General features: G+C 44.6%; 2 protein-coding genes and 1 long non-coding RNA gene across 4 annotated transcripts; 2 read left to right on the forward strand and 1 right to left on the reverse strand.

The window, feature by feature from the left end:
* Positions 1 to 7,164: 7,164 nt before the first annotated feature.
* Positions 7,165 to 11,886, reverse strand: LOC139384352 (uncharacterized). Of its 2 annotated transcripts, XR_011628846.1 has the most exons (6): positions 11,789 to 11,886; positions 8,941 to 9,063; positions 8,701 to 8,820; positions 8,337 to 8,429; positions 8,073 to 8,184; positions 7,165 to 7,893 (listed from the first exon to the last, which is right to left on the reverse strand). It is a non-coding gene; the product is annotated as an uncharacterized lncRNA (long non-coding RNA). The 2 variants fall into 2 exon arrangements; XR_011628845.1 differs by having other exon boundaries at positions 8,073 to 8,429.
* Positions 11,887 to 15,021: 3,135 nt separating this feature from the next.
* On the forward strand, positions 15,022 to 42,133 carry LOC139384353 (matrix metalloproteinase-15-like). Its single transcript, XM_071129060.1, has 10 exons — positions 15,022 to 16,061; positions 22,062 to 22,210; positions 22,643 to 22,765; positions 22,859 to 23,166; positions 28,378 to 28,539; positions 28,935 to 29,332; positions 32,818 to 32,956; positions 35,438 to 35,588; positions 35,890 to 36,008; positions 36,295 to 42,133. Exons 1-10 carry the CDS (start codon positions 15,948 to 15,950, stop codon positions 36,765 to 36,767), a joined length of 2,136 nt encoding a protein of 711 aa, XP_070985161.1. The 5' UTR covers positions 15,022 to 15,947; the 3' UTR covers positions 36,768 to 42,133.
* Positions 24,924 to 27,571, forward strand: LOC139385258 (cell surface glycoprotein 1-like). The gene is made up of 7 exons (XM_071130424.1): positions 24,924 to 25,065; positions 25,165 to 25,296; positions 25,500 to 26,437; positions 26,543 to 26,771; positions 26,826 to 27,014; positions 27,147 to 27,217; positions 27,389 to 27,571. Exons 1-7 carry the CDS (start codon positions 24,924 to 24,926, stop codon positions 27,569 to 27,571), a joined length of 1,884 nt encoding a protein of 627 aa, XP_070986525.1.
* Positions 42,134 to 72,089: the final 29,956 nt, after the last annotated feature.

Here is a 72,089-nt window from a genome sequence, read left to right on the forward strand (position 1 = left end):
GAAACAAATAACTTTCTTCTGAAACACGTCAGTCTATTCTTCTTCTGAGAAATTAAGGCTATTCCATGCGAGAAACTGCCAAGAAACTGAAGATCTCGTTCAACGCTGTGTACTACTCCCTTCACAGAACAGCGCAAACTGGCTCTAACCAGAATAGAAAGAGGAGTGGAAGGCCCCGGTGCACAACTGAGCAAGAGGACAAGTACATTAGAGTGTCTAGTTTGAGAAACAGACAAGTCCTCAACTGGCAGCTTCCTTTTAGCTGTTCTAACATAATTGCAAAAGGGTTTTCTAATGGTCAATTTGCCTTTTAAAATGATAAACTTAGCTAACACAACGTGCCATTGGAACACAGGAGTGATGGTTGCTGATAATGGGCCTCTGTACGCCTATGTAGATATTCCATTAAAAATCATCCGTTTCCAGCTACAATAGTCATTTACAACATTAACAATGTCTACATTATATTTCTGATCAATTGAACGTTATTTTAATGGACAACATATTTGCTTTTCTTTCAAAAATAAGGACATGTCTAAGTGACCCCAAACTTTTGAACGGTAGTGTATACATTTGGCGTTTACACATGCTCTATAGGTTGGGTACCTCTCTGACCTCAATCTGAAACAAGATGCCCAAACACAAAACCCCAGATAAAAGCAGCCCTACCTCTGGAGCTTTTATGTGCACCATCTTGTCATTGGCACTGGTTAGGTTGGCCAGGTTGAAAACAGTCAGAGCCAGATCCCTGAGGTTGTAGAGCACAGACTCTCCAGTGAATGAGATGTTCATGATGCTGTGTATGAGGCCCCGTTCAATGCTGCAAGTACAACACAGATACAGGGCAGGTTATCAAAGTTACGTCTCTGTCAGAAGTAAATGGAAATAGGTGGGCTGGTTACTTACTCAATAAACATCATGCCCATGGTGTGATTGTTATTAAACAGGTCTGCACACATACTTCGTATGTTCAAGATCTTTCTAAGTTTCTTTGGACCTGCACCGGGATGGTCTTGTATCTCTCTCAAAAGGGCATTGATTGCTGTCTCTGTACAATTGGTGACTTCACACGTGGACGAAGCTGAGGGACAGAAAAAAGAGCCTTTTGTACTGACATTACAGTTTAGGAGGGGTTATATCAAACCTATGACATTACAGAGGAATCACCGCCACAGTTTCACATTTCATCCAGAATTTCTATATTGTGAATATATATACAAAGAAAATAAGTTGATTTGCTCACATATGTTGAAGATGAACTTGCTGATTGAGTGACTGGCAAAAGAAATCTGCACCGTCCGACAGTCAGTTAGGTTCATTGAGGTCACATTCATCGAGGTGCAATCAACATAGCTTTCCCTGGACGCCCAATAGCATTTCAGAGCATCCTCAGCTTTATCGTTGATGGTGATATTCTCTTGTAGAATCTTCATTGAAATCACCCCAGTTGTGGTGTTGAAATAAAAGGTATTGTCTATGGAAATGTAATAGCATGCATTAAGTTATTATTATTTGGTTGATATCCCATAATTCAAATGAGGAGTTACAACAACCATGAATGGGGTTATTTACAACTTGTTGCCTAATTATTACAACAGTTGCCAATTGTTCCAATATCAAATCAAATCAAACTTTATTTGACACATGCGCCGAATACAACAAGTGTGGACCTTACCTTGAAATGCTTTCTTAACCAACAGTGCAGTTCAAAAAGAGTTAAGAAAATATTTACCAAATAAACTAAAGTAAAAAATTATAAAATAACAATAACGAGGCTATATACAGGGGGTACCGGTACCGAGTTAGTGTACAGGTTAGAGGTAATTTGTACACGTTGGTAGGAGTGAAATGACTATGCATAGATAATTAACAGGGAGTAGCAGCAGTGTACAAAACAAATGGAGAGGGGGGGGGTCCATTTGATTAATTGTTCAGCAGTCTTATGACTTGGGGGTAGAAGCTGTTAAGGAGCCTTTTGGTCCTAGACTTGGCGCTCCAGTACTGCTTGCCATGCGGTAGCAGAGAAAACACTCTATGACCTGGGTGACTGGAGTCTCTGACAGTTTTATGGGCTTTCCTCTGACACATATTATATAGGTCCTGGATGACAGGAAGCTTGGCCCCAGTGATGTACTGGGCCGTACGCAGTGCTCTCTGTAGTGACTTACGGTCAGATGCCGAGCAGTTGCCATATCAGGCGGTGATGCAACGGGTCAGGATGGTCTCAATGGTGCAGCTGTACAACATTTTGAGGATCTGGGGACCCATGCCAAATCTTTTTAGTCTCCTGAGGGGAATAGGTTTTGTCGTGCCCTCTTCACGACTGTCTTGGTGTGTTTGGACCATGATAGTTTGTTGGTGATGTGGACACCAAGGAACTTGAAACTCTAGACCCGCTCCACTACAACCCTTTGATGTTAAATGGGAGCCTGTTCGGCCCACCTTTTCCTGTAGTCCACGATCAGCTCCTTTGTCTTCCTCACATTGAGGGAGATGTTGTTGTCCTGGCACTACACTGCCAGTTCTCTGACCTCCTTCCTATAGGCTGTCTCATCATTGTCAGTGATCAATATTAACACAAATCAAATGTACTTAAGTCCTCCCTATCAATACTTTATACAATATTTTGTCCACATGAGGTTGGTGGCACCTTAATTGGGGATGACGGGATCGTGGTAATGGCTGGAGCGGAATAGGTGGAATGGTAGCAAATACATCAAACACATGGGTTCCATTCCATTAGCTCTGTTCCACCCATTATTATGAGCCGTCCTCCCCTCAGCAGCCTCCACTGATTTGGTCCCACAGTGCATTAAAATGAAACACAGTTTGAGATCATTAGTGTGTTAGTACCTGAATTTGAGCAAATCATAGCCAGTGTTCCAGATATCAGCAGGAGTAGATGCAGAGGAAACATTGTGGCTGTTTTAAGGGTAGAACAGTACAAAATATGAATGACCAAAAACATACATTACAAAGTAATCCTTGTTTTCAACATACTGTCATAGCCCTTGCCACTCATTCAACATCACACTCAGTAAAGTACACAATACAGCCCGAGAATTACATTTCAGCTTGACACCTAGGCTAACACTACTTAATACCACAACAATATCCCTAACACATTCTGTTTGTTTTCAACAATGCGTCAGCACTAACAAAACCTAGCCATGCTTTCTGATTATCAACACAGTGATGTCTGCTTATTACCAGGCATATCATTTTGCCATCACTCAGGTAAGATAATGACACAACATTATCAAGTTAAATGAAAGCACTTTTCTGGAACAAAAAAATCAACTCAACAGCTGAACTTTACGATGACAAAATAGGATTGAATCATATTCCTCACACACGAACACATACACTTACTTACATGCTAGGAGTTGATTTCACTCACATTTGATGTTCTTTTGGGGTGAGAAAATGGTCCGTCAAACCACTGTGTGCTTTGAAGAGAGAACACAGTAAAATCCCTTCTCTTCTAATGTTAGCTCATGTCATGATTGTTCATAGTCATATATCATTTTGTGACTGCAAAATGTACGTTTATGTTACCTTTAGAGGAACCTGGTGGCATTGCATTTGTTTTATGCAAATCTAGTCCGAACTTCAGCTTGCGCGAGCCAAGCATCAATGAATGGGCTATAGTTCAGTTTACGTCAACATATTTATTTTCTGTTGCAGGTTTATCAACTAGTGAGGGATAGGATCTCACAGCATTACATCAGATCCTGTTGGCTCACATGATTTATGATTGAACAAACCACACACAAAACAGTTCTGATAAACACCTTCCTTCATTCCATAACTAAACAATGACATGCTATTGTATTGGTACAAAACAAGTGAGTGGTTTGTAGACACTTTCGAAGGTCCACAGTTTAGGGCAAGTATTCTCAAAATAACAAAATGTTGAAATTAACATTGATAACAACAGTGCTGGATTGGTTGACAACAGACTTTTGTTCTCAGGCAGATCAGGTACAGTGAGTGTCAATACCAGGTTGGCTGTCCTCAGTCTTCCATTTGAACACACAAAACCAGAGGAAGATGAATAAAATGTACAAAAGAAGAAGACACATTTTACTCTTCGAAACAGAACTTCATTACAGTATTCAGTCGACCTCTCACAACCCACACAATATATTCCAAAGGTCAATACTTATTCAAAGTTGTAATTTTCTGTAAAAGCTGTAAAAGCATTACAAACAACTTCCAGAAGGTTTAAAATGTGTTGCAAGTGTTGGTGAGTTCACACAAAACGTGAAAAAGTGGTTTATGGAACAGCAGGGTATGAACCTTTTTTGATGCTGTTTGTCCTATTTGTTTGTTTGTATCAAATCAAATTGTATTTGTCACATGCGTCGAATACAACAGTTGTAGTCCTTACAGTGAAATGCTTACTTACAAGCCCTTAACCAACAATGTTGGTAATGAGGTAATATGATCTGATCTGTTTCACCTGTCTTTGTGTTTGTCTCCACCCCCCTCTAGGTGTCGCCCATCTTCCCCATTATCCCTACTACCTTAGTTCTCTGTCTGTTGCCAGTTTGTTTTGTTTGTCAAGCCTACCAGCGTTTTCCCCATTGCTTCTGTCTGTTTCTGTACATGTAGGTAGAGTTAAAGTGACCATGCATAGATTATAAACAGAGAGTAGCAGCAGCGTTAAAGAGGGGTCTGGATAGCCCTTTGTTTAGCTGTTCAGGAGTTTTAAGGCTTGGGGATAGAAGCTGTTAAGAAGCCTTTTGGACCTGGACTTGGCACTCCAGAGGGCATAGCGTGATTTCTTATAAGCATCCGGGTGAGAGTCCCGCTCCTTGAAAGCAGCAGCTCTACCCTTTAGCTCACTGATGTGGTGTACTCCTCAATGCCATCAGAAGAATCCCGGAACATATTCCAGTCTGTGCTAGCAAAACAGTCCTATACACCACATCACCTGCTTCATCTGACCACTTCCACATTGACCGAGTCACTGGTGCTTCCTGCTTTAGTTTATGTTTGTAAGCATGAATCAGGAGGATAGAATTATGGTCAGATTTTTTGAAAATGGAGGGCAGGAGAGAGCTTTGTATGCGTCTCTGTGTGTGGAGTAAAGGTGGTCTAGATTTTTTTTCCCCTCTGGTTGCACATTTAACATGCTGGTAGAAATTAGGTAAATTAGGTATTTGAGTTTCCCTGCATTAAAGTCCCCGGCCACTAGGAGCGCCGCCTCTGGATGAGCGTTTTCCTGTTTGCTTATGGCCGTATACAGCTCAAAAATACATAGACTGCTACCCATTGTCCTACCAGAGGCTGCTGTTCTATCCTGCCGAAGAAGCTAAAAACCCGCCAGCTGTATGTTATTCATGTCGTCGTTCAGCCACGACACTGTGGAACATAAGATATTACAGTTTTTAATGTCCCATTGGTAGGGTATACGTGATCGTAGTTCGTCTACGATCACGTTCTATCCTGCTGGAGAAGCTTAAAACCCGCCAGCTGTATGTTATTCATGTCGTCGTTCAGCCACGACTCAGTAAAACATAAGATATTACAGTTTTTAATGTCCCATTGGTAGGGTATACAGTGGGGCAAAAAGTATTTAGTCAGCCACCAATTGTGCAAGTTCTCCCACTTAAGAATATGAGAGAGGCATGTAATTTTCATCATAGGTACACTTCAACAATGACAGACAAAATGAGGAAAAAAAATCCAGAAAATCACATTGTAGGATTTTTTATGAATTTATTTGCAAATTATGGTGGAAAATAAATATTTGGTCACCTACAAACAAGCAAGATTTCTGGCTCTCACAGACCTGTAACTTCTTCTTTAAGAGGCTCCTCTGTCCTCCACTCGTTACCTGTATTAATGGCACCTGTTTGAACTTGTTATCAGTATAAAAGACACCTATCCACAACCTCAAACAGTCACACTCCAAACTCCACTATGGCCAAGACCAAAGAGCTGTCAAAGGACACCAGAAACAAAATTGTAGACCTGCACCAGGCTGGGAAGACTGAATCTGCAATAGGTAAGCAGCTTGGTTTGAAGAAATCAACTATGGGTGCAATTATTAGGAAATTGAAGACATACAAGACCACTGATAATCTCCCTCGATCTGGGGCTCCACGCAAGATCTCACCCCGTGGGGTCAAAATGATTACAAGAACGGTGAGCAAAAATCCCAGAACCACACGGGGGGACCTACTGAATGACCTGCAGAGAGCTGGGACCAAAGTAACAAAGCCTACCATCAGTAACACACTACGCCGCCAGGGACTCAAATCCTGCAGTGCCAGACGTGTCCCCCTGCTAAAGCCAGTACATGTCCAGGCCCGTCTGAAGTTTGCTAGAGAGCATTTGGATGATCCAGAAGAAGATTGGGCGAATGTCATATGGTCAGATGAAACCAAAATATAACTTTTTGGTAAAAACTCAACTCGTCGTGTTTGGAGGACAAAGAATGCTGAGTTGCATCCAAAGAACACCATACCTACTGTGAAGCATGGGGGTGGAAACATCATGCTTTGGGGCTGTTTTTCTGCAAAGGGACCAGGACGACTGATCCGTGTAAAGGAAAGAATGAATGGGGCCATGTATCGTGAGATTTTGAGTGAAAACCTCCTTCCATCAGCAAGGACATTGAAGATGAAACGTGGCTGGGTCTTTCAGCATGACAATGATCCCAAACACACCGCCCGGGCAAAGAAGGAGTGGCTTCATAAGAAGCATTTCAAGGTCCTGGAGTGGCCTAGCCAGTCTCCAGATCTCAACCCCATAGAAAAGCTTTGGAGGGAGTTGAAAGTCGTGTTGTCAAGGAACAGCCCCAAAACATCACTGCTCTAGAGGAGATATGCATGGAGGAATGGGCCAAAATACCAGCAACAGTGTGTGAAAACCTTGTGAAGACTTACAGAAAACGTTTGACATCTGTCATTGCCAACAAAGGGTATATAACAAAGTATTGAGATAAACTTTTGTTATTGACCAAATACTTATTTTCCACCATAATGTGCAAATAAATTCATTAAAAATCCTACAATGTGATTTCCTGGATTTTTTTTCTCATTTTGTCTGTCATAGTTGAAGCGTACCTATGATGAAAATTACAGGCCTCTCTCATCTTTTTAAGTGGGAGAACTTGCACAATTGGTGGCTGACTAAATACTTTTTTGCCCCACTGTACGTGATCGTAGTTCGTCTATTTTATTATGGATTGATTGTACATTGGCTACTAGGACCGAAAGGAAAAGGTAGATTACCCTTTCGGCGACAGATCCTAACAAGGCACCCGGATCTTCACCCACGATACCTCCGTCTCTTTCTCCTGTGAATTACGAGGATAAGGGCTTTGTCGGGCGTCTGTAGTAAATCCTTCCCGCCTGACTCGCTGAAAAACTATTCCTCCAGTACGGGGTGAGTAATCGCTTTCCTGATATCTAGAAGTTATTTTCGGTCATAAGACATGGTGGCAGAAACATTATGTACAAAATAACTTACAAATAATGTGAAAAAACATTCACAATAGCACAATTGGTTACGGGATCGTAAAACGACAGCCATCTCGTTCGCCACCGTTATTATTGCTTACTGTTTACAGTCATACAGCCAGTTTCAGGTTGTAAAGTGCAATCTCACACCATTCTACCAGGCTCAGTTTGAGCAGGTATCTCCTGACATTGATGTTGAAGACACGGACCAGCAACAGGTAAAGGTGGAAGCCTTCGCTTGCTGTCCATGTGAAGGTGGCCAGTAGAGAGTAATGCAAGAAGGACAGCAACATAGATACATGGCCCAGAGGAGGATAATGCTGCTACCTGCTGGCTGGGCAGGAAGTGTAGGTTGAGGAGGATCAGGGCCACAGACAGGTTGATATGCACCTTCAGGGAGATGTCTGTGCATATACCTCTGAACAAAGGAATAGAGAGAGAGTATGGTGAAAACAAGGTCTGTTGTTTTAAAAATTTAATTTAATCAGCTCCCTCCAGTTCATGTACATCTTGGTGTCACTTTCTGATGACGTCAAACTTATGACAAACCAGGGGTTCCTGTGAGGAGCTGACCATGACGCCAAGAGTGTGACATACCTTTGAGTAGCGCACAGAAAGATTGTGACCACCAGGAAGAACAGAGACAGACTGCAGCCAATCAGAGTGATGTAGCTTAGGATCTGCTGATCGCTTTCAGAGATGGAGACACCTAAACGCAGGAAAATACAACTAATGCTACAGTGTATCTTAGTAGATGGGTATACTTCACTGACTTTTGTTTTTATTCTCTTCCATTTAAGAAGTGCTTATGCTGCGATAAGGAAACAAAGGAAGGACTGTGGTAGTTGTAAAGTTGTCTACCATCAGCACAGCAAAATATGAGGTGGTCACATGAGCACACCACACGGCCCTCGTCTCTCTTCCACTCTGTGGTGCAGTCATCCTGGTAGAACTCTAAACATTCATTTGTACAGAGGAAACACAGCCATGTGACATCACATGAATTGATACCTTAAAGGTATAAAAAGTTTCATAACAGTATTATAATGAGTTTTATAACATTTCATATTGGCACCTACCGTTGGTTGAAAAATTAAAGCATTGACAAGATGGTTGTTTGTCAGCCTATGAACAACAACAGAAATGAGTCATCAAAGTTTATATTCTTGCCACTATCACAGTCATAGAACTGGTGTAGGTAGCTGAGAGTTGATATTGCACTCACCTGACTTTCCAATGTGGGGCGCTGTAGAGGCATGAAGAAGTTGATCTTGCCCTGCAGACCTACCACTGTCTTCATGCTCACAGCCAGACCTCCTACTTGGCCATCAAGAAGTCCCGATGGCTAGAGGAACATTTCAAAATATGGCTAAACTGAAATAATTAAGCATGGTACTAAAAACCCACACACACACGCACGCACACACACACACATACACACACACACCTACACACACACACCTACCCCATATTTTTCAGGTGAGGTAATCATGCAGAAGATGGTATCGTTCTCTTTGGCTATCAGGAGCTCTTTGGGTAGGTGGACCTTGACGGTAGTGTTGGCCACATGGTCACTGTCTGATGTTACCTAGGTAAAAGGGATGATAAAAAATATATGATTTAACCTTTATTTAACTAGGCAAGTCAGTTAAGAACAAATTCTTATTTACAATGACAGCCTACTGGGGAACAGTGGGTTAACTGCCTTGTTCAGGGGCAGAACGACAGATTTTTACCCTGTCAGCTCGGGAATTTGATCTAACCACTCTCTAACCACTAGGATACCTGCCGCCCCGATCAGGCACAGAGTTCACTATTTCTGTAAAACTGAACTCTATCATGATGTCATCCCCATCTCAAATCACCCCCCCCCGCCCCAAATGTCATACCTCAAATATTATATTAATATTTTCATTCAAATTATAAACAGTTGAAGTCAAAGTTTACATACAACTTAGACAAATACATTTAAACTATTCCTGACATTTAATCATAGTAAAAATTCCCTGTCTTAGGTCACCACTTTATTTTAAGAATGTGACATGTCTGAATAATAGTAGAGAGAATGATTTATTTCAGATATTATTTCACATTGCCAGTGGGTCAGAAGTTTACATACACTCAATTAGTATTTGGTAGCATTGCCTTTAAATTGTTTAACTTGGGCCAAACGTTTCGGGTAGCCTTCCACAGGCTTCCCACAATAAGTTGGGTGAATTTTGGGCCAAGCTGTAACGGTCGTCGGTGGAAGAAGTTGAGGACCAAAGCGCAGCGTGGTACTTGTTCATGTTATTTATTTAAAACTGAACAAAATCTGACAAAGAAACAAAAAGCACAACCGAAACAGCTCCGTCAGGTGCAACACACACTAAACAGAAAGTATAATCACCCACCACTCAAGGGTGAAAACAGGCCGCCTAAGTATGATTCTCAATCAGGGACAACGATTGACAGCTGCATCTGATTGAGAACCATACCAGGCCAAACACAGAAATACCAAATCATAGAAAAAAGAACATAGACTGCCCACCCAACTCACGCCCTGACCATATTAAAACAAAGACATCACAAAGAACTAAGGTCAGAACGTGACATAAGCTTTAACTTCCTGACTGATGTTTTGAGATGGTGCCTCAATATAGCCACATCCTTTTCCCACCTCATGATGGCATCTATTTTGTGAAGTGCACCAGTCCCTCCTGCAACAAAGCACCCCCACAACATGATGCTGCCACCTCCGTGCTTCACGGTTGGGATGGTGTTCTTCGGCTTGCAAACCTCCCCGTTTTTCCTCCAAACATAACGATGGTCATTATGCCCAAACAGTTATATTTTGGTTTCATCAGACCAGAGGACATTTCTCCAAAAAGTACGATCTTTGTCCCCATGTGCAGTTACAACCCGTAGTCTGGCTTTTATATGGCGGTTTTGGAACAGTGGCTTCTTCCTTGCTGAGCGGCCTTTCAGGTTATATCGATATAGGACTTTTAGTGTGGATATACTTTTGTACCTGTTTCCTCCAGCATCTTCACAAGGTCCTTTGCTGTTGTTCTGGGATTGATTTGCACTTTTCGCACCAAAGTACGTTCATCTCTAGGAGACAGAACGCGTCTCCTTCCTGAGTGGTCTGACGCCTGTGTGGTCCCATGGTGTTTATACTTGCGTACTATTGCTTGTACAGATGAACGTTGTGCCTTCAGACGCTTGGAAATTGCTCCCAAGGATGAACCAGACTTGTGAAGGTCTACAATTGTTTTTCTGAGGTCTTGGCTGATTTCTTTTAATTTTCCCATGATGTCAAGCAAAGATACACTGGGTTTGAAAGGTACGCCTTGAAATACATCCACAGGTACACCTCCATTTGACTTAAATGATGTCAATTAGCCTAACAGAAGCTTCTAAAGCCATGACATAATTTTCTGGAATTTTCCAAGCTGTTTAAAGGCACAGTCAACTTAGTGTATATTAACTTCTGACCCACTGGAATTGTGATACAGTGAATTATAAGTGAAATAATCTGTCTGTAAACAATTGTTGGAAAAATTACTTGTGTCATGCACAAAGTAGATATCCTAACCAACTTGCCAAAACTATAGTTTGATAACAAGACATTTGTGGAGTGGTTGAAAAACTAGTTTTAATGACTCCAACCTAAGTGTATGTAAACTTACGACTTCAACTGTATTTGCATGTGACGCAGTTCGCAGGTTTGAAGTTTATTGAGATTAATCTTGTCACTGAGGCCGAGCTGAGCGCTTTCCGCTAGATGGGCCAGCCGCAAAGTCAAATTGGCTATATCGTAAAATGTTTTATAAAAACAAATTTAAGGTTAGGGTTAGGCATACGGTTAGCAGTGTGGTTAAGGTTCGGGTTAATATTAGGGAGGCTTAAAGTCAGATTTTATGACTTTGTGTGGCTAAGGCAGCTAGTGACCACTCTGCAGAACTGCCTCCAGGACAACATTCATCCCATTCCCAATAAATGCCAAACTGCACGTGGTTTTCAAAAAACTGTGTCTAAACTTCCTCAAGCATTTCATTGTGGGTCACTGTCATCTTGCCCCTTCTCGAGTGGCAGATATATTAAGCCCAGTAAACTTGCCCTCGGCCCTGAATATGTGGGCCACAAGCCTCTCAACAATGAGAACAAGAACCCTTTCTCGTTTCTCCACAGATCTGTAAGCAAAGCACAGACAAAAATAATACATATTCCTTGAGGTTCAGCAAACATACAGATGTCAATACCACATTTGGAGTGTATAAAATGTATGAGCTATATAATCTATATTATCGTGCAAAATCATTGATGCATACTTAAAAATAGTGCTGAGGTTCTCCGTCTTAAACTGCTCATTGACAACTTCCATCCAGCATCTTACACCATCCACATCGACTACAGACGGAACATAAGACAGAACTGTGCAAACAATACGATTCATGAAAAATCTGAGTTCATTACATTTGTTTAAAATAAAATGTACATTTGATGCAAAATCAGGAAATCAAAGTGATAAAACTAGGCAACAGAATATCCGTAACATAATAATCAGGTTCATACAATTTAAATTCTTAAGTAAGCCGGTTAACTCATATTTGTAAGCTAACCTGAGTGTAGTTGGAGCACGAATAGTGAGCAGAACCATGATGTAGAAAAACCTGGACTTCATCCTGTGTTGGTAAAAGTCAAACATGAGGTGCAAAGACATCCCCTACACCATTATTATATTTATCTGATGTCACATATTGGTTGATTCAATCTTCCAGGTGTTGCAATGCCCAAATATTCTAACTCAACTTCACACTGTCTCTGTATTGCACCAATAGAGTAGCTAATGTGTTAAGGACCTATACTTGAATCCAGTGAAAATGGTCAGTCACAAAATATTTGTTTGCCTTTAATTCAGAAACAATCCATTTTAATAAAACCAAATTCAATCTCATCACCTATGCATCTTTCATGTGACCTTACAGTAAAGGGCCCTAAAGCACAGTGAGAGGAAATGCTGCTATAATTTTGTAAATAACCCATCTTCTCACTTACCAGTCACCACTGAATGCTGGTTGTAAATACTAAAATTGAATCAAGTTTATGCAATTATGATTATTGTAGCAATACATCTTTGGGTGTTGTAATAACCACGTATCTCAAAGTCAAAGTAGAACTTACCTATCAACCTGGGAAGTCAAGGTTCAGGGTAAAAGTATTGACGACAGCACTCAAAGAAGTGCAGAGGAAGAAGAGAGGTTTATATGCATTCTAAGGAAGTGATATGTGAGCAAATAGAATCACAAAGGATGTAGATACAGTATATGACAGATACTGTGTTACACAGTTTGACTGTGTTGTTTCAACTTATAACCCTGCTGTACACTTACCTGAGCATTGACATTCTTTCATCACTGTCATGTGGTCTATGACAAACAACCTTAAATGCCAAACAAACTTAAACAGAGGTTGTTTGTTCTAGCTGCTTGGTTATAGCAATATTATAGGAGGTCTGTCATAATAGTAGACACTGCCCTGGAGAAGATGTTTTCTTTGTACTGAGATTCCACAGCCAGTAATGATTAGAGGACTCTGGCTGGCTAAACCACTGGGGAGATATTATATTTTTCCAAGAAAAATCCTCTTTCCCCTTCCCCTTTCACTTGAATTGAGGCTCAATACAAAATCCTGTAATGCGTTTTGGTTCGCATTGGTCATTGCATAAGGCTTTGGCTGACTTGTAAGTGTGAATGCTCACTTAGGAGCGTAAGGAAGAAAAACAAACATTTTCTGATGATTCATTTGATCATCGCTATCATCACCATCACAACCACAGAGTCTTCCTTGTACACTGGTAACCGACCTCTCCAATGAATCACAGTCTACCTATGACACAAGACAGCCATGCCGATGATGCCGAGCCATCGTTCATGGCTACTACAGGTCACTTCTGACTGAGAGTCAATGCCAGTAGAGGGCGCCCAGAGATAACCAAATCTCTCTCAACTCTACGGAAGCCGTTTCAAGGTAAAGTTACATGGGCCCGTATTTACCAAGTGTCTCAGAGTAGGAGTGCTGATCTAGCATCAGGTGGTCTCTGTCCATAATAATCTAATTCATTATGATATAAAAGGCTAAACTGAACCTCTATCAGCACTTCTACTCTGAGAGGCTTAATAAATACGGGCCCTATTAGTGACAGAAACACAGGTCCTAATCCTACCCAGTAGTCATACATACCCAGTGTACAGCTGTGGCCATTCATTCTACATACATTCCAGCCACATCTTTGTTTTGTCGCTTAGTCCACTCTGGACACTGCTTTATCAATCAGCATGTTTAGCGGCTGGCTGGACACATGGGACGGGAGGCCACATTCTCAGGTAATGGTGCACATGCACACCGCAGACAGAGAGGTCCTTGCTCTGCTCATGTTTAAAATGACTAACCTACTGTGTTATTGCAAGCAATAACATATGTAGCTACATCAATAGCGTACAGGGGCCCCTGCAAGGTATACGTTTTTTTTTTTTTTTTTTTGGGGGGGGGGGGGGCTGTCTTCTTACAATTCTACACATTTTGCCATGGGGTAAAGAGAAAAATGTACAGTTTTATAGCTAATCTCATGCTATTTTACACATTTTGCAATGAGGTTGAGAGAATTTAGCTTTTTTAAAGCTAATTTCCTGTAATTATACACATATTTCCATGGGGCAGAGAGAATGCAGGATGTGTGGTATGCCGGTGAACTACATCCCGTGCATCAAATGTGATGACACTGCCTGTGTACTCTGTGGTGAGACTGAGGCAATATCCAATAAAGGTGAACTTCCTGTTATTAGGCGAGGATATAACCAGAATGTGCCTCCTTTGTTGGAAAGCACCCTTACTCGTGGAGATGAGGTATTGGGCTGCTAACTGAGGTATGAATCCACTTTCTTTGGAGAGGACTGCTCCATTGACCCTACAGACATGTCTGTCCCCAGCTGCCATTAGGCAGGAGTCAGGACAGGACATAGGTTAGTCAAAGGAGTTGGCTGAATGTTCCAGAACTAATAAGAGGCCTGCTATACACATACCTGTCTCTGTCCAGCTGTTGGCACACATTTCCTCAGCAACTGGCTTGTTGTTGATAACCATAAGTGCTCTGCCTGGCTGCTGCTAGTCCCTTCCTGAGAAATTCAATTTTGGTATAGACTACGAATAATATATTTAATAATGTAGGCCTACTAAGGCGTCCATGACACTTCTGTCAATGGTCAATTAGCCTAGAGAGATGAATTGAAGTTTTAGAGCTACCAGGCAGTAGGCCTACAGTATAATCATGTTTAGGGCTAGGCTATGTGTTATTTCCAACCATGAAGATGAATGAATTCTGCCAATGACAATATATATATAAAAAAAAAAACGTTTTGTGAAACCTCTAAAAACGTAAATGCCATCAAAATACAAATCCGTAACATATACGAGCTCGATAGTGTCCAAGGGGGTGGGGGGCTACATCCGCTAACGGGGTGGGGGGCTACATCCGATAGCTGGAGGAACGACTTTGACCGCGACGCACAAGGTACAAAGTCACTGGTGAAGCAGCCAGTCCAGCTTTGAGCTGCCCCGCTCTATAAATCGCACTTAAACCCACCCTGGCGGTGGAGTGAGTCCAGGAAAACTGGAAGAACATTTTGGATTTTAACGGGCAGAGAACCATCATATTAAATCGTCACAAGACTCGCCGCAATTCAGCGCTAGATTTGCACGAGTGTTGGACAGCTGCAGCCGACCTCAACTTCTTTGTCAGGTTCCGTAAATAATGGTCAACAAACTTGGACCCGATATTTAACCTTCAACCGTCTTCCGTTGCTCTGGGCTCATCTGCACATTTGCAAGATGAATTCGTTTATTCTGTCAACATTAAGCGTGTTATACACAGCAGTTCAGTAAAGACTTTGTGAGCTGGCTTCTGTGCAGTGACACCAACATGTCACTTACCATAAAGCTAGTTGTTAGGAAATTAGTTTCTATCCGCACGTCCTGATATGGAATTGTGAGTAAAATTGGGACACGCCCGCAAGCAATAATAGGCTACCCAAGCTTTTTAGAAATCCTGGCAACAGTGCAATACTTCTCTGATCCCCCTCCTGGGATTGTGGTCTGTTCAAACAGAACTGTTGAGAAGACTTGTAGTGTGGCAATCAAAAGGACAACCTTTCGAACAGCTGCAACACCTCTGGCAACTCGAGTGAACCTTGTTTTCTGGAAGCGATACTGGCTGGAGTTGATGAATGTCACTGTCCGTATTGGTGTCCTCGCCATAGCGAATGTAATATTTGTTCCTCTTAAAATTTACAGTATTTCAGAGGGACTCCTTGGAAGGTGACCAACATAAACTATTCTTAACAACTTGAAGCGCGTTTTTGTACCCAGTGGCACAGTGGACACTTGGACAAGGTATCAATTTCCTTGTCCGGGGTTTATGCATAGCTAGAGGCTATGGCATCTTCATGGGAAAACTGGGTTTGGCTACTCTGGAGAAGGACTCTCCTCGTGCTTTGGGTCACCTGTCTCGGGACACACGGAGGAGAGGATGAAGCTTTTAATGCAGAGGTAATTGGATCATCTTCCCTGAAACTGTTAATGTTCAGAAAGTCCCCTGTGTTACAACAATGCTGTAGTGTTTAGACAAAAACTAGTTTTAATGTATCATAATATGCTGCAAAACACATACCATTTAAAAAAAAAAAAGCTCTCACCAAATCCCAGTTAACTTTTGCTGACATTGCTATTTGACTGCCCATCTTTCAAGAGAGATGGCCGCGAATAACCTTGACAACCTTGCGCTCAAAATAACAATTGGTCCAAAATAACAATTATGTGTTATTTTCTGCAAGAAAACCTAAATATATGTTTGGTCAAGTTTGTTCCAGTCTTGAAACAAAAAAGTCAGATCACTATTATAAATGTTGCTTATTCATGAGACATTCATGATTGCAAATTGGGCACTTTTGCACACACATTTTGAACTTATTGACCCAGCTCATTCTGTATGAGGAACTCAATCCAGCACACCAAGCTGCATATCCTGCTCATGACTAGCTGTTCCAATATTAACAGGACGATCCCTTGTGCGCCGCCAACAGGGTCCTCCTGGGCTGGAACCTCTCCCCAAAAAGGCCTTGCTGCTAGCCAAACTACACAAATCTTACTCATTCACTGACACACTGACACACTCTTGCAGTCAGCACCATATGTGGAAAGCTGCTGTTCTTAGAGAATCTCTGGGTCAGGTTAAGTAATCCCACTGTTATAACCACATTCTGTAAGCACATATCCATAGTATTGGTCCAGCACTTTACCTTCCTACATACAGGTAGGGTTGTTTTGCTTTCTTGAAATACTACAACAGTACCTGAAAAGATATCTGCATCACTGACTGAGCCATGCTCATCTCACTAGTTGCCCCCTGCTTTGGACATAAAGTATGAATCAACTGAATGATTAAATGTTGGGGGGGAATAGGCAAATGCTTTCACGGTTCATTTCCAGACCGTCACTCTTTCTGTCTACAGCAACAGCCAGTGCTGATTCCCAACCTGCTCCAGATAGGTGAGAGTGAGCTGGGATGTAGGCTAATGTTTGGGGCGGAGAGCTTAGCAATTAACATGTGTGCCAGGGGGAATCAAATGTACCAACAAGTGTGTAGAGAATAATAAACCCCTCTAGTTTTCCTTTACAACACACCAACTGAATGTGGAGGGCCAGTTTCAATCCAGCGGAACAGTGGTGAATGTTTGTAATACCCTTTCTCCTTTGTTATTGTATAGGTCTGTGTTTTTGTGGACTTTGTCCCAGCTGCACCCACTTAACCATGCTGTGTTGACTTTAGTGCTTAGCCTCTCCCGTCAGGTCAAGGCTTAATGAAGGGGTCAGTTATGCACACATTGTTTCTTTCTCTCTCACGGGCCATTGCAGTTGAGGTCGGTTGTTGACTAATAAAAAATGTTAAGCCACTTTGAAATCATAGTATTAACACGTACCCACGTGAGGCAGTCTGAACCACCACAATCTGCCTGGATCCTTTGCCAGCACATGTGTATACACGTTTCTCACACCTGTGGGGCCGGTGGCAGATTTGACAGTTATACCGTAGCACCTTTGTGCTAGCTGGAAGGTTCCGGTGCTGTGAGAGATCAGGAGTTGTTCTCCTGCATCATCATGGATGGGAAATGCAGTTTTTCTTTTTTTCAGACAGGCCAGATGAGGTCTACTTTTTATTGCCCCAACTTTCACAATGGACTTACCACTGCCAAATACATATTTAAAAAAAAAAAAAATGAATGTGATTTTATGTGACACTAGACTCTCAGAGCCCTGGTAACCGTGCCGATGGTGTTCTCACATGAAATGATGTGGCTGCCACCAGACCAGTGTGGCCGTGTTGTGGTGGTGCAGTGTGGGACTGGGTAAGTCTCTGGGGTGTTAGGGTGTGTGTGGTGAGGCCACAGTGGTCCACAGCCTATCATTGTTGGCCTGGCTCTCAGTAGAACATACAGCTGGTGTGAGAAACAGAGATGCGCTGTTATAACAAGGTATATTACCAATATTATAATGTAATAATAGCATTATAATACTATAATATGGAATATTTAGGAGAGACAATGTAAATGTAAGACAAACCCATAAAGGTGTATAGAACATTCTTGTCACATAATAAACCATCCACTAATGAATGTAGTACAGACTCTTAGATTGAAACACTGTGCTGAGGAAAATCCAATATTGTCATTAGTCAATATGGGTCGGGCCAATGCGTGCCACTGCATTCTTACCTGAGTTTTGGTTGAGTGCACTCTGAGTGAGGCAGATTGGTGACTAACTCGACTGAAGGATTACAATGAGGAATGAGGCTCATACACAGGTTGTTACTGCTGACCTGGCAGCCATTGTTTACCAGACATAAAGACCTGGGGGCCTTTCTTGTCCCAACGAGCCACATCCTGGCTGAGTATTAGCATTGTAGTGTTTAGGTGGTAATGGGGTCTTTAATTGTAGTCAGGGAGACCTGTTGTCTGAGGGATTGTTTGAAGAAGAAAAACAATCTGGGGCGAGGTGGAGACTGACGAGAACAGACAGCCTGTTAGGTGTGGGTTGGTGTTCACCTGAGAATTTCAAGCTTTGTGTGTGTCTTCACTAAACTGTTACACTTAGCCTATAGCTGATATTCTCTCTCCATTCAATTCAATATAAAGGGATTCATCGGCAGGCAGGAATAATATGCATATGAGCTCAGCTGAGATCTGTCTTGAATGCATTCCCTCCTTTTGCATCTTTACTGAACTTTCTCACTGACGCAATGGTCATCAGCTCCCTCCCTGAGCCTACAGCTTGACCTATCAGAAGAGGCTGGACTCCTACACTGTCTGATGAACAGACATGGAGTGGGAGTGTTTGAGAGCAATAAATGATAGAGAGAGGGAGAGAAAGAAAGCGTGAACTAGGCGGCTTGCTCAGCTGTACTGCATGTGATGGGTAAGTGTGACAGCTGTTTTCCAAATGGGACACAAACAGAGGAGAGACATTTAGGCCTGCAGGACTCCCAGGCAGCTGAGGAGCAACAATGAGAGTTCTTGTCTGGAGAGGACTGTTTCAGAGTGAAAAGAGGGAGCGAGAGGGAGAAAGAGAGACCAGCATAGAGAAGAGGTGGAGAGGGGCTAGGGTTTATTAAATCTGCAGAACACAGGAGGCCGACTATATTGCTTCCTGAAACCCTATCTTTATCCCCAGTTTAACCCTTAACGTTGGCAGAGCCAGCCTCACTCTATTTCTGCTTATCCATGGAATCTGAAGCATGCCTACTCTCTGTATTCCAACCAGTTCCTTTGTGTTCCCTTGAGGTTGCCCGTCGCCATGGGCAAAAGCAAGCTTTCATCGCCATGGCGAGAGGTAATGAGTAGCGAGGAGAACGGGAAATGCCATTAACCTCTAATGGTGACTGTCTTCCCTCCGGATCTCTCTCTCAGTTTTTTTCTCTCTCTGGATCTCTGTCTCTCTTTCTTTCTCTCTCTCTCTCTGTTTCCATCTCTCTCTCTACTTTCTCTGTCTCTCTCTCTGTCTGTTTCCATCTCTGTTTCGCTCTCTCTCACAAGACACTCCCTTACAGAGGAGGACAGTGCCGGTGTGTGTTTTTTATTTCCTCCCCTTGTCTCTCTCTCCTTCGTTTTTACTCTCTCTCTCTGCTGGAGGTTAGGACCAGAAGATGGCAGGCTACCAAGTCCAGGGAATAAAAGCATTCTCCATTTGTTAGTGTCTTGGCTGACATTGTGTGGGACACAGACACACACACACACAACCACACACACCGAGTGAGGCTCGTTTTACAATTCCTTGTGAATTGCTGGATTCAGGGCGCCTTTTAGAGCTGAAGGAGCTGCTGACAGGGTGGCTGATTGGACTGAAGGAAGTCCAGCACTTCACTCCCCCCTGGTACCATAGCCGTGCTTTGTATTCATTACAGATGATTCTTAAAGGGTACAAAGCATTTTACTTTTTAAAAGGGTTCTTTCATATATCTATAATGTGGTGTAGCCTATTTCTCTGCTTCCAACGCCCTTCAATAAATACTGTCCCGAACTATGCCAGAGAGAATAGAAACCTGGTTGTTGTGTATTTTACAAGCTGGGATAATATATTTTCCGTCTTGTATGAACACACCCCTTCACCTCCTACAACCTCCAGAACCCCGGACTCAGATTGTGGGAATGTCTGTGTCCCACAGATAAGGGTTTATCTGGTAGATAAGGTGGATCCCACCTCAACCAACTATAAACCAGCCATTCTCCGCTTCCACCCATATCCAATGAAAATATAGGGAAAGTATCTGCCTGAATTTGTATGAAAGAGAGAGAGAGAAAAATATAGAATGAGGGAAGCAAAAAAGAGCCAGCCAGTAGGGGGTTGAGAATGTGACAGGAAAGAGAGAGGAAGTTGATATGAGAGAGAGAATGAAGGGGAAGAAAGTAGGAGGCTGGAGAGAGTGTCTCTCTTCAAGGCTCTCTCGTCAGCCGTGTTTCCAGAAGCAGCAACAGCAGCATGGGATCTGGGGGCTCCAGTTGGTGCCCTGGAGAAAGAGGGGTTTACATTCAGCCTGTGCCCAGAAACAGGGCCGGCTATTCAGTCCTGGTCCACAGCAGAGGGAGGGGACCACAAAGGCCAGTGTCTTCTATAAGCAGGGGCGTTGGAAGGGGGAGGTCATGCCAGCCAGAAACCAGAGGGAGCCCCAGCTACCCAGGCCTGGTTCTTAGCTAGAAGTGAAGTGGGCATTATAGCACTCCTCCCCCTCCTCTCTGCTCAGTCCAGTGCCTGTATGGTTGGGATAGGTCCACTTCTAATCACCCCCCCCCCCCCCCCCCCCCCCCCCCCTGGTAATTCACGAATGTATTGCTCTGGGAGGAGGTGTGTCTTTCAGAGCTTCTCAAGATGTCCATGGTTGCTTGTGTGACAGGGTCAGAGATTGTTACTATTCTTGTGTAAATCACGTGGCCGCTTCGCACACGCAGTCTCACAAGGCAGGCTTACAAATATCAGAGGAGTGACATTCAACAAAAGTGTGGCCATTCACACATCTCCCTCCATGTGGCTTCTGATTTTTTACTAACAGATGGAAGTGGTGCAGAATGAGTCACGGCAGAGAGATAAAACATCTCACTGGATGTTCAATGGCTCTTTTGAAGATCAGGAAATGTATGCCACGTGTTGCCCGTGTCTCTTTTTACTCCCTGGTTCATGCACTGGGATTTATCATCTCTCGGACACAAACTGCTGTCAACGAAATGGTGTCTTAGCACAGCTGTTTTTAATCAAACTCAGAGATGCATAAAGTTAACCCGCTGTGTTAACCCTGCTCTCAATCACTAGCCCTCTTATTGCCTCCACATTGGTTACAGCAGGCAGGGCGATGATTCAGCAACCACAGTATAGGGTTAATTGTGCTTATTACAGTATATGTGTGGGGGGCCTTCTCATGTAATTAGCACTAATTACATAATTAAAGATCAGTAGCCTCCTATACAGTAGCGTGGGCTTCAGAGAAAAACCAACCCTGCCTCTCCTTATCCTTTAGCCTCTCAGGCATATCCCATCCGCTGAGGGTTTTGAGGGGTGGTCGTTTTGGTGCGCCTGATTAGTTCCTGATCGCTCTCTTTCACGATGGTTTAGCTGATAGAGTTCCTCGCCCACCCTGTTGAATGTCTCCATCTGTGGATATATCTGCCGTGACGCTCTGGCACAGCCTGTGGTGGTATTATATATCCCTTTAACAGGTGGAACGGTCAATCTGAAGTCTGTGATTGTATCAGGTTTCTCCCTTCATGTCTTCCTCCCCCACATGGCAGTTACGCTGTTCTGTATGCCTATTAAGCTGCGTTTAGACAGGCAGCCCAATTCAGATCTTTTTTTCCCCACTAATTGTCCTTTTGACGAATCAGATCAGCTCTGAAAAACATCTGATGTGATTGGTCATAAGACCAATTAGAATTGGGCTGCATGTGTAAACGAGTCCTTAGCAGTGTACACTCTGTATAGTGTTAAGTTTCTCTCTCTCTCTCTCAGTCATGGCTGCGGATGTATGGCTACCTACCTCAGGCCAGCAGACAGATGTCCACCATGCGGTCAGCTCACACCCTTTCCAATGCCGTCAGCGACATGCAGCGTTTCTACGGCCTGCAGGTCACCGGCGCGATGGACCACGGCACGGTGACGTATGTCACACTTCCTTCCCTGTTGTGCTCTGTCGTTACTCCCATTGCTGCCATCCTAATGCTCCCGAACCAGACCCCTCTCTCTCTGATGCCTATGGGGTCCAATCATGTCAATGGATTCATTTCCTAGTTTGTAATGGATCTGTGCAGTATGAGGGGGACGGAAGGATTTGAGCTTTGGAGTGATAAGTTAATAGGAGTGTGAGGTGGTCTGGTCTGGGGTGTAGATAGCAAAACCCCAACAGGGAGCAATGTCTTCCTATCTTTAGGGGCGGCCTATCTTGAACCCACAGATCAGTTACTGCACATAAAACGCATTAACTTTTCAATGGTACAGCACCTGGGCTGGTATCACGGGCAGTGTATCTCATAAAACCTCAGTGTGACACTGTATAGAGGAGTGGGGAGTGTAACCCTGACGTCCTCCCCTAGAGCCATGCGGAGGCCGCGCTGTGGAGTCCCAGACAAGTTTGGGGGTCAGATCAAGACCAACGTTCGGCGGAAACGTTATGCACTCACTGGCCACAAATGGAACAAGAGCCACCTCACCTACAGGTAAATAACAGGATTTACTTCATCTTGGTCAATCTTAATCTATAACCAAATTCCAAATGAGTTTTCATTTGGATTTCTCCTCTTCCCTTGCAGTATACAGAACTACACACCAAAGATCGGGGAGTACAACTCGTATGAGGCCATCCGTAGGGCCTTCAAGGTGTGGCAGAAGGTGACCCCGCTGACCTTCGATGAGATCCCCTACCAGGAGATCAAATATGGCCGCAGGAAGGAGCCTGACATCATGATCTTCTTTGCCTCGGGTTTCCATGGAGACAGCTCACCCTTCGATGGCGAGGGCGGGTTCCTGGCCCACGCCTACTTCCCTGGTCCTGGTATGGGTGGTGATACTCACTTTGACTCTGATGAGCCGTGGACCATCGGCAATGGGAACTTACAAGGTAGGTGATGGATGTGGATGGACACCAGTCTCTTGAGCTCTACACCAGAACCATTACATCTTGTACATTCATCTGAATTAAACGCAGTGTCCCTGCTTTCCTCTCTCCTCACCTACTTCAGCTGGTCTTTTCCTACCTTCCACTTGTTCAACCATAGTTGCCATGACAAACCACATCATCACTCATTTGTTGACATTTTTTGCAGTTTTACTCCGCCGTTACCTCCATTAAACTTCAAAGTTAGATGGATGACGTCATACTGCTCTTACAGCTCCCACCGGCTTCCAAAGCCGTGTTTTAAGGAATGGTAGTATTATTTTTTTCTAAATACGACCTTTTTTATACTTTCAATCATTAACCAAACTGGTGTTTTGCCCAGAGGGATCTTGGTGAGTGACGGAGGGTTTTTCCTGCCTTGTGGAGGTGAACGTTGTCATTTCCTGAGCCAGTCAGAGCAGAGGCAGATGGCAGATGATTGGTAATGCTTGGTGAGGTCAGGAGAGTAGGAGGTGTTACTCAACAGATCACAGAGAAGTCTAACTGCCACAGTGAGGGTGTTGAGGTAATTCCACAGTGGGAGACCGGTTTTTAAGTTGACCCTGTCTTTAACACCGTTGAATCCTCATGTAGCCTGGTTCTTTTAAACTCTCTGACACATTACTTTTAACGGCCTTTTAAACCACGACAATTCTAAAAGTAAAGGTCAACTAAGTGTTCGTGGCACATTAAGGACATTGTTGGCAAAGATTAAACACACTTGACAAGTGTTGTGGTTATTACACACTGATAGCTAACAAACCTGCAAGTCTAAACATAGACAGGGTTATGTGCTGCTGTGTTCATTTTAGTGAGGAGGAAGATAGATAAGTTTGCTCTTCTGTGAGCCACATGGTTGTCAGGGTTACCTTACAGAGCCTTCTTTCTTCCCCCCTCGCTCTCTCTCTCTCTCCCTCCCTCTCTCCCTCTCCCCCCCTCTCTCTCTCCCTTTCTTTCTCTGTATCCTGTCGTATATTTTTAGAGTCACATGAATGTGCTGATTCCCCACTAAGTCACAGATTGTGGTTGGAGGAAAAGTTGGAGGGGGGGGGGAGCATGAAGCTGACAAAAGGAGGAATGCTGAACATCTCAACTTCCTCAGATGACAGAAGCTATGACATAATGTAGTACCACACGATGCTGTCTGTCAGTATAATAGAGCGATCCCTACAGTCACCTCACCAACCACCCTCAGCCTTCATTTCAGACAAGATAGTCCACAGATCAGGTCAATTAAAACTGGAAAGGAATAATGTGTCATTTGCTGGGAAAGTACTATGCTAAAACTTAGAACCAACTTCAAAGGGGAACCTATAGGTTACAGTAGGTCAATTCAATTCAAGGCAATTTTTGTGTGAGTGTCCACAGGATGTTCTTTGTGGAGGGCGGTTGAAGTGGCGGTCACTATGTCTCTGTTGCAGTGACAATGCGTCACTGTCAGTCTGTCTGGTACAACGGCAGGCTTTGATTGGGGTAGGAGGAGTGCGTGTCTTGATGCTTATCAGAAGACATTAGATGTTAGATCAACCACTTTATCTACAGAGAGCACCATTAAAAACCCTCAACAAGCACATTTTTGTCCATTGACTTCATAACCCCAATGGGAGGATCTTACTGTCTGAACATGTGGACTACTGCCCCACCACCATGTAGTCTCAGTTAGAATGAGGTAACTGCGTTCCTCACTTGGCCAGCACTTGGGACCAATAACCAGGATCAAAATGGGAAAACCCCTTGACTTCCCCCCCAACCCCAGCCCCACCTCCAACCCCAGCCCCACCTCCAATCCCAGCCCCACCTCCAATCCCAGCCCCACCTCCAACCCCAGCCCCACCTCCAACCCAAGGCCCAGCTTCAATCCAAGTCTCAGCTCTAACCCCCACCTCCAACCCCAGCCCCACCTCCAATCCAAGGCCCAGCTTCAATCCAAGTCTCAGCTCTAACCCCCACCTCCAACCCCAGCCCCACCTCCAACCCCAGCCCCACCTCCAACCCAAGACCCAGCTTCAATCCAAGTCCCAGCTCCAACCCCAGCCCCACCTCCAACCCTAGCCCCACCTCCAACCCCAGCCCCAGCCGCACCTCCAACCCAAGGCCCAGCTTCAATCCAAGTCCCACCTCCAACCCTAGCCCCACCTCCAACCCAAGGCCCAGATCCAATCCAAGTCCCACCTCCAACCCCAGCCCCACCTCCAACCCCAGCCCCACCTCCAACCCAATCCCGAGCTCTAACCCCAGGTCCAGCTCCAACCCAATCCCCAGCTCCAACCCCAGGTCCAGCTCCAACCCATCCCCAGCTCCAACCCCAGGTCCAGCTCCAACCCAGCCCCAACCCCAGCCCCACCTCCAACCCAATCCCCAGGTCCAACCCCAGCCCCAGCCCCACCTCCAACCCAAATCCCAGCTCCAACCCCAGGTCCAGCTCCAACCCAATCCCCAGCTCCAACCCCAGGTCCAGCTCCAACCCAGCCCCAACCCCAGCCCCACCTCCAACCCAATCCCCAGGTCCAACCCCAGCCCCAGCCCCACCTCCAACCCAAACCCCAGCTCCAACCCCAGGTCCAGCTCCAACCCAACCCCAGCTCCAACCCCAGGTCCAGCTCCAACCCAGCCCCAGCTCCAACCCCAGGTCCAGCTCCAACCCACGCCCAGCTCCAACCCCAGGTCCAGCTCCAACCCAACCCCAGCTCCAACCCCAGGCCCAGCTCCAACCCACCCCCAGCTCCAACCCACCCCCAGCTCCAACCCTAGCACCAGCTCCAACCTAAGCTCAAGCCCCAACCCCAGGACCAGCTCCAACCCACCCCAAGGTCCAGTTCCAACCCAACCCCAGTTCCAACTCATCCCCAGCTCCAACCCTAGCGCCAGCTTAAACCTAAGCTCAAGCCCCAACCCAACCCCAGGTCCAACCCCAGGTCCAGCTCCAACCCAACCCCAGGTCCAGCTCCAACCCAACCCCAGGTCCAGCTCCAACCCAACCCCAGGTCCAACCCCAGGTCCAGCTCCAACCCAACCCCAGGTCCAACCCCAGGTCCAGCTCCAACCCAACCCCAGGTCCAACCCCAGGTCCAGCTCCAACCCAACCCCAGGTCCAGCTCCAACCCAACCTCAGGTCCAACCCCAGGTCCAGCTCCAACCTAACCCCAGGTCCAACCCCAGGTCCAGCTCCAACCCCAGGTCCAGCTCCAACCCAACCCCAGGTCCAGCTCCAACCCAACCCCAGGTCCAACCCCAGGTCCAGCTCCAACCCAACCCCAGGTCAAACCCCAGCTCCAGCTCCAACCCAACCCCAGGTCCAACCTAGGTCCATCTCCAACCTAAGCTCAAGCCCCAACCCCAGGTCCAGCTCCAACCCCAGGTCCAGCTCCAACCCAACCCCAGGTCCAACCCCAGGTCCAGCTCCAATCCAACCCCAGGTCCAACCCAGGTCCAGCTCCAACCTAAGCTCAAGCCCCAACCCCAGGTCCAGCTCCAACCCAACCCCAGGTCCAACCCCAGGTCCAGCTCCAACCCCAGGTCCAGCTCCAACCTAAGCTCAAGCCCCAACCCACCCCCAGCTCCAACCCCAGGTCCAGCTCCAACCTAAGCTCAAGCCCCAACCCCAGGTCCAGCTCCAACCTAAGCTCAAGCCCCAACCCACCCCCAGCTCCAACCCCAGGTCCAGCTCCAACCTAAGCTCAAGCCCCAACCCCAGGTCCAGCTCCAACCTAAGCTCAAGCCCCAACCCCAGGTCCAGCTCCAACCTAAGCTCAAGCCCCAACCCAACCCCAGGTCCAGCTCCAACCTAAGCTCAAGCCCCAACCCAACCCCAGGTCCAGCTCCAACCTAAGCTCAAGCCCCAACCCCAGCTCCAACCCCAGCTCCAACCTAAGCTCAAGCCCCAACCCCAGGTCCAGCTCCAACCTAAGCTCAAGCCCCAACCCCAGGTCCAGCTCCAACCTAAGCTCAAGCCCCAACCCAACCCCAGCTCCAACCCCAGGTCCAGCTCCAACCTAAGCTCAAGCCCCAACCCCAGGTCCAGCTCCAACCTAAGCTCAAGCCCCAACCCAACCCCAGGTCCAGCTCCAACCTAAGCTCAAGCCCCAACCCAACCCCAGGTCCAGCTCCAACCTAAGCTCAAGCCCCAACCCCAGCTCCAACCCCAGCTCCAGCTCCAACCTAAGCTCAAGCCCCAACCCATCCCCAGGTCCAGCTCCAACCTAAGCTCAAGCCCCAACCCCACGTCCAGCTCCAACCTAAGCTCAAGCCCCAACCCAACCCCAGCTCCAACCCCAGGTCCAGCTCCAACCTAAGCTCAAGCCCCAACCCCAGGTCCAGCTCCAACCTAAGCTCAAGCCCCAACCCAACCCCAGGTCCAGCTCCAACCTAAGCTCAAGCCCCAACCCAACCCCAGGTCCAGCTCCAACCTAAGCTCAAGCCCCAACCCAACCCCAGGTCCAGCTCCAACCTAAGCTCAAGCCCCAACCCACCCCCAGCTCCAACCCCAGGTCCAGCTCCAACTTAAGCTCAAGCCCCAAACCAACCCCAGGTCCAGCTCCAACCTAAGCTCAAGCCCCAACCCAATCCCAGGTCCAGCTCCAACCTAAGCTCAAGCCCCAACCCAACCCCAGCCCTGAGCTTTCTATTTTAGACACATTCTTTGGAAGCCATGTACAGTACATGTCTGCCTTTCATTCAGTTACATAAGTCTACACTACTAGCTTGTCATGTTTCCAGTGCCTTTTGTAGCATTCATTAATGAAGTGTTCTGGCTCCTGAACCAACACACGGTTAGTTAGAGGATGAATAAAGACACATTGTGTGAGATGCTGCCTGAATGGCCTGTTCCACTCGTTGTCTGCCATTCCCCCCTTGAGGAAACCGTCTAACTCCATTAACACTTCCTGCTTGTGGTCACAGCTCAAGTGTCAGTGGTGTTACACAAAGGGACTTCTCACTTTATTCACTCACTGTCTATTTTAGGTTTAGTCGTGACGAGGTGTATACTTCTTAAGTGCCTTGAGTATGATAATGACTTTCCTCCTCTCTCTCTCTCTCTCTCTCTCTCTCTCTCTCTCTCTCTCTCTCTCTCTCTCTCTCTCTCTCTCTCTCTCTCTCTCTCTCTCTCTCTCTCTCGCTCTCTCTCTCTCGCTCTGTCTCTTTCTATATTCTATATCACTCTCTCTTCTCTCTCAGGTAATGATTTGTTCCTTGTTGCTGTACATGAGCTGGGCCATGCCCTGGGCCTGGAACACTCCAACAACCCAATGGCCATCATGGCTCCTTTCTACCAGTGGATGGAAACGGAAGACTTTCAACTGCCCGAGGATGACCTCAGAGGAATACAACAGATCTATGGTGAGTTGGCCCTCCATAACAAAACTACTGGTGTATGGACCTGAAAATGTTGACTGTAAGAGCTTTGGTTTTCAGTGTTTTAGTCTGTTTGGGCACTGCAGTATAACTGTATAAGAGTGGGGGGGTTCCAGCCCAGGGCACCCCTGTGATTAGAACCCTGATTTGAGTTGGAGTAGTCGGAGGTCTGTGTTTCCACTCTACATTCCTCCTGGAAAATCAGCCTACTGACTCACATATCCACTTATCTAGCTTGGGCAAAACCAGGACACAGCTACCAATTATGAGATCAGTTGGAGGACAAATCTCTGAGCCCTTGATTTCCTTTTAGTATTTTTGAGTGGAGAGTAACCTCTAACTGCTTTTCTTTAATGCGTTTATCACTTTATTTTCTGCAGGTCAGCCAGACGGTACACCCACCCAGGCTCTTCCCACGGTCACTCCTCGCCGGCCAGCCCAGCCAGACCCCAAACCCCCCAACTCTCCACCCAACTCTCCCCCCAAGTCACCCCCCAACTCTCCACCCAACTCTCCCCCCAAGTCACCCCCCAACTCTCCACCCAACTCTCCCCCCAAGTCACCCCCCAACTCTCCACCCAACTCTCCCCCCAAGTCACCACCCAACTCTCCTCCCAACACTCCGCCCAGATCTCCCCCTAACTCTCCCCCCAACGCCCCACCCCGAAAGCCAGACAATCCCCACACGACTGACCGCCCGGACCACTACGGCCCAAACATCTGTGAAGGAAACTTCGACGCGGTCACCATGCTCAGGGGAGAGATGTTTGTGTTCAAGGTAAGGACCTCAGACTGCCCCCACACACACATGAGATGAGTTGATTCAGTCTCAATGCTGCTGGTTGGGACTGATGCTCTTGGATGGCTGCATGACCTACCTACTGTCACTAGCTGGCTACCACCTGGTTACTCTGCCATGCACCTTAGAGGCTGCTGCCCTATGTACATACTGAAGTCTTGGAATACGGGTCACTTTAATAATTATTGCATACTGTTTAATCCACTTCATATGTATATACTGTATTCTAGTCAAGGCCTATCCTATTTAACTATAGCTGTACATATACTATTCTTCAGATATACTACATATTCTATCCATATATACATACATATATATACTACATATTCTATCCATATATTGTCTATATGATCTATACACCCTGTCACCCTGTCATACAGTATATATATATTTATACTCCAGACTCCGACATCGCTCGTCCTAATATTTCTATATTTCTTAATTCCATTCTTTAACTTTTTAGATTTGTGTGCATTATTGTGTATTGTTGGATATTACTGCACTGTTGGAGCTAGGCACACAAGAATTTCGCTACAGCCGCAATAGCATCTGCTAAATATGTGACCAATAAAATGTGATTACATTTGATCTAGTAGGTAATTTGATCAAAGGCTGCTCGTATTGCAGCCAGTGAGCGTGATAACCATGATGCTGTCTGTCTGTGTCTCTCACTAGTGCAGTAAAAGCTGCTATCCCCAGGTTAGGAGCATCTGGAGAGCCTTATGGGAAGGTGGATCAGGGCCTGGGTTCAATTGGGCCCTAAGCAAGCTGTAAAACCCCAGAGCCGTTCTATTTTATGACATGGAGCCCCGTAAAGAGGAGAGGAGCAGCCCTCTCTAAGTCTCAGATGTGCCTGAACAACTGCAGGACCAACCAGTCCAGGGATGTGGAGATGGCTCTCGTTTGAACCATTTGTTAGGCCATTTGCCAACAGCTGGAGAGAATTTCACTGTTTATGCTTCAGTTGAGGTGGTCAACACTTCTCTTTCGTATGAAAAGAGCCGGTGCTTGACTTGGGCAGGAGCTCGCCGGAGCTGAGTACCGGCACCTAAAATGTTCTACTGCTTGAACTCCTGCACTACTTATAGAATATTAGCTCAAAAGTACTGTGGCGCTCCTGCACTACTTATAGAATATTAGCTCAAAAGTACTGTGGAGCTCCTGCACTACTTATAGAATATTAGCTCAAAAGTACTGTGGAGCTGCTGCACTACTTATAGAATATTAGCTCAAAAGTACTGTGGAGCTCCTGCACTACTTATAGAATATTAGCTCAAAAGTACTGTGGAGCTCCTGCACTACTTATAGAATATTAGCTCAAAAGTACTGTGGAGCTCCGGCACTACTTATAGAATATTAGCTCAAAAGTACTGTGGAGCTCCTGCACTACTTATAGAATATTAGCTCAAAAGTACTGTGGAGCTCCTGCACTACTTATAGAATAGTAGGTCAAAAGTACTGTGGAGCTCCTGTTCCTCTTATAGAATATTAGCTCAAAAGTACTGTGGAGCTTCTGCACCTACATGTAAATATAAACAATACCCAAAATGAGTGCCGGCACCTATTTCAGTCCAAGTCAAGCACTCTCACTCTACTGTACTTGGAGTTGGATGTCTCTTTTTCTCACAAACTGCCATTTGCCCTGACTTCAGTTATCTGTCTCTCACCAACTGTCTCTGTGGGAGAGGGCGGAGGGGGTGTACGCTACAGGCAGCATAGAGTTGAAGGGGTGTGACGAAAAGAGTCATCTTTGACTGTGCTGTGCTCTTTTGTCATCGGGCTTTATTTGAAGTATACATGCATTAGATTACGATTGACTGTAACGTCACAGAGCCATCTCCTGCTAATGCCCTCAGCCTATTGTAGGAAAGGTACCATCAAGCCCAGACTGTCTCTGACATTGAGCAGTGTTCATAGTAAATAATATCTGGTCAGTTCTCTTTTCTCTTGTCCGCCAGTGAGGCTCCACAGTCAGTACATTTGACTAGTGGGGGTGGGCTTTTTTCAGAATGGTAATTACACTTCTGTTATCCTCTTCTCTTCCTGCCTCTCCATGTTCACAGAAGATTGGAGTAGATTGGATGCAGGGCAGGTCTGCTTTAAATTATGTTCTGTTCACTAACAGGCTGCGCTCCCCGCTTCAAGGACAAAGACAAGAGCTGGTGCCACGAAGATGCAACTCTTAGCTTTTACCATTAATGCTGACAGCCAATGCTATTAACTTACCACTAATGAATGAGCGTGCAGATCTGTGAGGTCATTTTTGGAAAGCACTCCTAGGCCTACACTGAGAGGGCGATTTCCCTCTTGAACCGTTTCAGACATGTTTTGTGCTGACTTAAAACAAACAGAGCAGTTCGACCAGTTTAACTACTTTATATAAGTCCTACTCGTAAAACGCTCCTCATGCAACATGCAGCAAGCCCAAACCAGTTCCCACAGTAATTGGACATGTTATCTGCTCAGTGCTGTGGTCGTGGGTATTAATAGCCTTCAAGCATTAGTTATTTCATTGTCCATTCTGGCAGGCTTGTCATGTAGTGCAGGCATTCGGGTGCGCTTGGGATCCCGACCACCCAGCAGCAGGCTTCTCCTGAACCCCAAACGCTGCTGGAACAGAGCCTGTGTAGAAGTCGGGTGACAGAGAGAGTACGGGCTAGAAGCTGTTTCCCTCACCTTTTAAATGGAACTTGAATGTGCCCTCTCTTTCTATAGACGGGACCCTACCCTCTCTTTTAGACACCGCAGAGTGTGCCGTGGTGGTGATATGAAAAGGGGGGAGTGTGTGGCGTGGAGAAGGGTAGGGGGGTTAGTGGATGTAGAGGAGGGGGGCTGGGTGTTAGAACAGACGGTTTCATTTTAGAGGCCCTTGGCTGCGTTCCTGGGTCTGGTTTAGATATTAGACATGCCTGAAGTCATCTCAAGGTCTGGGCCTGAGCCAAAGAGATGGAGGGAATGTGATGGTCAAGCTCGGACGCCCACCGCACCATGTGACTAGGGACTTACTGAGGACACACTGAGTGAGAGAGAGAGAGAGTGAGTGCGTGTGTGCATGTGTGCGGGGATGTTTATGTAGTGTATGCGTACGTTATGGAAGTATTTCTCCTATTGATTGATCCAAACTGTTGAACGTAACTGTGAAGACTTCCTCCTCCAGGCAATGTGCTGAACAGGCTCTGATAGAGAGGGGATGTTCAGGAACTACCAGGCACGTGGCCCATCATGTTTGGCACTCTCTGTTCCTCTCTCCCATACGGCTCTACAATTTATGGATTGCATGATGGTACTAAACTGCTGATACTCAGTGCTGTGTCCATATCTGGCATGCAGGCAGCAGCTCCCAGCTAGGTCTGGAGCTCCAGAGAGCCATGTCACAGGCAGGGTCACAGGTTAGAGGTCATGTTGAGCATTAGAGCTCCAGTGGATGTGCCATCTAACGGCTCTCCCCGCTCTTTTTCTGACAGGGTCGCTGGTTCTGGAGGGTGCGGAGGAACAGGGTGCTGGACAACTACCCAATGCCCATTGGTCACTTCTGGAGGGGACTGCCTGGGGACATCGATGCAGCCTACGAGAGACACGATGGGAAATTTGTCTTCTTTAAAGGTTTTTGTTCTCTCCTAATCGTTGTACCTCACGTGCACGCACACGTAAGACTATAGGCTAGCGCACGCACACATGCACACGCAGTCAGTCATTGTTGTTTTTGAAATGAGGGTTAAACAGACGAGAAATAGTTCAACTCAGAGGACCGAAACTGTGTTTGTTTATGTGTTGAAGTAGCAGCAATCACAAAACAACTGAACGCTTTGGTTACACTGTAATGAAGCAATGTTGCTGATACTAAAATAGATTCACAAACATTGTTTCAGTCCTCTGTGTGTGTAGTGCGTGTATTTTATTTTCACGCCAGTGTGCCTTGGAGCCGAAACCTAAAGCTGTTAGTATTTTCCACATTACAATTTAATTACAGTTGAGTAGTGAGTAAACATTGCTAGTTCCACATTACAATTGAATTACAGTTGAGTAGTGAGTAAACATTGCTAGTTCCACATTACAATTTAATTACAGTTGAGTAGTGAGTAAACATTGCTAGTTCCACATTACAATTTAATTACAGTTGAGTAGTGAGTAAACATTGCTAGTTCCACATTACAATTTAATTACAGTTGAGTAGTGAGTAAACATTGCTAGTTCCACATTACAATTTAATTACAGTTGAGTAGTGAGTAAACATTGCTAGTTCCACATTACAATTTAATTACAGTTGAGTAGTGAGTAAACATTGCTAGTTCCACATTACAATTTAATTACAGTTGAGTAGTGAGTAAACATTGCTAGTTCCACATTACAATTGAATTACAGTTGAGTAGTGAGTAAACATTGCTAGTTCCACATTACAATTGAATTACAGTTGAGTAGTGAGTAAACATTGCTAGTTCCACATTACAATTTAATTACAGTTGAGTAGTGAGTAAACATTGCTAGTTCCACATTACAATTTAATTACAGTTGAGTAGTGAGTAAACATTGCTAGTTCCACATTACAATTTAATTACAGTTGAGTAGTGAGTAAACATTGCTAGTTCCACATTACAATTGAATTACAGTTGAGTAGTGAGTAAACATTGCTATTTCCACATTACAATTTAATTACAGTTGAGTAGTGAGTAAACATTGCTAGTTCCACATTACAATTTAATTACAGTTGAGTAGTGAGTAAACATTGCTAGTTCCACATTAACACTTATTTTTGCAGACAATAAGTGTTCCTTGATCTCCACATTCACTTCAGCTTGGAGCCCCAAATGTATTGTAACCCCGGATAGTATATTATGGACAAACGGTCTTTGATAAAAGAGATTATGTTTCTGTCGAAATGGAAAAGATAATGACATCGTTAAGTTAAAATGGGAGGACTGGAGATCCCTAGAGTTTTGTGCTAAAATGCAATCGGATTGGGCTAGACAGGAGATCTCCATGGTGGCAGTGAATGCTCATTGGCTCGAGCTGTAATCCTCCCCAGACCTCCTCATTCGGTCACAACTACCTCTTTCCTCCCTGCACCGTTGCCATAGAAACCGTCCCATGTCCACTAACATTTAGGTTTTTCACTTAAATTTTGGATCATTTTCCCTCATTATATTGACATAAAAAGAGCTTTCGCTGCTATAAGGCTTTCTCCCAGAACTCATTGCAGCTTTCTATTGATTCTCCCACCCCCTCACCCCACCTCCTCCCCAATTGATAAACCACACATAATAATATCCTTAGGAGAACCAACACAATATGATTTGTCAGTAGAGGTTATTATAGATCCCGCTGGCATCTCTTTGTTCCATGGGTTTTGTAACCAGAAACAGTGAAAGACAGATGGAGGTAGTGAAACCGCTTTTTGGGGATACATTTGAGGCTGTAGTTCTTTAAGACAGCTGGCTCGCCCTAAAGAAAGTCTCCAGGGCAAGTGATGTCATTGGCAAGGCCTTCTGAAATTTGGATGACAGCCATAGGAAAGAAACTAAGGGACAAAAAAGTTGGCCTGCCACATCTGGCAGATGTGAGTGAGAGAGTTGCATCAGCCGTTTGTTTCCAGATGCTGACTGCAAAGGTTTTTGTTTTCAATGAAAAGCTGGGCCAGGAGAACAGAAAGCAGGGCATGCAGATGGTGCCTCTGTGTCTAACATACTGTAAAACAATAAAAAAACGACTCGCCGTGTCCTAAACATTTCCACTCGAACCACTTCAAATGCATTATATCTAACCAAAGCTGTGCATAAGCGCAATTTCACTCTCTATAATGTCTGTTATTGGCGCATGCTAGCCAGCGAATAAACAAGACTGTAATGTAACGGCAGGTTAACAGTTTCCATAGCGATCTCCGGGTTGATGAGTGGTAGTTGTTGGAAAGGGAAAGTCCCTATGCATTGCTCCACAAAGGACCGTTAACCACGAATGCCTTTCTCCTTCCCTCCTGAATTATTATGTCCCACCCAATATCTGTCCTCCCTTTTCTGTCATCTCCTTGATGTATGTTCCCCCACATCACTGTACTTCTCCTCTCCTCCCCCTCCTCTCCTCCACCTGTAGGGAATAAGTACTGGCTGTTCAGGGAGGCAAACCTGGAGCCTGGTTACCCCCAGGAGCTGACAGACTACGGCAGGGACATCCCCTATGACAAGATAGAGACAGCCATCTGGTGGGAACCATCAGGCTTCACATACTTCTTCAAAGGAGACTGGTAAGGAAGGGACTCTCCCAGTTATCTGTTAATTGTTGCCCTTTTCCACATTGACAGATGGGAGTTTCCATCATGTGTTCACTACTGTAAATGGTCTTCTATTGTTTTGGCTTTGGAATATGTTTTTGCACGATTACGATTGTATGATCTCTTGGCATGTAAGGATGTGGCGTCATCTCTTTTGTGCTGACTGCTTTGGCTTAGAAGACACATACACTCTGAGTTCTATATCAATGCCTGATTTAACATAAGAGCTGAATAGGGGTTTGACATACTGTTATTCTCTCCCTCTCGTCTCTAGGTACTGGCGCTTTAATGAACAGTCCCGTGCAGTTGACAAGGACTACCCCAAGCCAATCAGTGTGTGGGGCTCTGCGGTCCCGTCCTCTCCCAAGGGGGCTTTCCTCAGCGATGATGGAGGTGAGAGAGGCGAGAGGGTGGCCAGGAAAATGCCAGTAATGAACACTCTGAACAAAGGAGAAGGGTGGGTCTGGTCAATAAGAGAGAGAGGCGGGGCTTAGTGTAGGCAATAAAAAAAAGTGACATCTTGAAAGGATGAAGAAAAAAACAATGTTTTGTTTGGCTGTCTTTCTTTCCCCCAGAACTGTACTCTATTTACTGTCTCACTCAATGGCGTGGATAAGTATTTGATTATCATAACAGCGTATTTAGTACTTAACATCTTGCCCCTGTCTTCCCCTCACAGCTTATACATATTTCTACAAGGGATCCAAATACTGGAAGTTTGACAACCACCGGATGAAGAGTGAGCCAGGCTACCCTAAATCCATCCTGAGGGACTTCATGGGCTGCAGTGTGGACCTGGACCCAGACAGAGACGGGGACACCGACGCAGGCCGCAAGGTCCCCGACGTGGATCGCCCGCCCTTCAACCCTGACGCAGGCCGGGACAAAGACAAGGAGAAGGACAAGGATCGAGACCGCACCAACGATGTAGACTATAAGGACGAGAGAGAAGAGGAGACCAACGAGGTGGACGTGGTGCTGAAGATCGACGAGAGCGAGACGCGCACTATGAACATCATCATGGTGACAGTACCCCTGGTCCTGGTGCTGTGCATCCTGGGACTGATCTACGCCATCATCAACACACTGAAGAGGAAAGGAGCTCCCAAACTGCTGGTCCACTGCAAACGCTCCATGCAGGACTGGGTGTGACCTCTGACCCACTTAATAACCCCCCCACCTGAATCCTATCCTCGTTCCTCCATCTTCTCATCCAAAACATGGTAGTAGAGACATAAGTGCAAATACGTACACACATATGCATACACACCCTCACACACACAGCAAACATAAACACATACTCCTAACTCGTCCCCCTCCCATGGTGCTCTCCCCAATGAGTTGTCTGTAGTCTATTTATATCAGAAAGTTTGCACATTGTTTTTTGTTTTTGTTTGGTTCATATTGTGTGTGAGTCTTTTTTTTTTTCTAAACCAGGAAGTGTCTGCATTATTCTCTCTCTCTCCGCCCCGTTACAGGGGGTTTCTCTGAGAAAACTTCCATCTGGTTCTTGGATTAACCTTTGAAAGGGAAACAGAGACAAAACAGAGCGATAGAGAGAGACGGCAGCGCAGAATGAAGGGAGTGAAGGAGGTTTGATTCTGTGAAAAGCAGAGAGCCCCCCCCTTCCACTCCTCCTCCCTCCCTCCCATATCCTCCCTCACTCAGGACTCCTTCAGCTGAAGCAGGCCTACTGCAGGTCAGGTATCAACAGGAGAGAGAACAGTGTAAACAGTGTCACTTTTTGAACTGCAACTCACCCAATGCTTTTTATCACTACACCTTCCATGTTGAACAGCCACTAACTGAACTTTTGGTTTTCTCATCTGTTTTTAATTCAAGGGCACCATGGATGATATTGGAAATGTTGTCCATACTTTATAGACAACTTTCACAAACGTTTGGGTTATTCAACCAAACATGGTCCCGTGGTGCCTCTTTCATTGCGAACCTTGTTTCGGTCCTATTAAACCGTGGCAATGAGAGTTTGAGTTGTTATGATAGGGAAGGGTTGGAAAAGAAAGGCACTTCTTTCCCAAAAAATGTAAGACAAAGGCAATTCACTGTGAAATGACTTTGTGTGGGACTTGGGGGAGCAGTTGAGGTACTGAGGAAGGAGAGAGACGGGGTATTGAATGAATATCCACTGGGCAAAATCTGGTTGAAACAATGTTGTTTCCACTTCATTTCAATGTGACGATGTTGAATCAATGTTGTTTCCACGTCATTTCAATGTGACGATGTTGAATCAATGTTGTTTCCACGTCATTTCAACGTGACGATGTTGAATCAATGTTGTTTCCACGTCATTTCAATGTGACGATGTTGAATCAATGTTGTTTCCACGTCATTTCAACGTGACGATGTTGAATCAATGTTGTTTCCACGTCATTTCAACGTAACGATGTTGAATCAATGTTGTTTCCACGTCATTTCAACGTGACGATGTTGAATCAATGTGGAAAACTGATTGGATTTGCAAAAAGTTATCATTGTTAGGGAATCTAATTTTCTAATTTTGCCACCAAACTTTTAACCTAAATCCAATCCAGCTAGCACATTGGGAATGAAGCCATACGTTTTTTAAACGTTCTGAGAATGGAAGTGAACATTTAGCCTGTTCTGGGAATGTTCATTTTTAGGTTGCTGGGAGGTTGCGAGAACATTTTACTATGGTTCCCTGAAAGTTTTCCTGTGAGGTTTTGTTCATGTTCTGAGAATGGAAATTATAGGTTATTTGAAGGTAATTAAATAAACTTCTGGGAATAATACTTTTAATACCACTGCTAGCTTAGGTTAACTGTTTTGAACTCCAAGCACAGATAGGACACATGTTAATTCATCTTCTTATGATTAGCAACTTATGATCTTTTGCTTTCTATCCATGGAATTAGTCCTTTGATGCTAAGAACGGAGTGTATATGTTTTTAAATAACATTCTTAGAACGTTCTTTGAACGTTACTAATGTTTTCTTGTGGTTTTTATGGAACCTTTTCTTAATGTTTCTGAGAACATGACTTTAAATAGAACCATGAGAAAACCTGTAGAAAAAGTCCTTCAGAAGTACCGAAATTCTCACAGAAGAACTTTGTTTCATAACGTTCTCTGATCGTTCTGAGAACATGGCTTTAAATAGAACCATGAGGAAACCTATAGGTAATGTTATGATGCAGTACTGAAATTCCAACCTAAGAAACATGGTCCTCAGAACGTTGTGTGCTAGCTGGGTACCCTGCACCATTCCCAGAACATTGTGAGAAGGTTTTATGCAAAAATAACCATAGGACAACCACGCTCTCACCAAGCTCCAAGAAACATATGATTCTCAGAACATTATGTGCTAGCTGGGAATGACATGCTGAAATGTTTTGTTGATTTCATGTTGAATTAAAGTTAGTTGACAACTCAACCAAAATTAAATCAAAACTAGAGTTTGAAATAACGTCTGTGCCCAGTTCATAAGAGATTGACTAATGCTTTTAATCTGAGAAATATTTGGAACAAATGATACTTCAGCCTCCACTGAAATGTATTAATAAATATAATTCAAGTAATGTACCACACAATGAGCCCTCTCTCTGTAATACCCTCTCCCCTAGATTTAAATAGATTGGAGGGCCTCTCGCTGAGCTTGTTCTAGAGAGTTAGTCCTCTGAACATACAGCTAATCCTCTCATTTAAAAACAGCAGGTGTATTGTTCAACCCCAGCCTCGAGTCTTAAGCCTTCTCTGTACCAAAGCAGGCTTCTTTTCATTTTCTGAGAGGTCCAAACAGAGAGACAGACTTTACCAGAGAGGGAGAAGGGGGACAAGAGAGGGCGTGAGAGGCTAGAGATCTACTAAAGGAGCTCAAACACAAAAACCTTATCTGTTAAGTATTTGGGAAGGCTTACGGTCTGTTCCTGGATTGTGTTACCCAGATGTTGGTGATTGTTGGAAGGGGTTGGGAAGGCTGCAGGGCAGGCTGAGTGAGAGACCAGAGGTCCCTTCCTACAGCTGAGTAGGGCAGTAGGGGGAGTGAGGGAGAGGAGCTCACTGGGGACCCTTATTGGCACTGTGTCATACTGTATGACCCACATTCACTAGCTCCAGAGAAGGAACTGTGGAGTCTATTCTGATACCAAAGGGAAATAGTAGCATGCAGTGTATGTGACCTCTTTATTTCTCACATTGTTATGTATTCCCTATGCTCTTCTCTTCGACCACTAAGGCCCATGTACAGTACACATATGTCAAGTAGATTTGCTAGCAGCCCTCTAAAGATACTGAGAAAGGTGTTGCTGTAAAGTAGAGATAGGTCATGTTATACTCATATACCTGACAGGTTTCACTGTTTACCATCTGTCAAACAGTAGTTGTGATGAGCATGTCTGTCTGAGGCATTGACGGAGGTAGGGGGGGTGTACAGAGGATGCCGTGAGATGCTCCCATAATACCACTGAGATGGCGGATGGCCAGTTAAAAGGGCTATTATAAATATTCTTGACAGCGGAGCGGAATCACAGTCATGAGACGTCCTGCGTGTGTCAGTGATGGATCCCGCTCGATGGGGTTGCTAGGAGACCCAACTCCGTCCCATTGCCCTCTCATTGTGCTGCGAGGTTGAGAGAGGAGTTAATCAGAGGTAAAAGCCTTCCCTCTCTCTTCAACCCCCTGCCTCCCCCACCCGTCCCCATCCACCCACCCATCCTGTCCAAATCAATGGGAACTCACCATCAGCAGGCCTAGAAGGTATCTGGACACACTCAAAAAATGCTCACTCATTGTCTGAGACACAGTCCATGCCTTACTCGCTCTCTCTTTATCTGGGATAGCTCGTATCTTTGTGCCTGTATGGCGTAGACTATCTCTGCGAGTTCCAGGCCGTAGTGGCCTATGTGGCTGTTTGTGTTCCTAGTATGTCTATCTCTTAGTGTGGATTTATTTTACAACTGTTTCCCGGTGTGTCTGAGACATCTCCCCAATAAGACACTGTAGTCCCCAACGATGCCTGCCTAAGAACTAGCTCGAGCAGATGCAACAGAAATGTGGGAAATTTCACAAAGGATATGCCTGCTTGAAGTAAACTAGAGCCTTTAAAAGAGCACTCTGGGATTGAGTCCAAGACTGCTTAGTTTTGTTTAACTTTTTTTTTTCTCATGCAATGCAAAATACAGCAATGAAAAATACAGTTATGAAATATTATGTCAGGGAATGATTGAGGTATCAACACTCTGTGTGTATGTGTTTTGTGTGAGTATGTATATTTTCGAGTGCTATTACTCTGTAGTCTCCTTATAGCCTTATAGTAATAACTTCTTCCTCTCGCTCTCTCTCTGTTGAACACCACTCTACTCTTCTGTGCTGGTCTGGTCCTCTCTGAAGCCCGTCTAGGCCCAGCCTTGGCCCCAGGGGGACTGTAACAATGGGCTCTCTCACAAAGTGCAGCATTGTCCTCCATGCTGTCATTGCTCCAGCCCAGAAGGAAGGCAGGCTGAGCCCTAGGCCAGGATCAGGAAGCTTCCTTTCTTCCTTCCTTCCTTCCTACCACAATCCCACTCTCTCCCAACCCCACAGCTCTGTCCTGGTCAGGGAGGGAGCAGAGCAGCCAAGGCAGTCTGATGTTTTATATCCAAGATAGAGAGGAACACAGCAGACTATGTTCATTCTATATATTCCATTAGTTGTTTGTGGCCAGTGCATTTCACAGGCATCCTGTACAGTTGCTTCATATCATGTCTCACAGTTAACCACTAGCTTGACAAAATTGTTTTGTTATTCATTGCAAACAACAACCACACAGGATGCCAAACTGATCTTTGTAGAGAGAAAGAGAGATATGTTAGAAAGATGACATGGAAGACATGTCAACAGAAAGGGGTTCAGTTTGATCCTTGCTTTCAATTTCTCAATCCTCTGTTAGATGTTTGTCAGATCCAGAGGTTGGTGGGAAGATGATCGATGCGCTTTGACTGAGTCTCGATGCCTCAGCTCCAGACACACTCAGTGGGTGTGCATCCCTATCCCAGAGCGCATCTCACCTTACTCACTCAGCTGAGCCTGATCAACTGAAACCACATGCTATTAACTCTCAACTGACATACGGTAGACTGCTCCTCCCAGATCCTTGGAAACCCAGGCAACTAAAAGCCTACCAGGCTATGGCAGCGCAGCGTTACATCTCGCAAATGTTTTAAAAACGTTATAGAAATGTTTTGTGAAAGTTACTACCCGGGCAATGCTTCAGTGAGTTTTTTTTTTTTTTTTTCAAACCTCACCACGCCTATTAACATTGATGGGATGAAAATAAAAAGTTAATTTGTATGATTATCATGATTATTTGTAATATTAATTTAGAATTTTTCTTTGAACTCCGTATGATTCTTTTTGTACTTTTAATAACATTCCGTATGTGTTTTTATTTTATTTTGCTGTAGAAAGTGAAGATTTTATACATTTGTGTTGTGTGTTCACCTCTTGTTGAGTGTGTTGACTATCCATGCTGGACATGTACACAATAAAATGCTCTAAAAACAAAGAAGTCTACTAGTCGAAAGCGATCTTTCATTTTCTGAACTATCCCAATGACCTACTCATGATGCGACTTTGTGTTTGATGCTTGGCACTGCACCAATACAGAAGCTGTGTGGGACCATGATTTATTTTGTCCACCATAATGTATGATTCCCAAATGAGGACTTCAGTAAACAAACAAACTGTATCCTGACAATGGTCCCACCCCTTCTTCAAACTCTCCCTGATCTAAGATCACAGTCCGTGGCCAGGGCCACACTTCCGCTTTCTCAAGAACCATGGACCATGGGAAACTGGGAGTATTTTTCCAACTGTCTGTTTACAGACAGATTATTTCACTTATAATTCACTGTATCACAATTTCAGTGGGTCAGACGTTGACATACACTAAGTTGACTGTGCCTTTAAACAGCTTGGAAAATGCCAGAAAATGATGTCATAGCTTTAGAAGCTTCTGATAGGCTAATTGACATAATTTGAGTCAGTTGGAGGTGTACCTGTGGATGTATTTCAAGGTCTACCTTCAAACTCAGTACCTCTTTGCTTGACATCATGGGAAAATTAAAATAAATCAGCCAAGACCTCAGAACAACAATTGTAGACCTCCACAAGTCTGGTTCATCCTTGGGAGCAATTTCCAAACGCTTGAAGGTACCACGTTCATCTGTACAAACAATAGTACGTGTCACGTCCTGACCTTAGTTCCTTTGTTATGTTTCTTGTTTAGGTTGGTCACACAATACCCCATAACGTCAAAGTGGAATGAGGTTTTATAGAAATGTTTAGAAATTAATCAAACCTGAAAAGCTGAAATGTCAATAAGTATTCAACCCCTTTGTTATGGCAATCCTAAATAGGCTCAGGAGTAGAAATGTGCTTAACAAGTCACATAAGTTGCATGGACACATTGTGTGCATTAATAGTGTTTAACATATTTTTTTAATAGCTACCTCATCTCTGTACCCCACACATACTATTATCTTAAGGTCCCTCAGTCGAGTAGTGCATTTAAAACAGATTCAACCACAAAGACCAGAGAGGTTTTCCTATGCCTTGCAAAGAAGGGCACATACAGTATTGGTACTGTAGATTGTTAAACAAAGCAGACATTGAATATCAGGTGTCCTTCCTAACTCAGTTGCTAGAATCTGCTCAGAGATATCACCATGTAGCCAATGGTGACTTTTAATCAGTGACAAAGTTGAATGGCTGTGATAGGAGAAAACTGAGGCTGAATCAACATTGTAGTTACTCCACAATACTAACCTAATTTACAGAGTGAAATGAAGGAAACCTGTACATAATAAAATAAATAATCCATGCATCCTGTTTGCAACAAGACACTAAAGAAATATTCACTTTTTGTCCTGAATACAAAGTGTTGTGTTTGGGGCAAATCCAATACAGCACATTACTGAGTATCCCTCTCCATATTTTCAAGCAAAGTGGTGGCTGCATCATGTTATGGGTATGCTAGTAATTGTTAAGGACTTTTTTAGGATTACAAATAAACATAATGGAGCTAAGCACAGGCAAAATCCTTGAGGAAAACCTGATTCAGTCTGCTTTCCACAAAACACTGGGAGCTGAATCTACCTTTCGGCAGGACAATGGCCTAAAACACAATGTAATGAATACTCAGGTAGAAAAAGGTGTAGATTCACGCGCAGAGCGCGGCAGGTGTTTATTTCGCCTTCGCAGAAGGCAGGAATCGTGGTCACAGGCAGGCAATGGTCATACACAGGTAGGCAAACAGGCAGGTGAATCAAAACTAGGACTGAAGGATATAACCGGTTGTCACAAACAAACTAGGAAAAGGCTTAGTAGAGTCAAAACGAACAATACCTCACAAAGGCACAAACAGAATGAACTGAACTAAATAAGGAGCTGATGAGACCAGGTGAGTAACTAACACAAGTGAAATCAATGAACAAAAATGAAAGACAGGGCTACTTTTTTCACCTTTATTTAACCAGGTCGGCAAGTTGAGAACAAGATCTCAATTACAATTGCGACCTGGCCAAGATAAAGCAAAGCAGTTCGACACACAACAACACAGAGTTACACATGGAGTAAAACAAACATACAGTCAATAATACAGTAGAAAAATAAGTCTATATACAATGTGAGCAAATTAGATGAAATAAGGGACGTTCAAAAACACTAAGAAACAGAATACAAGGTTGACTAAGAAAATAAATACTGAACCTTACAAGGCCAAATCTACAGTACACTGAAATTGCTTACCAAGAAGACAGTAAATGTTCCTGAATGGCCCAGTTGCAGTTTTACTTTTATCGGCATGAACATCGATGGCAAGACTTGAAAATGGTTGTCTAGCAATGATCCACAACCAATTTGACAGAGCCTCGAAGAATTTTGAAAAGAATAATGGTACAAATATTGAACAATCCAGGTGTGCAAAGCTCTTAGAGACTTACCCGGAACAACGCACAGCTGTAGTCGCTGCAAAAGGTGTTTCTAACATGTATTGACGCGGGGTGTGAATACTTACACAACCATTCAAAAGTTTAGGGTCACTTAGAAATGTCCTTATTTTTGAAAGAAAGGCCATTTTTCTGTCCATTAAAGTAACATAATTGCAAAAAGGTTTTCTAATGATCAATTAGCCTTTTAAAATGATAAACTTGGATTAGCTAACACAACGTACCATTGGAACACAGGAGTGATGGTTGCTGATAATGGGCCCCGGTGCGCCTATGTAGATATTCCATTTAAAAAAACAGCCGTTTCCAACTACAATAGTCATTTACAACATTAATAATGTCTACACTGTATTTCTGATCAAAAAATGTGCTTTTCTTTCCAAAACAATGACATTTCTAAGTGACCCCAAACTTTTGAAGGGTGGTGTATGTAAATTAGACATTTCTGTATTTCATTTTCAATAAAACACACAAAATATTGTGTGTATATGGGTGAGAACAATATGTATTTAATCCATTTTGAATTCAGGCTGTGGAACAAAATGCAGAATAAGGGTATGGGTCTGGGGTATGACTACTTTTTGAAGGCACTGTAAATGCAAGCTCTCATCTGAACAAGTTTTCAAAACTGTCTCCTTTTTTTCAAAACTCTACACACAATTCCCAAAACTGCACACACAAAATGCAAAATGCCTCACATCTCCTTCAAAATGTAACACTGCATTCAAAATGCCATAAACACATGTCAGAATGAAGCATTTGCATCAAATGGCAAACACTGCTTTCATAATAGTACATTTTTGGATATACCATGTAAACACTGTTTACACTAACACTAAATCTAAAGCTCTTTGGTCTTTCATAGGCTTATATCTACATTTCAATACAATGTTCTACAGCGAAAGTAATCGGCTGAGAGGGGTAACAAGTACACTGTAAACACCAATGTAATGTAGAAACAGAAAATATTTATTCGACCAAACATTACTGTTGTATACAGTAGCATATAACAAAACCATAAACATATGTAAACCAAAAGTATATTCTTTAGAATACAGTAAAGAACACAATTGTGTGTGTCAGGTCCCAGGGGGACAGTCCAGGAATTGGTAGGGGGGGGGGGGGGGGGGGGGCAGTCACCAGTGCTAAGCTACACTTCATCTCTTCTCCGGCCTGAGTCTGGCCACGATACTTCGTCCACATCACAAGATAGATTCTCTTGCCAAACATCGAGGGAAGAATGTCCTAGCATGGCGTATCCAACCTTGGACAGAGGCAACCTCTATGTCCCCACATAGACCATATTTATAATTGCAGTCTCTTGTACATCTGTAAACAAGGGTCCTCGTCCTCCATGATGTCTTTGCCTTTCCACTCTGTACAGAATTCAAACACAGTATGTGTTCGGCATAGGAACTGTAAACAATGTACAAAACAATGTAGTACAACATGATAACCAACCTCATTCATTCAATGCAGTGCAGTGCAGTAAATGGATGGCTTAGAGTTACAAATGTTTATGCAATACTATGTAGTCATACGTATTTTACAGTACATTACTGTAATGCTAACATAGTCATTCGATAGTTGCATACCTGTTCTCATTTCTGAAGGTTTGAATTATGGACGCCACTGTAAATCGACTGAAATTGGGCTGGACTCTCAGTCTCACTCTCTCATGGTCAAACCATGGTTGATCACATGATCAACACATTTTGCCCTAATCTCATTAGAGATGCCTCTCCTTCCTTCTCTTCTTTGCCCTCATACACTCTTCCTCTCCCTCCTACTCCTCTTGCTCTCTGTCCATTGTTGGCATCCATTGTTCAAAACATGTAATCTGACCTTTGACCTATTTATAGGCCTATACTACAGTAAAGCAGTGATTGGTTAGTGATCAGTTAAGCTATTAGTGTTTGCACATGTGAGGAGTGTGTGTGTGACCTGGTGAATAAGTGTAGCATTTTGACTGGTTGTGTTTGGAAAAGGAAAGCAAGTCACTTCCTGTTAGATTTTTGTGTTTTAGGTAGAGAGTTGTGTGTAGTGTTTTGAAAAAAGTGTTTTATGCAATTGACAACTGAGTCAAAGGCTGAGAAATAGCTAATGGTTTGGATATTTGGTGTGTAGTTTTTCACTTTGAGTGAGAGGTTTCAGAAATCGTGTGACATGAAAAGATTTTGTGTGTAAGCAGTTGGAAAAAACTGTAATAAATAGGCCATTTTAAATACACGCGACAGCGCAAGATAACGAACCATAGGTCTACAAGGAATGCATTAGTGGTACCGTAGCAAAATGGCTACATATTTTTGCCCTGATGCGATTAGACCTCTTTGTAGCCATTTTGCAACAGCTCCGCTAATGCATTTCTCGTAGACCTTGTCAGGGCTTTGAACCTGCTGAGCTCTAATAATTTCCCGACCTCTACCTAGAATTGAGCACCTGGCCTAGGCCTTGTTAAATTAGCTCACTTATACTGGCTGCTCCCCTGAGCAGTGGACTAATTATTACCAGAAATACCTAACCACAGCTAAACAAACCTTGTTATTAACCTCACATACACACCTGTTAGGCCTACATATTGCAGAAACCCACCTGTTACTGTACTACTGTACCTACCATATATAAAAATAGTAAGTTCATACGTAATATTCTGAAAAAAGTAGCTAATGGTGTGTTCTTACCCTGTCCCCTTAACCACCCTTTCTATTTCTTCATTTCTGTCTTTGTCCAACCGTATGGAAGCCCTTTCCTGCACAAAGAACATCAAATTTGACTACTAATTTGACTTATGAGACAGTAAGTCATAATTATGAGATAGAAAGTCATTACTATGAGACAGAAAGTCATATCTTTTAGAAATCTAGTCACAATAATGAGATCCCAAGCCATAATTATTAGATGGCAAGTCAGATACATTTAGGCAATCTGTATCACATAAATCATACATGTGTGTGTGTGTGTGTGTGTGTGTGTGTGTGTGTGTGTGTGTGTGTGTGTGTGTGTGTGTGTGTGTGTGTGTGTGTGTGTGTGTGTGAGAGAGAGAGAGTGAGAGAGAGAGAGAGAGTTTGTGGTGATATTGTTCCATATGAATGGATTGGAGAGTTTTGTTGATGTGAGTTGGTGCCTGTTTTATAACATCTGGTTGACATTCGATTTAATATCTGGTTGACATCCGATTTAATATCTGGTTGACATCCGATTTAATATCTGGTTGACATCCGATTTAATATCTGGTTGACATCCGATTTAATATCTGGTTGACATCCAATTTAATATCTGGTTGACATCCGATTTAACATCTGGTTGACATCCGATTTAACATCTGGTTGACATCCGATTTAATATCTGGTTGACATCCGATTTAATATCTGGTTGACATCCGATTTAACATCTGGTTGACATCCGATTTAACATCTGGTTGACATCCGATTTAACATCTGGTTGACATCCGATTTAACATCTGGTTGACATCCGATTTAATATCTGGTTGACATCCGATTTAATATCTGGTTGACATCCGATTTAACATCTGGTTGACATCCGATTTAATATCTGGTTGACATCCGATTTAATATCTGGTTGACATCCGATTTAATATCTGGTTGACATCCGATTTAATATCTGGTTGACATCCGATTTAACATCTGGTTGACATCCGATTTAATATCTGGTTGACATCCGATTTAACATCTGGTTGACATCCGATTTAATATCTGGTTGACATCCGATTTAATATCTGGTTGACATCCGATTGTTAAAGGGGCAATCTGGGATTAGTACATCCTGTCACGACTCCGACCGAAGGTGGCTTCCTTTCCCGTTCGGGTGGAGCTCGGCGGTCGGTCGTTGTCGCCGGCCTACTAGCTGCCACTGATTCTTTTCTCCCCCTCCTTATGTGTTTATTGACTACACCTGTTTTGAGTTGGTTGTATTAGTTGGGCTTTATTAGTCAGCCGGCCCGCCCGTTTCTTTGTGGGGGATTGATTATTGTAACCCTGGTGTTTGCTACAGACGTACGTGTTCGTGTATCTAGTGCTAGACTGTTTTCGTTCCCTGTGTCTGGGGCATTTTGTTTGAGCACCCAAAAGTGGGGTGGCCGTGGTTCACCATGTGTGCATTAAAGGAGCACTTTAATGAACTCTCTGCTTTCCTGCGCCTGATTTCACCCTCACAACATTGAAATTATTCATATATAGACATTGATTCTTTAAGAATACAACTTAGAAATTCCCCATGAGCATCGGTCTTACCCCATCAGAACCCAAAATATATGCTTTTTATTCCATTGTTTGGAAACAATGTAATTCTGGACAAACACTGTATAGCTTCAAAACATGGTAAAACTATCATTTTGATGTCATGGATGGTCCGCCATTGCATCCATATGTGAGAGTCCTTGCGTCTATGAATTTGAGAGTGGTTACCCTATTCCTCAGCTGTTTACCAAAACAAAGTGGCGATGAGAACGATTTTTGAATCCCAGATTACCCCTTTAAAAAGTGTCGACTTGCAGGGCTATTCAATGTCCATGATCCAGACTTACTATCCCATAATAATGACTTACAAATTAATTATGACTTTTACATAAATATGACTTACTATCTCATAACTCCTAGTCAGAATTTGGGGTGTGGCGGGAATGGCCCGACCCTCTTAGTGTTAAAAAGTGAGGTAATGGTGTAATGTGCAGAACATCTGCTGTAGCATGATATGTTTGGGCACTTGGCAAAAACAAAGTAAAGGGAGAAATGCCTCAATTTGTAGCAGGACCAACCCATTACTCATAAACTACACATGCATATGGAGTGTGTGTTAGCCTTTGAGCAAACAGAGTGCACATATGGAATGGGAACATTAGATGTGTTTTGATCAGTTTGTGGCCTAAATGACAGATCAATACACTTTCTCTGGAGTCCTATTTGCTTATGTCTAGATTGCTTAATGAAATGGGTACATCGAGGGAAATTCACTTTGTTTAATGTACTGAAATTTGTGTCCCTCTTGGCTTTTTAGGCACCGTGGCTTTGCAAGCTGTGACATCTGGCCCATGCTTGCTCATGATTAGACTCCACCTGCTTTAGGGCAGAGAGGTAACCTTGTAAACAGTCTGAGTCTCAGTGGAGCACCAGCTCTGTTTCTGGTCCGCAGCAAAAACAGCCACCTCACCGCCATGCTTACTCAAGTCCTGCTGGCAACATTCAGGCATGCAGGCCGGCACGCACAGGAGAGAAGGACACTAGAAGGGTTCAAGGGAAGATGATGGATGTTGATTATAGTCATGATGGTCAACAGTGATCCTCAGTACATCTGTAGCGTTTTCCTCATCAGAGAATTATTGTTCCCCACGCTTGCGTGTTCGTATACAGTCCAGGGTCAGAGGAAGTGGCTCCGTTAGGGTCACATGATCCATCCGGGTCACTCTTTTTCCTGAGAGAAAGTTCTGTCCTTGTTGCCACGGCAACAGGGTCCTGTGGACCCTGAGTTCTAACTCTAGTTCCCGCAACCCCCCCCAGCTGTTGTGACATTTGAGTGTGGAGGACTCAAGAGAGACACAGACCTCACAACTGTATTGGAAGTACCCAGATAGCGACTGTAGCATGTTTCATATTACACAAATTGTCTGTCCCTAATATTACCAGAATATACCACATTTTTATGAAGTCCCAGATTAACTGGAAGGCCGCACGAACGTTGTCATCTGTCAGAGTAATTTACTGTTTACGCCGTTTAAAGTACAAAGGGCTCCAGATGAGGAAATAAATGGTAGACCTGATATGCGTGTTTTATGATGCAAGCCCCCTCTCCTCTGAATAGTAAAACCCTGTGGAACCCTGTTTAACCGGAGGTTTATGTTTAGGAGAGAGGAGGTAAGTCTTCCCTCTCAGAGCTCCATGTCACATTAAACACAAGCCTCACAACCCTACCCCAGGGATCAGCCTGGAACAGAGGGCAACGACCAAGCGTCTATTAAACACACCCTCTGATAGTGGAACCTGTAACACTGTGTGTGTGTGTGTGTGTGTGTGTGTGTGTGTGTGTGTGGTTGTGTGTGTGTGTGTGGTTGTGTGCGTGCGTGCGTGGTTATGTGCATGCTTGTGTGGTTATGTGCATGCTTGTGTAGTTATGTGCATGGGGGTGTGTGTTTAGTTATTGTGCACCTATGTGTGTGATGCACCCACTAAGCCTGTATATAGAACAGGTGTATGTTGGACCCCTGAGTGAATGAGTGAGCAGAACCAGACCGTGGTCTGACTGATGCTAAACCCATTACGGTAATGAGGAGGAAATGCTATGAAATGACATGGTGTAATTGGGTTAAAGAGGAGAGCATCATGAGGGAATCTTACTGCTGACGTCATATGGTGGCAAGCACACGGCCTCTCCATAAAGAAGCTATCACAATATGCGTGTGACTGGGTCAGGGAAGTAATGTAGCATTTAGTGTTGTGAAGATTGCTTGGTGACCCGTCAAAACAACGGCCGAGCCACAAAATACCATTGGGCTTAGTAAAATGGGCATTTGTGGTGAAAATAATCCATTTGTTTTGTAGTTAATCTCGGCAACTGATGTTTTTCAATGCCTCAGTATAGGGGGCCATGGCAACAGATTCCACACTTGCTCACATGCCATTCACCATGTCCATGACAAAAGCCTTTATCAAATCAAATCAAATCATTTTTGGGGGTCACATACACCGTGTTCAACAGATGTTATTGTGAGTGTAGCGAAATGCTTGTGCTTTTAGTGCAGCAATATCTAACAAGTAATATCTAACAATTTCACCACAAATACCTAATACACACAAATCTAAGTAAAGGAATGGAATTAAGAATATATAAATATCAATATATGGATGAGCAATGTCAGAGCGGCATAGACTATGATAGAGTAGATAGTATAGAATACAGTATATACGTATGAGATGAGTAATGCAGGATATGTAAACATTATTAAAGTGACATTATTAAAGTGACTAGTGTCCCATTTATTAAAGTGGCCAATGATTTCAAGTCTGTGTATGTAGGCAGCAACCTCTCTGTGCTAGTGATGGCTGTTTAACAGTCTTGAGATAGAAGCTGTTTTTCAGTCTCGGTCCCAGCTTTGATGCACCTGTACTGACCTCACTTTCTGGATGATAGCGGGGTGAACATGCAGTGGCTCGGGTGGTTGTTGTCCTTGGTGATCTTTATGGCCTTCCTGTGACATCAGGTGCTGTATGTGTCCTGGAGGGTAGATAGTTTTCCCCCAGTGATGTGTTGTGCAGACCGCACCACCCTCTGGAGAGCCCTGCGGTTGTGGGCGGGGCAGTTGCCGTACCAGGCGGTGATATAGCTCGACAGGATGCTCTTAAGTGTGCATCTGTAAAGGTCTGTGAGGGTTTTAGGTGACAAGCCAAATTTCTTCAGCCTCCTGAGGTTGAAGAGGCGCTGTTGCGCCTTCTTCACCACACTGTCTGTGTGGGTGGACCATTTAAAAATCAAATCAAACTTTATTTGTCACATGCGCCCTGAATACAACATGTGTAGACCTTACCGTGAAATGCATATTTACAAGCCCTTAACCAACCGTACAGTTCAAGAAGAGTTGTCACGCCCTGACCTTAGTTATCTTTGTTTTATTTATTATTTTGGTTAGGTCAGGGTGTGACGAGGGTGGTATGTGTGTTTTGTCTAGGGTTTTTGTATATCTATGGGGTTTTGGTATGTCTAGGTAAATGTAGGTCTATGGTGGTCTGAATTGGTTCCCAATCAGAGGCAGCTGTTTATCGGTGTCTCTGATTGGGGATCCTATTTAGGTTGCCATTGTCCATTTTGGTTTTGTGGGTTATTGTCTATGTGTAGTTGCCTGTCAGCATGCGTGTGATACACTGTAGCGTCACGTTCATTTTGTTAGTTTGTTTTGTGTTATTTCTTCATTTAAAGAGGAATGTATTCATATCACGCTGCACCTTGGTCTCATCGTTATGACGAGGAACTTGAAACTCTCGACCCGCTCCACTCTAGCCCATTGATGTTAATAAGGGCCTGTTTGGCCCGCCTTTTCCTGTAGTCCACAATCAGCTCCTTTGTCTTGCTCACATTGAGGGAGAGGCTGTTGTCCTGGCACCACACTGCTAGGTCTCTGACCTCCTCCCTATAGGCTGTCCCATTGTTGTCGGTGATCAGGCCGACCGCAGTTGTGTCGTCAGCAAACTTAATGATGGTGTTGGAGTCGTGTTTGTCCACGCAGTCATGGGTGAACAGGGAGAACATTTCAGTTTGCCAGTGATATGTACGCCGAGGAACTGACACGGACAAACTTTACTGCTGTAACCTCTCCCTTTATCTGTCTTTGTTTCTCTCTGTCTCTTCGTCTATCTGTTTTGTCTCTCGCTTTCTCTCTCTCTCTCTATCTCCCTCTCCCGCTCTCTCTCTCCAAGAGATGAAGCAAAAAACAACAGACAGCATCCAAAGCAAATAACTTCGATAGGTGTGTGTTTGCTTTCCCCTCCATGTGTGAGTGTAGGACTAGACCTGTTTGTTCATAGCGAGTCATTCAACAGACTCAGCAGCAGCACACTGTTTGTTCAGTGCCCTGAGAGGAGATTAGTCAGACATTCCCTGCCCATGATGTCTAGGGATCCTGCTGCCGCTGCTTGGGCACCAGCTCCGGAGACCCCCACCAGGGCAGCCAGGCAGCATCTGGAGGGCACACTGCCCAGAGAGAGGCTGTGTTTGTGGGTCGCCTAAGAGGGGTGAGCCCTGAGAAGGTGGTGCTCTGTAGATGGAGTCATGTTTTCCCCCCAGATGAAGTAGAGTGCAGAAGGCCTCTAATAAAGCTGAGAGAGATGCACATGCTAAACGGAGTGTAGTAGACCTTACAGTGAAATGTTTACTTTACAAGCCCTTAACCATCAATGCAGTTTTAAGAAAATACCAAAAAAAGTAAGAGATAAGAATAACAAATAATTAAAGAGCAGCAGTAAATAACAATAGCGGGGCTATATACAGCAGGTACTGGTACAGAGTCAATGTGCAGGGGCACCGGTTTCGAGGTAACTGAGGTAGTAGGTACATGTAGGTAGAGGTTATTAAAGTGACTATGCATAGATCATAACAAAGAGTAGCAGCACCGTAGAAGACGGGGGGACAGAGGGGGGCAATGCAAATAGTCTGGGTAGCCATTTGATTAGATGTTCAGGAGTCTTATGGCTCAGGGGTAGAAGCTGCTTAGAAGCCTCTTGGACCTATACTTGGCACTCCGGTACTGCTTGCCGTGCGGTAGCAGAGAAAACAGTCTATGGACTAGGGTGGCTGGAGTCTTTGACAATTTTTAGGGCCTTTCTCTGACACTCCCTGGAATAGAGATCCTAGATGGCAGCTTGGCCCCGGTGATGTACTGGGCCGTACACACTACCCTCTGTAGTGCCTTGCGGTCAGAGGCCGAGCAGTTGCCATACCAGGCAGTGACGCAACGCGTCAGGATGCTCCGATGATGCAGCTTTAAAACCTTTTGAGGATCTGAGGACCCACGCCAAATCTTTTCAGTCTCCTAAGAGGGAATAGGTTTTGTTGTGCCCTCTTCACGACTGTCTTGGTGTGCTTGGACCATGTTAGTTTGTTGGTGATGTTGACACCAAGGAACTTGAAGCTCTCAACCTGCTCCACTACATCCCCGTCGATGAGAATGGGGGCGTGCTCGGTCCTCCTTTTCCTGTAGTCCACAATCATCTCCTTTGTCTTGATCACGCTGAGGGAGAAGTTGTTGTCCTTGCGCCACACGGTCAGGCCTCTGACCTCCTCCCTATAGGCTGTCTGATCGTTGTCGGTGATCAGGCTTACCACTGTTGTGTCACGTCCCAGGCTTTGTTTACAATGGCTGCAAGCTCACAGCAATGAAGGTAATTGAGGTTTCAGCCCTGTCAGGGGCTTTTCAATGCCTGCCACCCTCTCATTTCATGTCAGCATCTACTTCTCTCTTTATCTCCTCAGTGTTCCTCGCTATCTCCTCAGTGTTCCTCCCTATCTCTCAGTGTTCCTCCCTATCTCCTCAGTGTTCCTCCCTATCTCCTCAGTGTTCCTCCCTATCTCCTCAGTGTTCCTCCCTATCTCCTCAGTGTTCCTCCATATCTCTGTGTTCCTCCCTATCTCCTCAGTGTTCCTCCCTATCTCTCCCTGCCGTATGTTTTTCTGTCATGCTCTTTCACTCCCTCCCTCTACATTGCATCTCATCTGTTCCTTTAGAGCCCTGATCTGATACCTGATCATTCTATGACCCAGGACAGTATTGGACACGCATGTCCCTGCCTTCACCCAGCTGGCTCTTTTAAATGGTGCCATTGAAGTCAGCAGTAATGCAGTAAAGGTCTGCAGCTGAGAGCCACCATACACCCTCAGAAGAATCCAGTCCCCTCAGATCTGATCCAGGTGGGACACTGTAAAATGTATTGTGAAGGAGATGGAGGAAGTGTAATATAGAGACTATCCCTCTTTTCCTCAAATGCCTGTCATTTCATTTATGTCATGCAGATGCTTGCATTGTCACTCCTCCCCTCCCTTCCTCTCCTAGGTTTTAATAAGTACTTTTTTTTCACATGGCCATTCCATAATAAAGGAGCCTTTGCAGGGTGAGAGAGTCTGGTCCAGTTCTCGCCTCAACATGCATTCCTGCCCACATTCCATACCAGGGCACTTGTTAATTTAATAGTTTCATTGTGCTCTGACTGTGCCATGGGATCTGTATCTGGAAGGTAGGACAGTTACTTTGTCTGAGTGAGCGGGGATTCCATCTGTGGAACGTGTAGTACGGACAGAACGTAGATAAACTAAGGCAATGTGTAATTATTATTGACTGGACAATATCTCTATTGACTGGCATCATATAGAATTAGCAGGATGGATTAGCTGTGTATAAACAAGTATCCAAGTCTGTTCCCCACAAGAAAAGACGAGTCAGAGTATCTCTAGCAGCAGCACTCCTCAAAAAGCACTATATCAGCAGAGACACAGAGGGGATTAGAGGGAGGGAGAGGGAGAGAGGTTGGATGAAAGGACTTCTGAAGGCCAGATAAGCCAGACAAATGACAGAGTTGCACCATGTCTCCCCTATAGGCCTGCATTGGAAGGGAGGAGAGAAGAGTGGAAGACTGAGTTCATAGAACTACTATATCTACTTCAGCAGGGTGGTACTGAGAACCTCAGGGGAACGGTGGTTGAAGTGAGAGCAACACTGTGTGAATCAGTGAGTGAGTGAGGGAATCTGCACAATAATGTTTCACACACAGTGTTGTTGCTAGAATGGAACTGATGGACAAACAGGGCACAAGACGGAGAGAGAGAAAATGAGAGAATGCATGCTTGAGGACAGTTAAAAGACATTCCTCTGGGAGAGCATGGTGCCGTCTTTGGCACCCCTCTGCCAGTCACTCTCCTGTCTGATTCCCCTGCCTTGTGGGCTGGCATGGTATGTGTTGATTGTGTTGTTGTGTGCCACTCTGGAATGCAAACAGATAGCTATCTCCCCCCATCCCTCCCCCTACCTGCCACAGGAGGCAGCCTGGGTATTTATTCTATCCACTCTTGTCATGCACCTTTTGAGCTAGGTGGACATAAAAACCCATTCATGCATACAACCCACCGTGCACTGCATTCTCCGCTAATGACAGGCTAGTTTGGGCTAGGCGTGTTTCCTTGAAATACCATGTTCTGTCTGTGTGTACTGGACATGCACTGTTGGGGGGCTCTCTGAGGGCATTCTGAGTCTCTTTCTGCCCTAATAGGACTATCTAACCTATGTGTCACCATGACAGTGAGAGCAGACCTGCAGATACAGGAGCTCTACTTTGGCAGGATGACTGGTGCCCTGTTCAGTGTCAGATAGGCCAGAAGCCCTGGTACTGACCTCTGACAACCTAAAGGTGTTAGGCGCTCTGGCCCCATGGACTGGACCACACAGAGACCCCCAACATCCCTTATATCTGTGTGTTGGTGGACTTTCCCTCTCACTGGAACATTGATATGGATCATACCTTTGGAATGGGAACTCCCAGGCACCCCTCTGTCTCTCTGCTCTATGTCATAGTCCAGGAGACAAGCCATGGATTCCTCACTAAGGCTTTCTAAGACAAGTTCTGGGAAACACTCTGGAGATCCCGTCAGGAGACTGTCTCTGAGTTAAAAGGGCAATCTGCAGTTCAAACAACAACAAAGCAGACACCCCGCCACTGTTTTCGTTAAACGTTCTACCACAGCGACCATGTTATTTTTGTGAAGCCAATTTGATTCGGAGTTCAGATAGAAGTAGTTTGTATGTAAAAACTACTTCTAAGATGAATACTCAAAAGTTTTTCCCGAAATCACTTCACTTGCGCAAAAGAAAGAAGCCTGCGCTTCTAACTCTGATTAAGGTGTTTATATGTCCTAATATTTCAGAATATTGCTCAGAACACCAGGTGTTTTAATCAGCTTGTACGTCCTTTAAGATAAACAGATTAAGGTGTTTAAATTAATAATTCTCTACTCTGCAGTTTAATATTAAATTATTAGTATGCATGTAAATGTACTCACTGAGGGTGAAACTTGTTACTATGACCTCATGAAGTCACACCTCCAGCTGGAAGTTGACTCTGCATCTGTGTCTTTAAATCATCTACTGCATTAAAAACTTGGAACTGTCACCCACAGTCCCAGACTGTCACCTGACCACCCAACTGACCTGGAGCCCCACACGCATGCACACGTACACACACACGCACGCACAGACCTGGTCTTCGTCACTGTGCCTCTCCCAGGATGACCACACACCCAGTTTAAGACCAGGGTCAGGTTGCAAGACAGACAGAGATACCGCTTTACCCCCTTTTTCCCTGAATGTCTGGTCAGTCATTCATCCCGGAGATATGTCAACAGGTGCTCACATCAAAAAGCTCTTCATAATAGCCTCCGTCCATCATGTTTGATGTAAAAATATAACCCGTATCTGCTGGCTTTGGCAATTGCTCCCCTCTCGTATATGCTCTGCTATCTGTGTCGTTTGGCCAGAGTAAAGATATGGTGGGAGTGAGGCTGATACTCTGTCAGAGCCCCTGGTCTGTCTATGTGTCTTCTAAACCCGCCTAACCTCCAGGTCACCCTGTGTCTGTCTGTCTGCTGCTTCATGTTCACAAAGAAGTAGACGCAGCACTCTCACAGCTGCCATGCCTCTACAATCAGCCCCCCCCCCCCCCCCCCCCCCCCACCTCCGGCAGATCTGCCTCCCTGACCCAAAGGAATTGGCCACATCTGCCATGACCTCAACCTGTGGCAGTAGACATAGAGCTTTTAATAAAGACACACTACCCCCCGCCAGCCAGCATCTCTCTAATGCTCCACAGATATACAGAGCAGTGATCAGACACACACACGTTCCTCATATCCGCCTGTTAAAGCCAGACACCCCCTCTCCGCCTCACCCTGCCGCCAGCACCCCTGTCTACACTGTGTTCTCCTATAAAACTGTCAAGCGTGCGCTGAACCAGCAGAGCCAGACAATGCGATACTCCCAGCGTAGGAGACTTTCGAAAACCTTGGGGAGACAGTGAGGACAGGTATGCACAAACAAGTACACACGCATAGGTATACGGATAAACACACACACACACGGCAGGGACACATGGAGGAGGAATAGACTACAGTAACCCCTCCATTAGGTGCCTTGTTAACCCCGGGTAATTTGGTATAATTTAGCACTAGCTGCTGGCTCCTCTCTGGGTGGGGGAGTGTTTCAGTCCCGCTGACCGCTGGCTCCATCAAGTTCAAACTCCCACGTAATGTGAGTCCACCAGAAGTTCAGCCAACACGACTGGCACAGTGCATTGTGGGAGCTGGGCCAGAACGTCTTCTCTCAGTCCTAATATCAGTTAACATGAACACATGCGCGGTTACTGCATATAAATGCATACACATGGGAAAACATCTTCTTTACAGAACCATTCTCCCTATCCCATAACATCCGAGAGTAGAGTACATTGTATGACTGGGGGAACTTGGGGATAGAGATGTGGTTGGAAGAGTACATGGCTGTGGGCCTACAGTATGTGGATAAAATAGTCTTCCTGTCTCTAAGCCTCTGTCTCCTACATCCACCAGGCAAGGTCTCTAATGATTGGCTGGCCAGTGATCCCGATAGTGTTCTATAACGCATGAGGTCATTTACATCTGCCAAAGAGAGCAAGGTATTGACCTGTACTGCTCTTTTATATACTGTGAAAAGGGAAAACCAGACAGAGTTAGGTCACCCCCAATTGCAGCAGGACTTTCCCCCCCAGCCTCTCTGGGATCTCGGCGCCATTGTTTGGTGCCCCCGGTGCAGGTTAGTGTTAGTGTTTTTGGCAGGTTATTACTTTAACCTTTGATGTCATCCACCTCATTGAGGGGCAAGGGCTCATGGGGGAAGTTGAAGTGAATACATGTCCAAAACAGGACCGTGCTAGAAGACTAGGCACCAAAAAATGACCTCAATGGACCAGCACAGCAAATAATGACGCCATTCCATGGCACCAACAGGTCCCATGGCAGTGGTGCTACATCATGCAACTGGAACTACATCATATCCCAGCCAAATGTACCCTACCTGAGAGCTGTGCCCATGCACATGTAACAGTACTCTTCCTGCGCTGTAGTACATCGACACAGACTCCTACTTGTAGCACCAGTCATAGATTTTGTACTGTATATACAGTATGTGGTCGTGGTGGAGTAGGGGCCTAAGGGCACCCAGTCTGTGAATGTACTGTAATGTTTTTAAAATGGTATAAACTGCTTTCATTTTGCTGGACACCAGGAAGACTAATAGGGATCCATACTAAATACAAAATAGATGTTTCTGAACAGCACAGCACATCATGCAATGCACGGTTCACCATCCAACTCTGCACTCATGCATGCTGGTTTGGTGCTTGTTCACTGGGGCAACGTAGTTACCAAAATTATACAAGAAGTACAATACATAATATAATATTTTTAACAAAATTGCAAGTCATGCATTGCACGGCTTACCATCAAACTCCGCACTCACGCACTGTACAAAATATACGAAACTCCCCCACCAGACACAGTAAGTTGCTAGCTAGCATTAGCTGGAATTCTCTACAACAAAATGCACAACAAATACAGTGCCTTGCAAAAGTATTCGCCCCCCTTGAACTTTGCGACCTTTTGCCACATTTCAGGCTTCAAACATAAAGATATAAAACTGTATTTTTTTGTGAAGAATCAACAACAAGTGGGACACAATCATGAAGTGGAACGACATTTATTGGATATTTCAAACTTTTTTAACAAATCAAAAACTGAAAAATTGGGCGTGCAAAATTATTCAGCCCCTTTACTTTCAGTGCAGCAAACTCTCTCCAGAAGTTCAGTGAGGATCTCTGAATGATCCAATGTTGACCTAAATGACTAATGATGATAAATACAATCCACCTGTGTGTAATCAAGTCTCCGTATAAATGCACCTGCACTGTGATAGTCTCAGAGGTCCGTTAAAACCGCAGAGAGCATCATGAAGAACAAGGAACACACCAGGCAGGTCCGAGATACTGTTGTGAAGAAGTTTAAAGCCGGATTTGGATACAAAAAGATTTCCCAAGCTTTAAACATCCCGAGGAACACTTTGCAAGCGATAATATTGAAATGGAAGGAGTATCAGACCACTGCAAATCTACCAAGACCTGGCCGTCTCTCTAAACTTTCAGCTCATACAAGGAGAAGACTGATCAGAGATGCAGCCAAGAGGCCCATGATCACTCTGGATGAACTGCAGAGATCTACAGCTGAGGTGGGAGACTCTGTCCATAGGACAACAATCAGTCGTATATTGCACAAATCTGGCCTTTATGGAAGAGTGGCAAGAAGAAAGCCATTTCTTAAAGATATCCATAAAAAGTGTCGTTTAAACTTTTTGGCAACAATGCAAGACGTTATGTTTGGCGTAAAAGCAACACAGCTCATCACCCTGAACACACCATCCCCACTGTCAAACATGGTGGTGGCAGCATCATGGTTTGGGCCTGCTTTTCTTCAGCAGGGACAGGGAAGATGGTTAAAATTGATGGGAAGATGGATGGAGCCAAATACAGGACCATTCTGGAAGAAAACCTGATGGAGTCTGCAAAAGACCTGAGACTGGGACGGAGATTTGTCTTCCAACAAGACAATGATCCAAAACATAAAGCAAAATCTACAATGGAATGGTTCAAAAATAAACATATCCAGGTGTTAGAATGGCCAAGTCAAAGTCCAGACCTGAATCCAATCGAGAATCTGTGGAAGAACTGAAAACTGCTGTTCACAAATGCTCTCCATCCAACCTCACTGAGCTCGAGCTGTTTTGCAAGGAGGAATGGGAAAAAATGTCAGTCTCTCGATGTGCAAAACTGATAGAGACATACCCCAAGCGACTTACAGCTGTAATCGCAGCAAAAGGTGGCGCTACAAAGTATTAACTTAAGGGGGCTGAATAATTTTGCACGCCCAATTTTTCAGTTTTTGATTTGTTAAAAAAGTTTGAAATATCCAATAAATGTCGTTCCACTTCATGATTGTGTCCCACTTGTTGATGATTCTTCACAAAAAAATACAGTTTTATATCTTTATGTTTGAAGCCTGAAATGTGGCAAAAGGTCGCTAAGTTCAAGGGGGCCGAATACTTTCGCAAGGCACTGTATGCAAAAAAAACGCTGCGTCTTATGTGTGATGTTCTAATAACATTTACAAATACATTTATATAAATTGTAAATTTCATCACTTGGGAGTTTAAAAATCACGTTTGATGTACAGTACAGTGCTTTGCACCAACAATTTACCACTAGTTTGGTGCTTGTTCACTGGGACGATTCTAACTTAAAAATCCTCCCTCGTAAGCAAGCCACGCAAATCCAGCCAATAAGATGCCATGTTGAGTAGATGAAGGCAAGACAAAACTAAAACCAAAAACCCATTGGCTTAACAATAAAGTGGCAAGGAGAATCATCAATATAACCCTTTTACACATAGTCAGAGTTCATTATGGCAATCCCAGCAGGGGAAATTATTTCACTTCATTTCTCTTATCCTTGTAAGCAGGAAATGAGTCCGTGTCACCACGGAGACCAGGGACAGGGGGGGGGGGCAGTAACGTCAGAAGTGAGGGATCACTGGAACACATGCACACACACTACGCACCAGCACACATCTGGTTATAGTGGAAACGGAGCAGAGGATGCTGACTAAACTGAACTCCATCATACTCATCAAACTCAACCTCATCATCAATGTTGCTATGATAGTTGTCATTATTATAATTTGACCACAATAAACTGAGGATTGGGCATTACGTCACTGAGGATTGGGCATTACGAGAAGAGCTCTGGGTAACAGACAGTCTTTGCCTGAAATACTGGCAGTTCTGATGCTTCTCTCTGTCATCTGTGAGCTGTCTTCCTCTTGCGGGACCCCCCCCCCCCCCCCCCCCCCCCCACCCAGCGTGGCTTATGCTTCCTGCAGGTATTCTCAATCCCCCCCTTAGATCCAGCAATCTGGAGGAGATGACGAGAAGCAAAAGACATTCATATTCTTTTTCAAATCCCCAATTATGTAAATTACAGCATACAAAAAATCTGCACAAAGCTGGCTCTCTAAACATGTCTTTGATTGCAGTGGCTAAAGTCTGTTGTTGTCTCCAGTAAACAAATGAGGTCAGCAATTACGCCTGTTAGGGGGCCTACGCTGGGGAAAATTCATTTATACAGCTGCCATCTGTATTGCCAGTACATAATCAGTAGAGTTCAGATAAAGGTCAAGTCGAGGCCAGCATTCTCCCTTCATCTAGTGTAAATTAATACTTTTGTATGTAATAGTAATAGCTCCTCTTGAGTCACTTTGATGGGAATTGATCAATGCATTGGTGGCAGTTATTGCCCAGTGAACCCCCATTATTGTTTGTGACCTTGTGTTTTAAGATAATGGGCATTTCCCGATACTGATCAATAAGTAGACAATATACCTGTCACTAGACTAGCGGGGCTCTGATTGTATCTGGATTTCACTGGCGTCACACTGACCCACTCCAATGACATAAGGAGAAGGACTGTAGTGGAATTGATGTAATGCTCTTATATGTGGTCTGACTGTGCACACTAGGCTGAACACATATCGCACAGTATGTGGCATAGTAATTCAACACGGACAGCGTAACCACTGAAAACAACAGGGTAGCCTCAGACTGGCGCGGTGTGTTTGCTTGCGTAGGGGGTCAATTGCAGGGGAACAGAATTACGTAGATCTTAATGGGAACGGGAGACGGCATGGTAAAAAATAACATGATTATGGAACAGCAAACAAATGTAAGGACGGTTCCGCCACCTAAATCCACATCTAAGGCAGGTATGCGTGTTGTTGATTGGAGCTTTGATGCACCTCAGTGGAAAGGGGAGTGAATGTGGTGAGTCTTGTCTGTCTACTGTGAGGGCGTCGCTGACTTAGCTCGCTAGTAATTGATTGGGTGGGAGGATTGGTTTGGAGGGATTAAAGTGGAGTTTGTCTCTATGTGGAGGCGGGGGGGGGGGGGGGGGGTTCTATCCCCACACCACAATGACCACTCGTCCCTCTCAGACAGCACCAGGCCAAAGAGCACCAGACGTGATTGACAAAAGTAAAAATGGATAGAGGGGGGCAGGAGGTTGACACAGGCTCACCCGTCTCCAGTCCCTGGGGCTGTTTGTAAATACAGTCATCTGAGTGCCAAGGCACGAGCATGACATCACTCAATGTCGACGATCCAATGAGAGAGATGATTGGGATGAATTTCCTATGGGATTTTATTTCACGCTGCTTGACTGGTAGGGCCATGTGCTGGAATCTGCCTTGTCATGAGCGTATGGTCTCTCAATGACCTTTCAGATTGTGCATTGTGAATTTGGTCTGCTGGAATCCATGTTGGTCTTGATGACAGTTAGGATTTTAGTCTATTCTATATAAAATCATATCTTTGATACACACAAAATCCCTTTCCCTAATGACGTTCCAACTCATATCTCACCCAATGCCAAGCAACTCATCATTGCAGTTCAGGGATCAACAGTTCATACCACTCAGTCCTTATGAGTTCAGATAATGCGTAAATGAAACAATATGCTCAGCTCAAATCCACAAATTCTCAATTTTATAACGTTATAAAACCTGCCACTTTTTCCCCTATGATACATTTTCTCTGCAAAGTCCTTTTAGCTAAATACTTTTCTTGGTACTGATGCACAAAGACACAAACCACCATGCATAATTCCAATGTGTATAATTAATTTGGTCATGCCTATTCATCATAATTCAGGGTCCATCCCTCACTGATGCTGGTTGGACAGCCTTGGCCTTTGGAAATCTGTAATCCCCCTGTACATTTACTGAACACAAATATAAATGCAACATGCAAAGTGTTGGTCCCATGTTTCATGAGCTGAAATAAAAGATCCAAAAAATGTTCTATACTCACAACAACAACAAGAATTATCTCAAATTCTGTGCAGAAGGTGTTTACATCCCTGTTAGTGAGCATTTCTTCTTTGACAAGATAATCCATCCACCTGACAGGTGTGGCATATCAAGGAGCTGATTAAACATCATGATCATTACACAGGTGCACCTTGTGCTGGGGACAATAAAAGTTTTGTCACTACACAATGCCACTGATGTCTCAGGTTTTGTGTGCAATTGGCATGCTGATTGCAGGAATGTCCACCAGAGCTTTTGCCAGAGAATTTCATGTTAATTTCTCTACCATATCTTCAACGTACATCCAACTGACCTCACACTCGCAGACCAGCCACCCGGAATTTTCACCTGCGGGATCGTCTGAGACCAGCCACCCGGACAGCTGATGAAACAATCAGTTTTCACAAGAGAAGAATTTGGTGACAGACAGACAGACAGACAGACAGACAGACAGACAGACAGACAGACAGACAGACAGAGAGACAGACAGAGAGACAGACAGAGAGACAGACAGACAGACAGAGAGAGAGATTTGGTTGTATTAACTTTCACTTAGCTAGAGAATGGAGCTAGCTAGTTTAGCCTTTTCAAACACCCGTCTCGAACAGAGAGGGATTCTATGTTAGCTAAATGGCTATGGCTATCCAAAACTGGAACTCTTCCAAGTCAAAGTAAGCTTCTGTTTAATTAATTTTTTGCCTCCGTGTCCTGCTGGTGTAACTGCTGAACTGCTTTCTGACTGTACACTGTACTGCATGATTGTAGCGGGTTTACTAAGGCATTCGTTTTAGTAACTAGTTATGTTGACATTGATGTGACAACAATGTAGGCTGTGTGTAGGTTTAAAAAAAAAAAAAAAAAAGTTGCCTGGTCACAGACAGCTGATGGGTTGTGACCTGAAGTCCACAAGAGAAACAAAAAGATGAGAAGAGGAGAGCACGTGATCAGGATTGTATTCATTCTACCAATTCTGTTGGAAACATTTCTTAAACGGAAGCAAACGGAACGAAACTGGGAAAACCATACCTGAATTTGTCTAATAGAAACTCTCATTTGCGACTGTTGGACTAATGATTACACCCTAGTTCAGGTAGATGCAGGCAAGAGTGTGCAAGGCGATATTGAATGTATCACTGTCTGTCACCTTGATTGCTCTAATCTAATTCCCACATTTTTAATGGGTTAGGGTTAGGGTGGTTGGTCTAGACCCGGGGCTGGCAGGGAGACAGAGCTACTGCACACCAAGGGCACCTGGAACAATGAACTTCCTGTCTGTTAAAGAATGGACACTTGTTTCATGCTCTGAATAAGGATATCAAAAAGGAAGGGAGAGAGAGAGAGAGAGGAAGGGGTACGTCCCAATTGAGAAATCCACATTTCCTGAAGGAAGAGATTCAGGTGATATCACTTCCTGTTTCCGTTTCCGCTGTGTACGTGCAGGTGGTTCAGCACCATGGAAAGGGTGGGCCGTGAAATGCTTTTTTTGTAATATACTTAGTCACATCCCTCTTTCGCCCCTTTCTCTTACCTGAAAGATCAAGTGGTGCATGCTTAATGTTCTTACAGAGCTAATATCCAGTAAAGACCCACACCCACGTACACCCAGAGAGCCACCTTTGCCGAGAATGTCTGTCATCAAAGGGCCAGGATGGCCCAAAATGACCAGTAATAAATGTTGCATTAACCCTTGAACTGTGACACAACATGCACTTTTGTCATTTTTAGATCAATCAGTCTGTTACCCTCCCCCCGAAATCAGCCTCAAAGAAATCTGTGGGGGAAACGTGGCTTTTGATAGGATCACATTTGACCCAAGACCTCTAGGCAGTAAAGGTTTGCACGTGAGGCCCAACACTCAGACTCCACTCCACAGTTAGAGCTATGAGGTCATGGCCAATGTAACGGAGTTTGATACTTAATGTCAAAGCTGTTTCTGATATGGCCTTCAAAGAGAAGCCAGTACTCAGAGATCTCTATCACTAATGCTGCTGTAAAAAGACAGCAGGACCTGGAGGGAGGAGAGGGAGGAGAGGGAGGAGAGGGGAGGTGAGTCCCACCTGGAGTTTGATTATTTCCCCTTAGCCCTGTGACCGTCTGTCTGTCCTGCTCCCCTGCTATTTACACAGTGTGGTTACTGGTTCCCTGTGTGTCCCCAGCTGTGTTTACTCTCCAGTACACTCAGCACCAGGGGACAGTGTGACCCTGAGGGGGACAGGTTCCTGGCTCCACCATTGTGTACAGAATGGATACCATTAAAACAGAAAGATTAAAAATGTGGGAATTAGATTAGGGAAGGAAAGCTCTTAAAAGTATTTTCCACATAAATTATACTGATGGGTAAAAAAAAGAGTTCACATTAACAAACCTGTGAATGAGGCAAGCGATGACCACTTTAGGCCCAGGTCTCGCTGGTGCCGTGAGAGGATAGGGTCTATTCTGTGCTGGAGTGTGTGAGTCTGTGGGCAACATGTGAGAGACGATACTGTATAAGTGAACAATACGGTATCTGGTGACACTACTAGAAGTAGCAGTGAGGCATACTAGTTAGAATTCCAGGTTTGTTACAGTCTGCAGGTTAAATCAAATGAAATCAAAGTTGATTTGTAACGTGCACCAAATACAACAAACTTACAGTAAAAAGCTTACTGACAGGCCCTAACCAACAGTGAAATGCTTACTGACAGGCCCTAACCAACAGTGAAATGCTTACTTACAGGCCCTAACCAACAGTGAAATGCTTACTGACAGGCCCTAACCAACAGTGAAATGCTTACTGACAGGCCCTAACCAACAGTGAAATGCTTATTGACTGGCCCTAACCAACAGTGAAATGCTTATTGACAGGCCCTAACCAACAGTGAAATGCTTACTGACAGGCCCTAACCAACAGTGAAATGTTTACTGACAGGCCCTAACCAACAGTGAAATGCTTACTGACAGGCCCTAACCAACAGTGACATGCTTACTGACAGGCCCTAACCAACAGTGAAATGCTTACTGACAGGCCCTAACCAACAGTGAAATGCTTATTGACAGGCCCTAACCAACAGTGACATGCTTATTGACAGGCCCTAACCAACAGTGAAATGCTTATTGACAGGCCCTAACCAACAGTGAAATGCTTATTGACAGGCCCTAACCAACAGTGACATGCTTATTGACAGGCCCTAACCAACAGTGAAATGCTTACTGACAGGCCCTAACCAACAGTGAAATGCTTATTGACAGGCCCTAACCAACAGTGAAATGCTTACTGACAGGCCCTAACCAACAGTGAAATGCTTACTGACAGGCCCTAACCAACAGTGAAATGTTTACTGACAGGCCCTAACCAACAGTGAAATGCTTATTGACAGGCCCTAACCAACAGTGAAATGCTTATTGACAGGCCCTAACCAACAGTGACATGCTTACTGACAGGCCCTAACCAACAGTGAAATGCTTATTGACAGGCCCTAACCAACAGTGAAATGCTTATTGACAGGCCCTAACCAACAGTGAAATGCTTACTGACAGGCCCTAACCAACAGTGAAATGCTTACTGACAGGCCCTAACCAACAGTGAAATGCTCACTGACAGGCCCTAACCAACAGTGAAATGCTTATTGACAGGCCCTAACCAACAGTGAAATGCTTATTGACAGGCCCTAACCAACAGTGAAATGCTTACTGACAGGCCCTAACCAACAGTGAAATGCTTACTGACAGGCCCTAACCAACAGTGAAATGCTTATTGACAGGCCCTAACCAACAGTGAAATGCTTATTGACAGGCCCTAACCAACAGTGAAATGCTTACTGACAGGCCCTAACCAACAGTGAAATGCTTACTGACAGGCCCTAACCAACAGTGAAATGCTTACTGACAGGCCCTAACCAACAGTGAAATGCTTACTGACAGGCCCTAACCAACAGTGAAATGCTTATTGACAGGCCCTAACCAACAGTGAAATGCTTACTGACAGGCCCTAACCAACAGTGAAATGCTTACTTACAGGCCCTAACCAACAGTGAAATGCTTACTGACAGGCCCTAACCAACAGTGAAATGCTTACTGACAGGCCCTAACCAACAGTGAAATGCTTATTGACAGGCCCTAACCAACAGTGAAATGCTTATTGACAGGCCCTAACCAACAGTGACATGCTTACTGACAGGCCCTAACCAACAGTGAAATGCTTATTGACAGGCCCTAACCAACAGTGAAATGCTTATTGACAGGCCCTAACCAACAGTGAAATGTTTACTGACAGGCCCTAACCAACAGTGAAATGCTTACTGACAGGCCCTAACCAACAGTGAAATGCTTACTGACAGGCCCTAACCAACAGTGAAATGTTTACTGACAGGCCCTAACCAACAATGAAATGCTTATTGACAGGCCCTAACCAACAGTGAAATGCTTACTGACAGGCCCTAACCAACAGTGAAATGCTTACTGACAGGCCCTAACCAACAGTGAAATGCTTACTGACAGGCCCTAACCAACAGTGAAATGCTTATTGACAGGCCCTAACCAACAGTGAAATGTTTACTGACAGGCCCTAACCAACAGTGAAATGCTTACTGACAGGCCCTAACCAACAGTGAAATGCTTACTGACAGGCCCTAACCAACAGTGAAATGCTTACTGACAGGCCCTAACCAACAGTGACATGCTTACTGACAGGCCCTAACCAACAGTGAAATGCTTATTGACAGGCCCTAACCAACAGTGAAATGTTTACTGACAGGCCCTAACCAACAGTGAAATGCTTACTGACAGGCCCTAACCAACAGTGAAATGCTTACTGACAGGCCCTAACCAACAGTGAAATGCTTACTGACAGGCCCTAACCAACAGTGACATGCTTACTGACAGGCCCTAACCAACAGTGAAATGCTTATTGACAGGCCCTAACCAACAGTGAAATGTTTACTGACAGGCCCTAACCAACAGTGAAATGTTTATTGACAGGCCCTAACCAACAGTGAAATGTTTACTGACAGGCCCTAACCAACAGTGAAATGCTTACTGACAGGCCCTAACCAACAGTGAAATGCTTACTGACAGGCCCTAACCAACAGTGAAATGCTTACTGAAAGGCCCTAACCAACAGTGAAATGCTTACTGACAGGCCCTAACCAACAGTGAAATGTTTATTGACAGGCCCTAACCAACAGTGAAATGTTTACTGACAGGCCCTAACCAACAGTGAAATGCTTATTGACAGGCCCTAACCAACAGTGAAATGTTTATTGACAGGCCCTAACCAACAGTGAAATGCTTATTGACAGGCCCTAACCAACAGTGAAATGCTTACTGACAGGCCCTAACCAACAGTGAAATGTTTACTGACAGGCCCTAACCAACAGTAAAATGTTTACTGACAGGCCCTAACCAACAGTGAAATGCTTACTGACAGGCCCTAACCAACAGTGAAATGTTTACTGACAGGCCCTAACCAACAGTGAAATGCTTACTGACAGGCCCTAACCAACAGTGAAATGCTTACTGACAGGCCCTAACCAACAGTGAAATGTTTATTGACAGGCCCTAACCAACAGTGAAATGCTTACTTACAGGCCCTAACCAACAGTGAAATGCTTACTGACAGGCCCTAACCAACAGTGAAATGCTTACTGACAGGCCCTAACCAACAGTGAAATGTTTATTGACAGGCCCTAACCAACAGTGAAATGCTTACTGACAGGCCCTAACCAACAGTGAAATGCTTACTGACAGGCCCTAACCAACAGTGAAATGCTTACTGACAGGCCCTAACCAACAGTGAAATGCTTATTGACAGGCCCTAACCAACAGTGCGATTATTAAGTAAAAAATAGATGTTAGGTGAACAATAGATAAGCAAAGAAATAAAAACAACAGTAAAAAGACAATGAAAAATAACAGTAAAGAGGCTATGTACATTAGCAAGGCTATATACAGGCATCGGATAGTCGGGCTAATTGAGGTAGTATGTACATGTAGATATGGTTAAAGTGACTATGAATATATGATGAACAGAGAGTAGCAGTAGCGTAAACGAGGGGTTGGCGGGTGGCGGGACACAATGCAGATAGCCAGGTTAGCCAATGTGCGGGACACTGGTTAGTCAGGCTATTTGAGCCAGTACGTTAATGTATAGTTTAAGTGACTATGCATATATGATAACAGCGTTAAAGAGGGGTTGGGGGTCCGAGTATTGATTACCTGTTCAGGAGTCTTATGACTTGGGGGTAAAAACTGTTGAGAAGCCTTTTTGTCCTAGACTTGGCACTCCGGTACCGCTTGCCATGCGGTAGCAGAGGGAAAAGTCTATGACTGGGGTGGCTGGGGTCTTTGACAATTTTTAGGATCTTCCTCTGACACCGCCTGGTTTAGAGGTCCTGGATGGCTGGCAGCTTAGCCCCAGTGATGTACTGGGCCGTACGCACTACCCTCTGTAGAGCCTTGCGGTCGGAGGTTAAGCAGTGCCATGCTAGTCAGGATGCTCTCGATGTTGCAGCTGTAAAACCCTTTGATTATCTGAGGACCCATGCCAAATATTTTTAGTCACCTGAGGGGGAATAGGCTTTGTCGTGCCTTCTTCACAACTGTCTTGGTGTATTTGGACCATGATAGTTTGTTGGTGACACCAAGGAACTTGAAGCTCTCAACCTGCTCCACTACAGCCCCGTCGATGAGAATGGGGACGTGCTCGGTGCTCCTTTTCCTGTAGTCCACAATAATCTCCTTTGTCTTGATTATGTTGAGGATTAGGTTGTTACTCTGGCACCACCCGGCCAGGTCTCTGACCTCCTCCCTATAGGCTGTCTTGTCATTGTCGGTGATCAGGCCTACCACTGTTGGGTCGTCTGCAAACTAAATTATGGTGTTGGAGTCGTGCCTGGCCACGCAGTCATGGGTGAACAGGGAGTACAGGAGGGGACTGAGCAGGCACCCCTGAGGGGCTCCAGTGTTGAGGATCAGCTTGGTGGATGTGTTGCTACCTACCCTCACCACCTGGGGGCAGCCCGTCAGGAAGTCCAGGATCCAGTTGCAGAGGGAGGTGTTTAGTCCCAGGATCCTTAGCTTAGTGATGAGCTTTGAGGGCACTATGGTGTTGAACGCTGAGCTGTAGTCAGTGAATAGAATTCTCACGTAGGTGTTCCTTTTGTCCAGGTGGGAAAGGGCAGTGTGGAGTGCAATAGAGATTGTATCATCTGTGGATCTGTTTCGGCGTTATGCAAATTGGAGTGGGTCTAGGGTTTCTGGGATAATGGTGTTGATGTGAGCCATTACCAACCTTTCAAAGCACTTCATGGCTACGGACGTGAGTGCTACGGGTCTGTAGTCATTTAGGCAGGTTGCCTTAGTGTTTTTGGGCACAGGGACTATGGTGGTCTGCTTGAAACATGTTGGTATTACAGACTCAATCAGGGACATGTTGAAAATCCTTGCTGAATGGAACCTAACGTATTATTCTAAACTCAATTGAATGGTAATTTGGACATTACAACTGTGTTTGGCCCATTTAGAGCTACTTTGGACTCAATGACCTGAACCACTAAAATAAAATAAATTCCACTGTGTCACCCTGTATCCTTACCCTGGAATGCATCCTCTCAGACGTGCCCCCCAGCGTAAAGTAACGCCACACCAGCATTAGTCTGTCTGTGTGTAAGCAGGACTGTCATTATTAGCCCCATCGCTCGTCGTTCCCTGTCTTTTTTGTCTAATTGGTCAGTGTCGCCCACTCAGCCTGTGAGTCTAATTGGTCAGTGTCGCCCACTCAGCCTGTGAGTCTAATTGGTCAGTGTCGCCCACTCAGCCTGTGAGTCTAATTGGTCAGTGTCGCCCACTCAGCCTGTGAGTCTAACTGGTCAGTGTCGCCCACTCAGCCTGTGAGTCTAACTGGTCAGTGTCGCCCACTCAGCCTGTGAGTCTAGCTGGTCAGTGTCGCCCACTCTGCCTGTGGGGTGCAGTCAGTGTGCTACATAGAGAGTCACTGTGAACCATAGACCCGCACCACACTGATAATGATACATTCCAGGGAAACACTGTCTTGTC

Source organism: Oncorhynchus clarkii, chromosome 26 (genome assembly GCF_045791955.1).
Source record: "Oncorhynchus clarkii lewisi isolate Uvic-CL-2024 chromosome 26, UVic_Ocla_1.0, whole genome shotgun sequence".
Classification (NCBI taxonomy): domain Eukaryota; kingdom Metazoa; phylum Chordata; class Actinopteri; order Salmoniformes; family Salmonidae; genus Oncorhynchus; species Oncorhynchus clarkii.

Bases quoted from the DNA above. Each gene is read 5' to 3' on its own strand.
- LOC139385258 (XM_071130424.1), top strand. From the start codon at position 24,924: ATGGGAAAACCCCTTGACTTCCCCCCCAACCCCAGCCCCACCTCCAAC. The intron at 25,066-25,164 runs GTCTCAGCTCTA...CTCCAACCCCAG, and splicing joins AAGGCCCAGCTTCAATCCAA to CCCCACCTCCAACCCCAGCC. The intron at 26,772-26,825 runs GTCCAGCTCCAA...CTCCAACCTAAG, and splicing joins ACCCCCAGCTCCAACCCCAG to CTCAAGCCCCAACCCACCCC.
- LOC139384353 (XM_071129060.1), top strand. From the start codon at position 15,948: ATGGCATCTTCATGGGAAAACTGGGTTTGGCTACTCTGGAGAAGGACT. The intron at 32,957-35,437 runs GTTTTTGTTCTC...CTCCACCTGTAG, and splicing joins GAAATTTGTCTTCTTTAAAG to GGAATAAGTACTGGCTGTTC. The intron at 36,009-36,294 runs GTGAGAGAGGCG...TTCCCCTCACAG, and splicing joins TTTCCTCAGCGATGATGGAG to CTTATACATATTTCTACAAG.